Source organism: Silene latifolia, chromosome Y (genome assembly GCF_048544455.1).
Source record: "Silene latifolia isolate original U9 population chromosome Y, ASM4854445v1, whole genome shotgun sequence".
NCBI classification, from domain to species: Eukaryota; Viridiplantae; Streptophyta; class Magnoliopsida; order Caryophyllales; family Caryophyllaceae; genus Silene; species Silene latifolia.
The window spans coordinates 354,762,861-354,834,949 of NC_133538.1; the positions used below are offsets into that span (position 1 = coordinate 354,762,861).

The following is a 72,089-nucleotide window of genomic DNA, read 5'->3' on the forward strand; positions in this document are numbered from 1 at the left end:
AAGCAGGAGTTGATAAAAGACAGGCGAAAGATAACCAGCAGCCTAAAAAGGAGAAGCACCAGGCCACTGCAGGTGACAAATGGGCAGTTGATATATGTTCCCTACAAAAAAGGAAGACCAATTCCAGAAAGCTATGATAAAAGAAGCAGTCAAAACAACGGCTAAGAGAGAGGCAACCACCTCCGGGTAAATAGGGCACATTCCCTATTTACCAGGAAAACCTAAACGGCCTAAGAGGAAGGAAGAAATCACCTATAAATAGAAAAGAAGAGAAGATGAGAAAGATCATCAGATAGACCCTCACTTTTACTTATATTCTTTGTATTCTTAAGCTATATATTCGCCTGTCACGCCTGATATAACAATACTCTGTCAGGCTATCTAAAACCATAGTAACAATCACTCCTGGCTTGGTGCCCATGGTTTTTTCCCTTATTCCCAGGGTTTTTCCACGTATAAATATCTTTGTGTCATTGTTTAATAATTCGTTTTACACTTAATTATACCAATCAGGCGAGTTATTCGAGTTAGATCACCCTACATATAAATCCCTGGCAGGACGCTCTAGATCAGTAAAAAACCTGTCAAAACAGCAGCTACCTTCCGTCATTCAGTTTACTTTTGACAGAAGTCGTCTTTTGCACCTTCGAGAGTGCATGGCTGAGCACTTGAACATGTGTAATACCCAATATTGCATAAGACATTTTATCTATATAATAAGGCATTTTATATATTTGATAAGATGAGTGCCTTTATATTTTATGATAATTATATGGTAACAAGAATAAGAAAAAGAATAAAAAAAGAAGAAGAAGAAGAAGAAGAAGAAGAAGAAGAAGGGAGGAGGTTGGACGGGTTGGAGGAATATACATGGGAAAGGAATTGGTCTCATATTTTATTAGTTTAATAATATTAGGAAGCTACCTAGAAACTTCCTTAGATCTAGATGAGTAGTATATATACCTACCTCACATATCACCTAGACCTTTATTTCACAAAAACACAACTCACATAGTAAGAGAGATAAAAGGGAGATTTAAGACTAGATTTGAGAGACAACTTCAGACGGAATTTTAAGACGGTTTCACCTCGCTCTAAATCCTAATTGCGGTAAGTAACTAAACATAACATCAATTGTTTACATATTATGCTTGAGCTATCTTTGACTCACCGTGATCCCACCGTAGGTAGCCGTGACGAAGACCGTTGACCTGACCATGGTGTTTTAACAAAAGGTTTTGTGGTTGTGGTTTGGAATGTGTGTGTGTGTGTGTGTTTTTGTATCGTGTGTTAGGGCAAACTGTTGGAACTAAGGACCACAGTTAGGCGTGGTTCACAGGGCTGGGTTGTTGACTCGGTGCCGGTTAAGGGTGGTGCTGCCGGTGCTATTGCCGAGGGAGTGTGTTAAGGTTTCGGTTTCTGTGTTGGTGTTAGAGTTAGGTTATGTGTTGAGGGTGTTGATTAGGGAACGAGTAGCCGTGTATGGGGGGAGTGTTGGTGGTGTGTCGGGGTTGTTGGCACCGTGATGGAAGGGAGACTTACCAGGCGGTGGTATGGGTGGTGGATGTTGGTCGTGACCCGGGTATGGTGTCGGGTTAATTGAGTAATTTAATACCGTTTTATACTTAAACTAGTTTTTTTTTTTGATAATTTGTAAGATATTATATCAAAAGGAAAAGTTCACCATACATAGATATCGAGACAAAAAAAAATTGAGTACGCAATGAGATCGGGCTCGAACCTATACAAGACAATAGAAAAGAAAAAGGGCCTGCTAAGCCTCCGACTAGGTAGCACGGACACTCCTCCTAACTAGCCATCCCGTGTCCGACACCGTGTCCGACACCCGGACACCCGACACTCGTTGGACACATGCCTAAATATGTTATAGTTTAGACGAGGAATAAATTGTCAAAAGAGATTGATTAGAAGATTGATTTGGGTGGGAAATGAAAAATAGTTATAGTTAAAGGTCAAATTTTACCTTTAATTACCTAAATTTAGTATCAAATACATACAAAAATAAAGACATACGTTATTTATAACCATAAAATATATTTTTTTATTAAATTTAAATAGCGTGTCCCGTGTCCTAAATTTCATGGGATGCCGTATCACGTGTCCGTGTCGTGTCCGTGTCCGTGTCCGTGTCCGTTTTGGTGCAACCTAGGCCTCCGACATCCTAATCAAAAATAGATTGAATTAGATAAGGCAACCCTATCTTCTTCTTCTCAACAAACGACTCCTGGGCATCATCAAAACTAGATCTCCTCTTCATCAATCACCACATCATCTTAGCTTCCTTCTTCAATTAGCCTAATAAACCAAGATTTATCTCTATCATCCACCTTGCTAGTGTTAATTTCCTTGAATCGATGTTTTAGCTCCCCAATAATAGTACTTGCTAATTTCCGAGGCCGTTGAAGCTGTAGCTCAAATCTACTCTGATTCCGCTGCCGCCAAACGTGGTAAATACATGTACTCATAGTTGTATTTACTAGATCTTGTTGTATTTTGGAACCCCTCCGTCTCAGTTGCCACTCGAGAATGTCGTGATATGGTAGAGCAACTCCAATCCAATTCCCCATATGTGAGATGAGTTCACGGCTATATCGGCATTCGAAGAACAAGTGTTCAATAGTCTCGTCTTTGTCTCTGCAAATGCAACAAGTAATCTCTGAAGTAATCCCCAAATTGTATAATTTATCATTGGTATTCATATTCTTATGGTGATAAATCCATGATAAAAATCCATGCTTCGGAATTGTCCCTTTGTTCCAGACCAAATTATACTTAAACTAGTTAGTAATTATTTTGTGTTATTTTTTTAATTAGGTGACGGTTTCTTTGAAGAAGCTTTTGAAGTTTGCTTGGATTGCACAGCTTAGAGTTTCAAAAAGGTAGGCTAGCTACTCGACACTTACTTGCGGGGTTCTCTTATGTGCTTAATTGTCTTTAATTGACGTAATTGGTATCGCTGAATCTTTGCATGAGGAATTGTGTTTATAAGCTAGTACATTGGCCTTTGCCCGTGATTTTGGGTTGTTGGTAACTATTTCATTGGTTGTTATTACTTTGTTGGCATGATCGTATATTGGTTAGTATTTGATCTTATTGCATCTGGCATTGGCATGTTAATATAATGCACTAAAACGAACATGGCATTGTTGGCAATTAAGTACTTAGCATTTATTTTATCATATTGGTTAAATTGTATAAGAATTGGTTTCTATTCTTTTTTGGCAACAAGGTTGTGATATTGGTTGTGATATGTATAGGCCAGGCATGGGGATGTGGAAGAGCCGTTGACCTTAGTTTAGATAGGACAGGCAGGGCATGGTGTTTGGAGTGGGCCTTGGACCTGGCGTGGCAAACCCACTTGTGAAATGAGGCGATCTAAGCTGTGGTTGAGCATGTTGGTCGTGTACGTGTGCTTAGGCCAAGAGCCTTAGCACTTGGTTCCTTCTTTATTCACTTTTAATTGTATACTATTTCATTTGCATATGTTAGTGTCTTCACATGTTAGTACCGTTTATTTGATTTGAATCATTGGTTGACTTGTGTGTTTAATTGTGTCTTAAATCTCTGTTTCCTTCATGGGAACAGTTGATGAGCAGGTATGAGTTGCTGGTTGTTGCTTCACTGGGACGTGTGAGATGGGACTCGAGTCATCACTTTTATTTGTCATTAGTAGCTGAACTTTACTCATTAGTTATCACTTAAACTTATCGGATTGTAATTTAAACATAATTAGCAATTTAGATTGGTTTGGTCGTGTTTAGGCCGTGTGTTGTAAGTCCATATTGGACAAATTATTTCACTGTTTACCTTTCTAATTAAAGTACCGTTGATTCGTAGATTCCGTACAATTTACCTCTGGCAACTAAGATGGTAACACCATCTTTTATCTGAGATGTCTAGCCTAAGGCTCTTGGATAAGTGGGGGTGTTATAATGTGGTATTAGAGCGACGGTCCTAGCGCATAAAACAAATGAATTAAAGGAACCTAGGATGTGTCTAAATAAAATGAACACCAGGTAGAAACTATTAGGAGCCCTCTTAGCTCGAGTTAGGGAGACGTCTTTAATATGGGTTATGGCCCTTTTAGTTTTGAACCGGACACCTCGGTGAGTGTAAAGGAGTGAGGGTAGATAGAGTGGATGATTTCTTATGTGTTTCATTTGGGTATTTTTGATGCGATAAATTATGTAACTTATGGAAATGCAAGTATAATTGTGATGGAGTTAGGCCATAATGGTTGGAAGGTAAGTACCCCAAAAGGGTGTTGAGCCGTGAGGTTTAAGCAGGTGAAATTTAAAATGCCCAATGCCAGTATCCACGAAATATGACAATTATAAGACAGAATCATATTGCATTGTGCATGATAACATGTGTGGTTGTGGTTAATACATGTTTAATGTTATTGACATACTAATATGCAATATGAAATTGTGAATTCTTGTGTGTAATGTGTTATGGAATACATGCAGAATTTGTGCTCCTAAGCCAAGTAGGGAGATTAGACTACGATAATATGAATTATAGAATGATTGATGGTAGGAGAGGGTAGAAGTTTCGCCCCTTTATCGTGACTACTTACCTCAATTGGGGTGGAGTAAACCCGACTGAGTAGTTTATTGTCGATGCAGGATTAATTCTTACCGTTTTAAAATATAAAATATTTAAGTTTGTTCTAATAAGTACATGCTTATCCTTTTGTCTTATATGCTTATAGAAATTTTACAAAATGCCTGCAAAGAAATCTATTCCAACAACCATGACTCAAGAGGATATTGATAAGCTGATAAATACAAATGCCAACATGTCTGCTGCGTTGAAGGAAGCAAACAAGGCCAATGGGGCTATGGTTGATGCGGCAAAGATGAGTGTTATCATCGCTCGTCATAATCCAACAAAGTATGATTGACTAGGAGTGCCTTCTTTGCTGGGAGATTGGTGTTGGGACTTTAGCAGTCTATTAGCGCTGATGAACTATCCTGAGGAGCTACGGGTGGATCAAGCTGCATACTATTTGAGGGGAAAGGTTCGAATATGGTGGGAAAGGAACAAAGAAGACTTGAAGTAAGCTTATAGACTGAGCGACGAACCGTACATTCCATGAAGTAACTTCAAGGAGACGCTAAGGAACATCTTTGTACCTCAGCACATCCAGAGCAAGATGAGATCGGAGTTTGATACTTTTAAAGTGACAGAAGGCATGACCGTGGAGGAGTACCATAACAAGTTTATGGGATTGTCTGAGTATGTATCTGATTTAAACTGTGGGGATGAGATGATGGCAGTAAGATTTGAAAGGGGTTGTTAATAGAGATCAAACAGAAGCTTATAGCGGGAATACCAACTAATGAGGATGATGTGTACTAAAGAGCAGGCTATGTAGAAAGATTAGTTGAGATGTTAAAGGAGGATGGGAAAGAGAAGGGTAAAAAGAGGAAGAATGAAAATGTGGAGAATGCCAATGGGAATAAGAGGTCGAATAATAATCAATAGCAGTTTCAGCAAGGAGGATATGGAGGTAGTGGCGGTGGGAGCTTCGGACGTGGGGTCAGTGGAGGCCGCCGCCAAGGCTTCATCCCGAAACGCCAATGCTTTGGTTATGGGATGTTCGGGCATATGTGAGCTGAGTGCAGATCGGGAGGAAGATATAACTATAATAGCAATAACAATGGAAATGGCGGTTTCAGGACTCCTCAATCTAGCTATAGGAGCAATTATGGACAATGGAATAATCAGAGAAGTAACTATAATGGCAACATCAATTTCAATCAGTTCACCAATCAAGGAAGCAACAATTATAGGAATGGCATAAACCATAGGGAGAATGCGGGGAATGGTAATCAGGTAAGTGGAGTCAAGGCCGGGAACCACTCGACCACAACCATCCAAAGTGCGGGTTAGAAGTCAGCTGGGAGATTATTTATGGTTGAGAAAGAAGTGGCTAAGAATGACACTCACATTATTTCGGGTACCTTTCCTGTGAATCTTAAACCTTCTTTTGTATTATTTGATTCAGGGACAACTCATTCGTTTGTATCTTGTGAGCATGCCAAGTACGTAGAGCTAAATGACCCAATTCCTATAAATGATAAAGTGGGGATACCTTCTAGAGAGTCCATAAGATGTACTAGAATGTATAAATATGTTAAAATTAAGATTGGTGAGGTGGTATTTTCTGTAGATTTGATTGAGTTTCCTGTATGAGGTTTTGAACTTATTCTAGGGATGGATTGGTTGATGAAAAAGAGAGCTTTTATGGATTGTTACCAACGAAAAATATATTTGAGGGGACCTAAAGGGGTGAGGGTGTCTTATAGGTGTTTTATAATCAAACCAAAGGTGAAATTTATAAATGATGTAACTGTAAAGTATTACCTACGCAAGGGATATCAAATGTATATGTGTCATGTGCAAGACATGAGGATGGCCGAACCCAAGAGGGAGGAAATTCGAGTGGTGTATGAGTTTTTTGATGTTTTCCCTGAGGAAATTCCTGGGTTACCACCTAAGAGAGAGATAGACTTCAGTATTGATTTGAAACCTGGGACATGACCAATTTCGAAACCACCCTATAGAATGGCACCTAAGGAGATGGAGGAATTAAAGAAGCAGTTAGAGGAGTCGCTAGAGAAAGGCTATGGGAGACCGAGTGGAGCGTATACGGAGCGGAAGATTTAATTGTGAAATCAAGTGAGGCGAAAGATCCGAATGCACTAGGTGCAACCCAACCAGTTCGTGTCACTTGGCGTGATATGGGCAAAGCGGAAGTCTTTTTGTTTGGTTTTTGTGTTTATGTTGTGCAAGAATAAAAGGATCTTTGCTTCGATTTCTTGTGAAGAGATCGAACCAATGGGAAATTTGCTATCACTAGACCTATAGCAATAACAATGGGGAATTACTCGAAAACGCGTCAAGTAATTCAACTTAAACTGCGGAGCGCGTCCTTAGTTCAAGGCAAGACTCGAAAGCATCGACTCTTTGAAAAGATTGAAACACAAGTTTCTCTCTCTAAAAGGTTTTCTTAATTCTTTGATGGATTACAAATGAGGAGGCTAGGTCCTTTATATAGGACAAAAGCCTTGGCCTTCAAGCAAGCATTTAATGCTAGTTTGTATGTTCTAGGATGAATGAATACATAGAACTTACAACCTAGACCTTTTTGTCAACTTTTATTCAAACTAGGTTGAAAATGCAAAAATATAAAATTTGGATTCTTCCCCCCTGGTGCCGCCACATTTCGGCTCCTCCAATTGTTCCCACACGGCATTTCTCTTGTTCCCACACGGCATCAAGATTCTCGCGGGTCTTGAGCTTTAATCGCACATATTTCCTTTCTTTTATTTGAGCCCATCCAATTTTTGTGTGCGAATATGCATTACTTGGGCGTGGTTTTGCTTGGTCCTCTAAATTGAGCACAACTTCTTTCATGGAGTGGATATTTGCATCAGGTCGTTTATTAATCGTCCCGCCATACGCATCAAATTCACTCCCTTAAAAAAGAATTGTCCTCAATTCTTTGCCTTAGTATGCCGGGATCAAAGATGAATATTATAAACCCAAACAAACCCGAGCACATAGTCAAATAATGTTTGATGCTGCCGGGATCAAAACAAATCTGGAAGTTAGATTCAAACTTGATTAAGAACATGAAGCAATTTGCGCACCCCGTTGATCCCTTCTTCAGCTCATCATCTTCAATGTAGTCTTCATGTTTATCCATCTCCAGTGATTTGAAATTGTAATGATCATTGTAAGTCAAAACCATTTTGTGCCATGTTTGCTTGCACTTTACTTTCTTGTGATTTCCTTCCCACCACCTTTCATGCACAATTCTACCAACATCCAAATAGTGGTTGCTTGAAACAACAAGATCATCATGAGCTTCCATGAAAATTGACCTCAATAAGAAATTAGAGTTCCCACCATGTAGCTTCTCATCAATGTATTTGTCAATTGGTGATTGATACGGTTCTTTGACTTGATATGGTTCCCACCTTTGTATCACATCCTGCACGTCTCTTTGCAGTTGGGGCCAATGAAAATGTTCTTTGAGAATATCTACAGTTTTTTTTACCCCGAAATGTCCTCCAAGTCCACCTTCATGGGCTTCTCGAATAAGGAGTTCCCGAGTTGGAAGTTTTGGAACATAAAGTCTATTACCTTTGAAAAGGAAACCATCTGGAATAATGAACTCATCATGAGTTCCGGACTTGCAAATCTCGAAGGTTTCTCCAAAGTCGGAATCGTGCTCGTAGTAATCCTTCAATGCCTCAAATCCAAGTAATCGGACATCGAGCACGTTCAATAATGAGTACCGTCGTGAGAGAGCATCGGCCACCACATTACTCTTGCCACGTTTATACTTTGATGAAAAGTGAAAGGATTGTAGGAACTCCATCCACTTGGCATGCCGTGGGCTTAACTTTTGTTGTCCATTGATGTGCTTCAGTGATTCGTGGTCCGAGTGCAAGATGAAATGACTCGGCCAAAGGTAGTGACTCCAATGTTGAAGGGCTCTCATGATAGCATAAAATTCGTTGTCGTACGTCGAGTAATTGAGCCTGGCTCCATTCAATTTCTCGGAGAAATAAGCGATGAGCCGCTTTCCTTGTATTATTACGGCTCCAATTCCAACACCGCTTGCATCACATTCCACCTCAAATGGTTGAGTGAAATCCGAGAGTGCCCATAACGGTGCCTCGTAAAGTTTTTGAATAATGGTTTCGAACTTCTTTTGAGCGGCTGTGGTCCATACGAAGGTTCCCTTATTCGTACCCTCGGTGATAGGACTAGTAATGGTAAAAAAGTTCCGAATGAACCTCCGGTAGAATGAGGCGAGTCCATGAAATGATTGGACCTCCGTGATGGTTTTAGGAGTAGGCCATGACTTGATTGCTTCAATTTTAGATTGATCGACCGAAACTCCGTCTTTTGAAACCCTGTATCCAAGAAGGTTAACGCTCTCGACCAAGAATGAACACTTCTCCTTTTTTCCATAGAGTTGTTGCTCTCGGGGCGTATTGAAAACCTCGCGAAAGTGTTTGAAATGATCATCCTTGCTCCGGTTGTAGGTCAAAATGTCATCCAAGTAGACGACAAAAAATTTGTTCAAGAAAGGTTTGAGTACCACGTTCATGAGTCGCATAAAAGTACTCGGAGCATTGGTTAATCCGAATGGCATGACGGTCCACTCGTATAACCCATGTCTCGTTTTGAACGCGGTTTTCCACTTACCCCTTTCTCTCATTCGCATTTGGTGATAACCACTCCTCAAGTCGATTTTAGAAAAGGACTTGGATCCATGTAACTCATCAAGCATGTCGTCAAGCCTTGGGGTAGGAAAACGATACTTGATAGTTATATTGTTCATGGTTCGACTATCAACGCACATTCGCCACGTCCCATCCTTCTCTGGAGCAATTAGAGTAGGGACAACACATGGACTTATGCTCTCGTGCACATAACCTCGTTCCAGCAATTCCTCGATTTGCAATTCCTTTGTCTCCATTGGATTTCATCTATAGGCGGCTTTGTTTGGTAAAGGGGCTCTGGGTAGAAGATCGATTTGGTGTTCTATCCCTCGAATAGGTGGTAAACCAGCGGGTAGTTCCTCGGAGAAAACATCCTTGAATTCCTCATCCGAGATTGGCACAAGATTAGGATTATCCTGAGTCGCATCGTCATAACTTCTATGATCACCTTCTTCCATATGAGTTTCATCATAAACTTCTTCCAATTCTTCATCAAAAAAAATTGGTAGATTTGGATCAAATAAAGAAGTACCTCTTGTATGAGGTTCATACAAGTTGGAAAATATGTCATCTTCGATCACATCTTTAATTTGATGATCATCACTCAATGGCTCCATAATCTCGCCCTTTTCTCTTTCTTCGAGATTGAACACATCACCCAATCGTTCCTCCTCATCAAACAACTCATCCCGACAAGCAACAACGTCTCTCGAGGTAATCAATCGTTCATTTGGACACGTGCTTTGATAGTGCCCAAACCCCGGACACTTTAGACATCGTACTTTGGAGAGACTTGTTTCCTTAGAATCGGGCGTTCTTGCCGTGGAACTAGGGGTGGCAGCCGACTTGGGTTCGCCAACACTATTCGTCGTACTCCCTTGTTTGAGATTGGTGATCTTACGATAAGTCGTAAGCGTATAAGTTGCTGGAACATATTTCTTACGCAACTTGCGTTTAAGACAATCCCAAGATGATAATTTCCTTTTTCCAGCGCGAGCACGCCTTGCTTTCAAACTCTCGTACCATAGTGAAGCCCCTCCACTAAGTCTTCGAATAGCGTACTTGTAGCATTTCGCGTCATCCAGAACTTTGAAATCAAACATTCGTTCGATTTTCCGTTCCCATTCGAGATAAGCCTCGGGATCCGTGACTCCTGTGAACTCGGGTAGTTCACTTACGTTGAACTCGTCAATGACTCGTTCTCGTCTAGGCTGCCATTTGGAATCGGCTTCTTGCAAATTCTTTAAGGCCTTTTGGAGACTCTTAAGAAAGTTGGGATCGTCGAAATTCATTTTTGATGTTTGTGGTTTGAAGTTTCGAAATTCCCCCTTTTTCTTTTTCTTTTTTTTTCGATGGTGAACAGTACCATGAACAGTGATTTTTATGTGTTTTTTTTTGTTTTTTGTTCAATCCGTGCCTTCAAGATCCATTCGATTAAACCTCAACTACCTCGCTGAGTTTAACCTTTGAATACCAATCGTGTTGGATATTCAACTACTAATTGATTGGGACCTCCTTAAGACCGTCTTGATTTTTTTGGGGTGATCAAGAGCCGAAGCTCTGATACCACTTGGAGCGTATACGGAGCGGAAGATTTAATTGTGAAATCAAGTGAGGCGAAAGATCCGAATGCACTATGTGCAACCTGACCAGTTCGTGTCACTTGGCGTGCTATGGGCGAAGCGGAAGTCTTTTTGTTTGGTATTTGTGTTTATGTTGTGCAAGAATAAAACGATATTTGCTTCGATTTCTTGTGAAGAGATCGAACCAATGGGATATTTGCTATCACTAGACCTACATCGATAACAATGGGGAATTACTCGAAAACGCGTCAAGTAATTCAACTTAAACTGCGGAGCGCGTCCTTAGTTCAAGGCAAGACTCGAAAGCATCGACTCTTTGAAAAGATTGAAACACAAGTTTCTCACTCTAAAAGGTTTTTCTTAATTCTTTGATGGATTACAAATGAGGAGGCTAGATCCTTTATATAGGACAAAAGTCTTGGCCTGCAAGCAAGCATTTAATGCTAGTTTGTAAGTTCTGGGATGAATGAATACATAGAACTTACAACCTAGACCTTTTTGTCAACTTTTATTCAAACTAGGTTGAAAATGCACAAATATAAAATTTGAATTCTTCCCCCCTGGTGCCGCCACATTTCGGCTCCTCCAATTGTTCCCACGCGGCATTTCTCTTGTTTCCACACGGCATCAAGGTTCTCGCGGGTCTTGAGCTTTAATCGCACATATTTCCTTTCTTTTATTTGAGCCCATCCAATTTTTGTGTGCGAATATGCATTACTTGGGCGTGGTTTTGCTTGGTCCTCTAAATTGAGCACAACCTCTTTCATGGAGCCGATATTTGCATCAAGTCGTTTATTAATCGTCCCGCCATACGCATCACCGAGTGAATCACCTTGGGGAGCAGCTGTCTTATTTTTAAAGAAGAAGGATGGAAGTATGAGGTTGTGCATTGACTACAGGGAGCTAAATAATGTGACTATGAAAATTAGATATCCTTTACCTCGCATAGATGACTTATTTGACCAACTGAGTGTAGCTAGTGTGTTTTCTAAGATTCACATGCGATCGGGGTACCATCATGTTTTAGCAGGAATTCTCAAGGAGATAATGTCCTGCCAGGGAAGAATTTGCAGGGTAATCTAACTCAAAACAAATAGCCTGACTAATATGACAAAAAGAGTAAAAGAATAAATGCAAGGGTATGACACAAAGATTTATACATGGAAAAACCCTGGGAAAAAACCATGGGCACCAAGCCAGGAGGGATTATTACTATTATTTTAGTTGCACTGACAGGGAATATGTAAGTCTGGCGAAAGATAAAGAACGGCTGCTTAATAATAATGTTAAATATTGTGTTGAATACAAGTATGAGAGTAAAGTAAGAGTGGGTAAGTGAGTGAGCAAGTGATCCTCTTCTTTTCTTCTTCTATTCTGTTTATAGTAGCCTTGCAACGGTTCCATTAGGGTGGTTTAGGGTTTCCTGATTAATAGGACTCGTGCCCTATTTATCCAGGGATGGTTGGTTGACTTCTATAATCTTCTTGCCGTTATTTCTGCTTAGTCAAATATTCCATGCTATTTGTGTGAAATGTTGAATAGGTCTTCCTTGAATGTAGGAACTATTTTCCTAGGTTCTAGTCGTGCTTCAGTTGTTGCCTGACGCCTTCAGGATAAGCTTTATCACATGGCTTGGTGAGATATCTTCTCAGGCCTGGCTTAATAAATGCCTGGCTTGTTTTTCACTCCTGGTTGGTGCCTGCTCAGGCGTTCTGGTGCTTTGTGTAGGATGTCTTTCATTCAGGCTTTTGCCTTGGAAATTGCCTGATTTATATCTGATCAGGCAGGATAATTCTGGGCCCAACAATTGCCCCTTATCTTCTTATTTCCATTGGATCTAGCCAGGGATAAGGAGATAAAGTTTGGGTCAGGAAAAAAATGTATTGGAATGTTTTACCGGAAAAGAATTTGAGTTCCTTTCAACTTCTATAATGGCTAGTCCTCATAAATGAGGTAGGTTCATCAAACCCTAGGAGAGTCATGATTAGGTTTGTCCACTTATGCTATCCGTTGTGTTTTTGCGGCTATAAAAACTCTTGCACCGTTTTCTTTCACATTCCATTCTTCAATATTCTAAGATTTCTTTCTCTTCCAAAATCTTTTTTGTGATATAACCTTTTCTGTAAAAAATTCAATCTTAATTTCCAATCATAAAAGATGGCCGGTGGAAGAAGAAAAAATGTTGCGTCCAAGTCTCCTGCTGGAGTTGAACAGGCTCCTATGGTAGTTGACTTTCCTGAAATTATTCCTGAAGATGAAGTTGTGGAGGTTCTTGCTCCTCCAGAAATTCTGTCCATGACACACATGGGAGTCACTTTTGCCCCTGTGAAGTTTTTGTCTACTTTTCCCGAGGCTAAACAATTGAAGCCTTCTTTTGAGAATTATTTGAAAGGTAAGGGTCTTCTCCCTGCTGAGGCTGAAGTTTGGGTTCCTAAATGCGGTCCAGTCAAGGCTAATTGTTTTAGTCCTGGTTGGTTTTGTATTTTTGAGTGGGTGTTCAAAGGAGGCTGTCAGCTCCCACTTCCTTCGTTCATGCCTGAAGTTCTGAGGGCCTTCAAGGTTCCCTCTTTCCAACTCATGCCAATGGTTTGGAAAATTGTTCATAATGTTGAACATTTATGTGCCAAGCATAAGTTGGTGATTACTTTTGAAGATTTCAAGAACGTTTACCATTTGAAGAGCAATTCTACTGGGCGTTTCAATGTTCGAGTCAGGTCAAAGATGGCTCATCTGATTACCAATTTTGATTCAGGTGATGACAAGGGTTGGGCACAGACCTATATGTTTATCAGGGCATATTCCATTGCCCCTGACTTAGATTATCTCAGCTATCCTGCTGTTGAGGGAGGTAAATTCTTTTTCCTGTATTCATTTTTATTAGAATAATTTGTACATTAATTTTTGAAAATAGGCTTACTTGAGTTGTCTTTGTAGTGGCCGATTGGGCTAATAATCCTGATGCTGAGGGATCGGCTGACCGGATTGCTGCTTTCATGACCTTGCCTGATAAAGAGAGGTTGTGGCCTGCTTGTCTTGGGCACGCACCTATGCCTCTTTTTAAGAAGGCTAAGTTAAGCACCTATAAGGCTGTTAAGGGTGCCAAAGCTTCAGGGGCTTATTCGCCAGGCAGTAAGTTTGTTGTCTTTTCTTTGTGAATTGTTTTGTCTGAACACATGTTAATATTACTAATATATGGTCTCGTCGTGTAACTACTAGAGCTTCTGCCAGGATTGCTAGTTTTGGATTGTCTTTAGTGAAGGCAGGCATTTCCCAGATCAAAGGGGAGAAATCACGGAGTAGTGAGGCTACAGGGAGTGATAGCACTTTGCAGGTCCGGACACCTACCCAACAAACTCAATTGGTGTCTCCCCTAAATGTTGTGGTTGATGAGCCTAGTCGTGCTGATAAGAGGAAGAGGCCGGATGAGACTTCAGAGGGAGTGGATGAGGTTAGGGGGGTTAGGGCCAGGCTTGATGAGGTTCAATTTGCCATGGAACAGATCCAGGCTCATTATTTCTTGGTTGATGATCCCTTCTATAAGTATCAGGCTGAGGAGTCGTTTGCTCGGGCATTGGCTGCTATGTATCGTTTGTTAGTTATTTAGACCATATTAATACTTATCTTATGATATTAAAATTACAAATTAATTTAAAATGGTGTAAATGTACATGCAGGCAAATAAAGTATAAAAGATGGTATTAAACCATCTTAAGACAAAAGCTTCATACATTGTATAAGGCAAGTTTTGGGCACAACTCAAGGACTCCTTCCTTGATGTTGTTCTTGAGCTAAGAAAATGGATGATCCTCCAAGACAACAAACTGCCAAAATAGATGGCCTCCTAAGGAACCACCCAAGAATCAACCCAAAATACTACTATAATACTAACTAGATATATGTAGTAGTAAACCTTGTTTATTTGTATTTTGATGTTTTAATTATATTATTACTTTGATAATATTATTAGTTTATTTTATATGTGTTTTAAATGTTTTAAGATGAACAAAATAAGAAGAAAAATGGTCTTTAAAAGCTCTAAGTGAGCCTTCCAAAACAACAAGAAAAGACCAATTTTTCTTCCAATTTTTTCAACAACAAAAAATGGTGGAGTTTGGTGGTATTTATAGGCAATTTAGGGGGGACAATTAAGAGTGGAAAATGCCACCAAATGAACACTTGTAATGCCCTAAAAAATCAGTCCATATGGACCATTTTGGGTCCATTTCGATTTTCGACATTTGCCCCACAAATGCTTAAAGTCTTATATTTAATTATCTTACATAATTAAATATTAATTTTATTATTTAACACTTAAATAATACAAATTAACTACCAATGACTACTTAACTATTAAGTGGTCATAAGACTATTTTATTAACATACAATGTGTCAATATTATCCCACTTAGCTAATTTTACAACCTCTTGTAAAATTAAATAGCTAATTAATTCCACCTCAAAACATATACACATATCGTATAAAATTAATTAATTAACTATTAATTAATAAATTCTAATCATTTATTATTTAAACATCACATAATTAAATAATAAATCTCCTTGTCCCAAGTTCGTAACCCGCCATCAAATAATACATTTATGTGACTAACTAAAAAAGTCAAATATTACAAGGAATTAATTATCTCGTATCTCATACAAATAATTAATTTATTCTATTTGGGCGTCATCCTATAGGCGTGACCTAAAGGGATCAACTGATCACCGCCGTCACACGACAGCAATGTCAAACTCTAGTCTGCCAATCATTACCGATTAACGATGACCAGTTGACAAATAAATAAATAAATCCCTGATATTCCTTTTACGAGATTTATTATGTAAGCGCACTTATTGTGGAGGACACTACTCCAACATCGTTCCAGGGAATATGCTGCTAACCTGGTTACTATGCTGTAAGAGGTAATGATTTTTCTCTTTAGTTTTATTTTGGTTGTCTGTTTTTTGTTTTGTTTTGTTTTGCCTGATTTGTGGTCTTTTTGTAGAATGTGAATGATATGTTGAGGGGTGCCTATCAGTTGGAGTCTTCAAATGGTATCTAGGATACTTTGGACTGGGAGGTGCAATGCCTGAAGAATGATGTTGCGTCCCTGAAAACAGATTTGGAAGTGCTCAAAGCGGAGAATGAGTCTTTGAAGAAGGATAATGAGGCAGGGAAAGCACGGTTGGTTGTGGAGACATCAAAGCTGGGTTCTGCTCAGAATGCTGTGAAATCTATTCAGGCCAAGCTTGACACCGTTCAGGAAGAGTTAAAGGATGAGATGCAGGCTATGCAGGAGCAGCTGAAGGTGAATGAGGAGCTGACTGTTGGGAGGGATTTGGTGCAAGGTAGATACAAGGATGCTGCCATGTATTTCTTTGGCAAAGGTTGTGTGGATGCCATGAAAGAGCCTTTTGAAGTCAGGCCATACTAGAACCCTGATAAGGATATGGCTGACCTAAACGCTACCTATGCTGACCTCTGCAAGTTATATGCTGATGATGAGGTTGATTCTCCGTCGTCCAAGGAAAAAAGTGGTGAGCCTGATGATGAAGAGGATGATGAAGAGGATGAGGAGCCAACTGATGAGGCTATCAGTTCTACTACTGCTTCCAAGGAGATAGCTGACCTAAATGCCACCTATCCTGACCTCTACAAGTTACATGCTGATGAGGATGATGAAGAAGATGGCTGACCTAAATGCCACCTATCCTGACCTCTGCAATTTACATGCTGATGATGAGGTTGATTCTACGCCGTCCAAGGAAAAAAGTGGTGAGCCTGATGATGAAGAGGATGATGAAGAGGATGAGGAGCCAACTGATGAGGGTATCAGTTCTACTACTGCTTCCAAGGCAGGTTAATAGCTTAGTTTTTTTGGTTTAGCTGTTTTTTGGCCCATCCATGGAGGGATGTTCCCTGGACAAACAATTTTTAGATTTATGCTGGTTTTTGTCCTACCCACGAGGGATGTTCCCTGGGCGACTTTTTTGTCTTGATACAATTTGAAGTCGTTTTTCTTGTTCGTTTGAATATCTTGGTTTGTGCAATTGGTACCTGTAATAATGTAGTTCAAAGTATTTTGTTAGGGAAATGCCTGTCATAAGGGCTTATGGCCCTCAATCCTCTTTAGGAGATCGTGGCTTTTTGCCTATCAGGAGGGCTTTTCTGGGTAAGAGGGGTGGTTGCCAGTCAGGAGGGCTTATGGCCCTCAGCTTGTCAGGAGGGCTTTAAGACAAGTGGTCTGGTCTTTTCCACCATCATAGTTGTCTTTTATTTTTTGTACTGGGCTCAGTTTTTGTATGTATTTTTTGGGTGAGGCAGGCAGGTGCCAAGTTTTGTGAAGCATTTCTGAAATGCTGTTCAGGTTGGGTGGAGTGGCCCTCAATCCTAAACATTTGTTTAAGCCTGTGTGTAATGATAAATTATGGAAAAAAGCGTAAAATAAGTTTTCAGGATTCAACATAGCAAGGATATAATAGGAAGACATGGTAGAATTTGTACTTTAAATAATAACAAAGCAGGCAGATATTCAGGCAAGATGGCAATTAGCAAAAAAACATAGCATGTTAAGGTCATATGATTTTATTTAGGGGTTATTCATATAAAATTTTAACCACGCAAGAGACAACGTAAACGGCCTGACCTGGTTTGGATCATAGGATATTTGGTTTATACATGGAATAGTTTTAGATGGGAAATGTTCCCAGATCTGGGGATCATTTCTCCGTCCAGGGTTTGTAGCTTGTAGGCTCCCTGTCATACTATTGAATCAATTAGGTAAGGTCCTTCCCATGTAGGAGCTAGCTTGTCAGCATTTTTGTCCTTGGTATTTGGGAAAACTTTCCGCAGGACCATGTCTCCTTCTTTGAATACCCTGATGTTTACATTTTTATTGTAGCTTCTGGCTACTGTTTGCTGGTAGGAAGCTTTTCTGATCTTGGCTGCATCTCTTAATTCTTCAGCCAGGGTCAGGCTATCTTGTAGTAGTGGCCTGTTTTCTTCTATAGTGTTCAGGCTACTTCTCGTGGTTGGTACATGGATTTATGCTGGGATCACTGCTTCACCACCATAGACCGGGAGTAAGGGATCTGGCCTGTGGATGTCTTGGGTGTGGTCCTATCAGCCTAGAGGACTAAAGGAAGTTCTTCAGCCCATCTTCCGTTTCTTCTCTTTAGTTTTTTCTTCAGGCAGCTGATTACTACTTTGTTGATGGATTCTGCCTGGCCATTGGCTTTTGGGTAGCCTGGTGTGGAGGTTACCAGGTTGATATTCCATTATGCACAGAAAGCCATCGTCCTCTTTCCCACGAACTGAGTACCATTGTCACAAACTATTTCTGAGGGGATGACATACCTACATATGATATTGTATTTAATGAATGATATGACATCCTTCTCTTTGACTTATCTGTATGAGTTTGCCTCTATCCATTTTGAAAAGTAGTCGGTCATGGCTATCATAAAAACATTTTGTTCAGGAGCTTGGGGTAATTTGCCTACAATGTCCATTCCCCCACTCTATAAATGGCCAGGGAGCTGAGATGGAGTGTAGTAGCTCTGATGGTTGATGGATGAATGTAGAATGGAGTTGGCAGGCTTCACACTTGGAGATGTAAGCTATGCAATCAGCTCTAAGGGTTGGCCAGAAGTAGCCTGTCCTTAGAACTTTGGTTGCCAAGCTCCTGCCACCTTTGTTATTTCCACAATATCCATCATGTATGTCCTCAATAACCTGTTTAGCTTCATGAGGTTCCAGGCATTGCAGATTAGGTCTGACCTGAGACATTTTAAACAATGTGTTATTTATAATAGTATAGGTGGAAGCTTTAATTCTAAGGGCCCTTACTTCATGCCTGTCTTTAGGTAGTGTCCCCCGTAAGAACCAATCATAGTATGGTTTGGTCCAAGAGTTTGTGTCCTCATTGATAGGACATGTTTGGTCAGGCTTTTCAATGGTTGGTTCTAACAGGTGAACAATAGGTATTTTATCAAATACAGCAGGGCTGAAATTTGATCCCAGGCTGGCTATGGCATCAGCCTGAGTGTTTAGGTCTCTTGGTATTTGATCAATGTCAAATGAACTAAACTTTTTGCAAAGGTTTTTGACGTAGTCTAAATAAAGAATCATTTTGGAATCCTTTGCAGCATGTGTTCATTTGACTTGATTGGAAATTAAAAGGGAGTCAGTTTTTACCTTGAGATTTTTCACACCAAGATCTATACATACCTTGAGTCCAGCTATCAGGGCTTTATATTCAGCTTCATTGTTTGTTGCTTTGAACTCACAACTAATAGCTTGAGAAATTAGATCTCCCTATGGTGATTTTAGTACTAATCCTAGGCCAGTTCCTCTCATGTTTGTTACTCCATCTACGTGTAGGGTCCATTCCTGGCCTAGTTTTTGGGTGTCTACATGGTTGACCTCTTTTATAAGGTCTGGTTCTAGGCTGGTACTAAATTCAGCCACGAAGTCTGCTAAGGCCTTGGATTTAATGGTTGTCCTAGGTTCAAAGGTTATATCATAAGTACTTAGTTATACTGACCATTTTGCCATTCTGCCTGAAAGTTCAGGTTTTCTTAGGACAGATTTAATAGGCAGGTTGATCCTGACAATTATAGGGTGACTCTCAAAGTAAGGTCTAAGTTTCGTACAAGATATAATTAAAGCAAGCACATATTTTTCAAGTAATCCATACCTTGTTTCTGCATCCAGGAGACTTTTACTTACATTGTAAACAGGGTGTTGTTGGCCTTCAACCTCCTTGGTCAGGACTCATCTTACTGTTGTTTCAGTGACTGATAATTAAACCGTCAGGGGTTCTCCTTTGTTAGGTTTGGCCAGCAGTGGAGGATTAGCCAGGTAGGTTTTTAAATCTTGGAAGGCTGTTTCGTGTTCAGGCATCCAGTTGAATGATTTGTTCTTCACGAGGAGGTCATAGAAGGATTTTCATCTTTCAGATGACCTGGATATGAATTTATTCAGGGCTACAACTCTACCTGTTAATCTTTGGATATCTTTAACTAATTTGGGAGATTCTAATTCCAAGATGGCTTTTATCTGTTCTGGGCTGACTTCAATCCCTCTTTTTGTCAACATGTACCCATGGAATTTGCGTGAAGAGACTCCAAAGTGGCATTTGGAAGGGATGAACTTTATATTGAATTCTTCCAGGATCTTGAAGGGTTCTTCTAAATCCTTTACATAATCTTCAGCCTTCTTTGATTTAACCACCATGTCATAAATGTTGACCTCCATTGTGTCACCTATTTGATCTTTGAACATCATGTTGACCAGGCGTTGGTAGGGTGCCCCTGCATTATTCAGGCCAAAGGGCATTGCTGTGTAATAATATATGCCCCTTTCCGTGATGAATGCAGTGTTTTCCTGGTAAGCTGGGTGCATCTTGATCTGGTTGAATCCACTTGAAGCATCCATAAACGTTAATAGCTCATGCTCTGCTGTAGCATCTACCATGGCATCAATATGAGGAAGTAGGAATGGATCCTTTGGGTAGGCTTTGTTTAGGTCTGTGTAGTCTACACAAACTCTCCATTTGTCATTCTTCTTTTATACCACAACCACATTGGCTAGCCATTCAGGGTACATTACTTCCCTGATCATTCCCATGTCTAGAAGTTTGTCCACCTCTTCATTGATGATAGAGTTACGTTCAGGGGCAAACTTCCTCCTTTTCTGTTGCACATGCTTAAATGAAGTGTCAATATTAAGTTTGTGTGTAATAATATTGGCATCTATACCAGTCATATCAAAGTGTGACCAGGCAATACATAAAGATTTCCTCTTAAGAAAACTTACTAGTTCTGGTCTGATACTGTCAGGGACATCAGATCCTATTAGTATATGCCTGTCAAGATACTCAGGGTCTAAAATTACCTGATCGGTTTCCATTTGAGTTTTTGCCACATAAGTGCTCCTGATAGGGGTACTTTAATTGCTAGGCGAGAGACTTACCTGTCTTGGAAGGTTTTAATGATTCAGTATAACATTCCTAGGCAGACTTTTGTTCACCTTTGATGGTTGTTATTCCCCACTCTGTTGGTATTTTGACGCACTGGTGAAAGGTTGAAGGAAAAGCTCAGACATTGTGGATCCAAGGTCTGCCTAGGATGGCATTGTAGGATGACATACAATCCAAGGTTCCAAATCTCTCATAAGATGAGAGTCCTTGAACGTATGTTGGCAGGTAGATTTTTCCCAGAGTGTTCTTAGTTTTGCCACTGAATCCTACCAGGACATTTGACTTCTTTATGATTTGGCTCTCATCAATCTTCATTGGTTTTAGGACGTCAAGCATAATTAGGTTGACTGAGCTGCCGCCATCTACTAAAATTTTCAGGACACGTGCAGTTCCTATTTGCATGGTAATGACCAGGCTGTTATGGTGGACATCAAAGATTCCCTGCATGTCAGATCCTCCATTGATGAACTTGAATTCATAGATGGGTGGTGCTAGAGGCAGGTCACGTTGTGGTCTTTCCTGGTCCTTTCTTGTTTCATTGTCTTCCATGTTCTTTGATGGCATTAGATCTTTCAGGTAACCTTTCTTTAATAGGTAAGCCACTTGCCTGCGTAGTCCTAGGCATTCCTCTATTGTGTGTCCTATGTCCATGTGAAACTCGCACCATCTTGTTGTGTCTTTCCTTGAGTTAGGGTTGTCTGTCTTCTTTGGCCACTTGACAATGTCTCCCATGTTGTCAAGCCTTTCGATGAATCCTGTAGTGTCAATCGAGAAGTTATATTCTTGAATAGGGGGATAAGTATAGAAGTTGCCTCGTTGCTCATAAGCATAGTTGACTTCTGCTCTGTCAGGCCTAGTGTACGGGGATGGCCTGGAACTGCTTCCTCTGTGATTGGAACTTTTCCTCTTGGATCTTTCATATCCTAAAGCATTGTCAGTGGCTTCAGATTTGAAGCTTTTGTCTTCCTCCAATCTGATGTAGCCAATGGCCTTTGCCTGGACGTCCTCGAAAGTCAGGCAAAGTTTCATAGTTAGCTCATCATAGAAGTCACTTTCTAATGGTAGTCCCTGCCTAAAAGCTTCGACGGCTGTTCCAACATCAGATCTGGGGATTGATACTTTTTCCTTGTTGAATCTTGTCGGGAATGCTCTGATTGTCTCGCCAGGATTTTGCTTGATTCTGTATAGGTCACTGGATCTCTTTTCGGGTTCCCTGCTGCTGGCAAATTGATGGTTGAATGAGTTTATCAGATCTGCAAAGGACTTGATGCTTCCGTTTGGCGGATTGATGTACCACTGGAGGGCAGGACCGGTCAGGGTTGTTCCAAAACCTTTGCACATGCATACTTGTCGCAGTTCACTAGGTATGGAGGCTGCCAACATCCTTTGTTTGTAGTAGGCTACATGATTTTAAGGATCTGTAGTTCCATCATAGATTCTCATTGATGGCACCACAAACTTCTTAGGTAGATCTATCTTTGCTATCTCATCCACGAAGGGTGAGTCCGCATAGCTTTCAGGGTTGGCTTCCTCAATGGTTGCATGCACTCCAGGGATCTTTTCAAATTTCTCATGGAGTTTCTAGATCTCCTGGAGCATGGCCATCATTATTGCGGTGTTGGTTTGATCTGGTACAGCCTCTTCATTTTGAATATCTTCTAAGTCTGTATCACCTTCTCCTGCTTTGGATTTTGATGGAGTTGGAGTACCAAATTTGAAGAAATCAATGTTTCTGATGATTGAAGAGAATGGCGTGCCAGGCTGGATCTTTAACTTTGATCCTGAGGCTTTATCTCCTAGTTTTTGCTTCAGCCTAGATTCTGATTCCTTTAGTTTCATGACTTCAGCTTCAGCCTAGGCCATTTTTTGTGTAATACTACGATTTTATGTGTCTTAAGGTACTCCATCGAGTGGGGCTTGCTCTGTCGAGTAAGTAGCTTTTTACGCAAAACAGTACACTGCCTGTAGGGTACTCGATCGAGTAAGTTGGAGACTCGATCGAGTAAGGGGCACTCGATCGAGTAAGTCACTTACTCGATCGAGTAAGTGAGTTACGGGTGATGTTTGACGGGTTTTGTTAATAAGGCAGGATTAGTATATAAAGCTTTCGTCACTTTTCTTAAAACACTTTTACACTCTAAAACCTTTCAAAGAGAAGATTAGAAGTTACGTTGATTGTTCTCGCCGCATTATTAGCAAATCCCAAGGCTAGGAGTGTTAGATTGCATTGTTCTTTACACCGTTGTGATCCTTGTATTGGGGTTAAGCTTTTTATATAATTTTTATAATGTTTTGTTAAGATTGGTTAAACCCTAATTGGGTGATATTGGGGGTTTTGGGTGATTTATATGAATGTGGTAGTAATTGCATGTATGTATGTTGTAGGAGGAGGTTTCGTTGAGGAAAGATTATGATTTAGTTGCTTGATCAATGGTCGGTGTTTACTTTCCAGGTAGGGTTTCCCTACTAAGTATTGGCTACATAATATGTGGTGTTTGTGATTGTGATTGTTGGATAATTATATTGTTGGTTTGATTTTGATGCTGGTTGGTTGTATATTGTTGATTGGTTGTGTATCTGTCTGTGATCTTCGGGGTGCGTCCCTAGCTAAGTGGAGTCACTTGCAGGAGTGGCTTCACGCCCTTGATTCGCCTTCTGTGGAACCCACCACAGAAGGGATGTGCACATTAATGAACATGGGTTTATCGCTCGATGGAGATGAGCGAGGCTTTGGTGGGAACGGCTGCGGTCCCCCACTGGCGGCGAGGAGTACTTGTTGTGATGGGTACTCTGGCAGGGCTACACACTTTAGTGTGTAGTCAGTTGTGTAGAGGTTGGAGATGGAGATTGGAGATTGGAGATTGGTTTGAGTTGTTTGAGCTGTTTGTGATATTGTTTCATTATTTCATTTCTTTTATGTAATCAGTACTGACCCCGTTAATTGTTTTAAAAACTGTGGTGATCCATTCGGGGATGGTGAGCAGTTGTTGAGCAGGTATGATGGCTTATGCGAGGGATAGTTGGGATGGAGTCACCACCGGTCTTAGAGTTTCCGCCGTGTTTTATTTAGTTGTTTGAGTACTTTGGTTTTTGGAGAACAGTTGTATTCCTTTTGACATTTTTTGGAACTTTGTTGTATCACCAAAACTTTATTATTATTTAAATACGTTTCATTATTGTCTATTTGAGTATCATTGCCTCGAGTGACCGAAATGGTGACGTTTCCATACCTTAAGTAGTCCTGGTAAGTCACTTGGAGTATGGGGGTGTCACAAAGTGGTATCAGAGCGACGATCTTGAAACCTGTAACCAATAAACCTAATAAACATAGGGAGTCAAACTAAAATAAACCCGGGTAGGAGTTGTAGGAGCTAATGCAAAGACTTGGGAGACGTCCTAAAGTCGCGAACTCCCCCTACAATTTTGAACCGGTCACTATGGGGTGTGTGTCGGGATCGCTATGTGTTTACCTTGTGCTTTGTGTATCTATATAGTAATATACGGTATGAATCGGTGGATGTATGCTTGTGGAGGACAGGAGGTATAAAGTAAAAGATGACGATGATGTGGTTTGTATGTTGATTGGTTGAAAGCATGATATTTGATTTATAACGTGGCATGTTAGAAATACGAAGGGAAAGTTGTTTGCTTGAGTATATAAAAGATATATATATATATATATATATATATATATATATATATATATATATATATATATATATATATGTTGTCGTTTGTCATTTTGCATAAAAGTATAGAAAGTTGGGAGTGCGAGTTTGAACATGCGGGTAGTGTACGAGTCTGCATGACCCGATCGAGTGGGGGGCACTCGATCGAGTAGGTGAGAGACTCGATCGAGTGGGTGTGACTCGATCGAGTAGGTAGTTTTTCGTTTCTTGGTAGAGATCTGTTTTTGGGCACTCGATCGAGTAGGATAGGGGACTCGATCGAGTAGGGCTAACTCGATCGAGTGGGATGTTGACTCGATCGAGTACGTTTTTGGGAGCTTTCTGTTCAGGTTCTGGAGTTGGGGTACTCGATCGAGTAAGTTAGGCAAATCGATCGAGTGACCCCAACTCGATCGAGTGGGTGATGGAATTCGATCGAGTAGGTGCTGTGCATGATGTTTTTGTGTTTTGAGATATGGGATGTGTGTTTATGTTTACCCTTTTCTTATATAGTTTCAAAGATGCCGCCAAAGAGAATAGCATTGTATGCCAGGGCATAGAATATGAGTATTGATAAGATCGTTAAGATGTTGGAGCACCAGGATGCTCTTACAAAGGCTTTAAAGAGGGTGGGAAAGGATAAGGAGATAGGGCCTGCTCACTCAAAGATCAGCATACATATAACAAGGTTTAATCCTAAGGATTATATGGGAACGGGGGCGCCAATTTTGCTTGATAATTAGCATACAGAGATGGAGAATATACTTAATGTAGAACATTGCCCATATGAGCTTCGAGTGGAACAAGCTGCATTCTACCTAAGGGAAGCAGCTGGAGAGTGGTGGGACAAGGTTAAGGTGAGTGCTTTGGAGTTGTATATGAAACAGGGGTTACCTGCGATACCTTGGGATGAGTTTAAGAAGGCGATGAGGCGAGAGTTTGTGCTAGAGCATGTGCGTAGTAAGCTGAGAGAGGAGTTTGATGATTTTAAGATGACTTCTGAGATGATAGTTGCTGAGTACTACCACAAGTTTAATGAGAAATCTAGGTATGTTGAGGACATGGGGCTGAGCCAAGAGAACTTGGCATTGAGGTTTGAGAAGGGGTTGACCCCCAAGATCATGAACAAGTTACCGGTATGAGCCGTTACTGATGTTAAGGAGGTTTATGAGCGTGCTGGGAGGGCTGGGAGGTTAGTTGATATGACCAAGGAGAGAGTTTATGAGAAGAGGAAAGCTGAGAGTGAGGGTGGTGGCCAGTCTAGTTACAAGAAGAGCGGCCATAACCAGGCAAGAGCGTACTTATGAGGTTCCGTGTTTAGTGCTGGAGCTTCTTACAGGCGTGGTCGTGGGGGTGGTAGTAGCAGTTGGGGTATGATTTGTTTTAACTGTGGCGTTATGGGCCACAAGAGGCATGAGTGCACCAGTGCTATGAGTTGGGGTTTCCAGAGACCGTCGCAGGGGAGTTTCTTTCAGGGTCCTTTGGAGAGTTATGATAGTAACAGGCCAGATGGGTCGTGGAACAACAGGGGTGGCCAGGGTAACAACAGTGGCGGGGCTAAGCGCAATGGCGGTAATTCATACCAAAAACCGGCAATGAACAATAACAACAACCAGGGGTCGGCTGCTAAGTCGTCTACCTTAGCTAGTACGGTCCAGGGAGGTGGGCAGAAGACCAGTGGCAAGCTGTTTATGATGGAGAAGAAGGCAGCTGAGGATGATGCTCACGTTATGCTTTAATGCGATTTCCTTCCTCTTTCATTTTCTTGTCAATTTAATTCTTGTTGTTACTAATTTATTTTCAGCAATTCAGTTTTAATATTTTGTCTTAATTTCAATTCCAATCATGTCAAGCTTATTCTTTGCTTTTAATTTTGCAATTGTTATAATTTTAATCATGCATAGCTAATCTTCTTGATTGGGAACGAGGTGAGCCATGGTGTAAATTAGGGTCAATTTTATTAGTATGATTTCCTTCTATATCGATCTTATTTCCGTTTGATAAACCTATCTTACTAGATTGAAAGATTAGTAATTAAGTTATCATTAGAAATGGAATTTCCCTTGAGCGAAAGCTTTGAGAAATTATAGGGAATTAGAAGACCGTAAGGTTAATTTTGAGCATTGATCGAAAGGCTTGCTCATATTTCCTGAGACCGTATTATAAGACCTCTACTACTTCATTGACCTGACCTTAGCCATGGTGAACCGAAGTTCCTTATCTTCTTTTTATCTTGTTGAGAAATTTCATATTTTAGCAATTAGTCATTAGAATCAAACAAATTCAAAACCCCCTTTTAATTGTTACTTTTATAGATTAAAAATTAGCAAATATAATTGATCTTGTCTCTCTGTGGTTCGACCCTTACTATCACTGTCTATAGTTTTAGTTCGGATTATAAATTTAATTTTGATACAAAACAACGATATTAAATTTTGGCGCCGTTGCCGGGGAGACGGTGTAATTCTGTTTGCTTTATTTTTAGTTTATTTTTCTTGTGTCAAGGAACTTTGGTTCCTTGAGGCCGTTGCTTACTCTTGCTTCTAGTTTTGCTTTTGCACAGTTAGAAGACAGGTTTTTGAGAGGAAGACTTGAGTACTCTCAGTTTTGCGAACATGAGTACGATATATGACAATCTTCAGCCAAAAGAGCAGCACATTCCAAAGGGACACGTATTACCTACCCCTACTACTGGTCACTTCGAATTTCGTTCCTCTTATATTGATTTAGTGGAGCGAAATCGGTTTCTGGTTCACCGGACGAGGATCCTTTGAAGCACATGGAAATTTTCACGGACTCATCACGCTCCATACCTGCATCTACTGGGGTGACCCAAGATGAAGTAAAGGGGATAATGTTCTTATACTCCTTGAAGGATTCGGCGCGAGATTGGTACCGCTACCTTGATAGGGTAGCAGCTGGAGTCACAGATTGGACATCTCTAGCATTAGCTTTCTACAAAAAATACTTCCCACTTGCAAAGACAGATTCCTTGAGAAGTAAAATTACAAATTTCCAGCAAGGACCTGATGAGGGCTTTGGTGAAGCATGGGGACGTTTCAAGAGTTTGGTTAGGGCTGTCCCCCACCACGGTTTCCAGCAGTGGTACCTTTGCAACTTATTCTATAATGCTTTATATGATGACTACAAGGTTATCCTGGACGCAGCTGCGAATGGTAGGTTCCAAAATAATACCGGTCAGAATAAAGGTTGGAACACTATTGAGGAGATGGCAGTCCATAGAGCCGAGTTTGGAAGTTCGCGTGGAAAGTCGCGAAAGCAAAGTGATGAAATGAGTGCCGTTGTGACACTCATAACTTCTATTACTGCCCGTCTCGAGAAGCTCGAGACCTCTGAAGCTTCCAAGGAATGAGTTAAAATTCCTGTCCATAATTCAGATGAAACCGAGGAATTAAGAGAGACAATCCGAACTCTTTTGGTTCAAGTCGCGAAAATAGAAGCAGCCGGGACTGAGTCTACAAAGAATTTTGTCAAGCAATTGGAGAATTTAGAGGCTAAGCAAGTCGCCAATTCTTCAAGAAAATGTGAGGGGCCAATTGAAACCATAAATGCCATTAATATCTGAAGTGGCCTGTCTTATGATGGTCCTGATAAGCCAAGAGAAGACTCGGGAAAGGATGAAAAGCAAAATTTAATTTCAGTGCGAAACGAACTCAATTGCCGATCACGGCCGATCGACCAACAACAAGCGATCGATCGACCGGGTTGTCGATGAAAAAGTTTTCGACTTAAACTATTCATACAAAGATATGTGGTCGATCGACCAATACTACCAGTCGATCGACTGAAGCTCCAGACGAAGGAGTCTCTGTCCAGGAACTATTCACGCCCAGTGTGATTGGTCGTTCAACCGAGCCCAATGGTCGATCGACCGGGTCTCCAGTGCAGGACGCAAATCCGTCAACTAGTTTGCATGATTCTACACTTATTGATGATTTGACGGAGTTTTTAAACTTACGGAAGCCGAAGGTTACTGATCCTACGGCCAGTGTTGCAGTCCCGTATCCGGAGCGTTTAAAGAATACTAAGCTGGAGCGCAAGTTTGGTAAGTTTTTGGAGATGGTCAAGAATCTCGAGGTGACCATTCCTTTCACTGACCTAATTACCCAGGTACCCTTTTACGCTAAATTTATAAAACACATTTTGAATCGTAAGAGAAATTTCCATGATGATGGCAATGTTGCTTTTGTGGAAGAATGCAATGCTCTTTCGCAAATTAATATACCACCCAAATTAAAAGACCCGGGTAGTTTTTCAATTCCCTGCACTATAGGTAACCACGAAATTGGGAAGGCCCTTTCTGATTTAGGGGCCAGTGTCAGTGTCATGCCATATTCTGTTTGTGAAAGGCTAAATATTGGTAGACTTAAGGTAACCTATATCACCCTTCAGATGGCAAATAGATCGACTCAGAGACCTTTAGGAGTCTTAGAGAATGTACCCGTTCGCGTGGGTAAGTTTTTTATTCTTGTCGATTTCGTTGTTTTGGACATTGCAGAGGACAGTCAGATACCTATTATTTTAGGTAGACCATATTTACATACAGCTGGAGCTGTAATAGATGTCAAACGCGGAATCATTACCTTAGAGGTAGGGGATGACACCATTGAGTTCAGTCTTGCTCGTAAGGCTACTGAACCTGCTAATGATGATACATGTTATTCCATTGATATTGTTGACATGGCTGTTAATTATAACTGGAGGGAATCCTTAGCCAAGGATCCCTTAACTGATCTAACCCGTTTAGATGAGTGTGCAGGTAATACAGCGGAGAATGCTGAGGAGCCAGATGCTTTGGTAGCCTCAATGGAGAGCTACGAGCTCAGAGAGGAAGAAGATGAGATGCTCTTAAGCCTGGCCAACGAGAATTTGGTAAACACTTGCTATACCATTGAAGCTGATTCTGTCTGTGCTGTAGAGGTAAAGGTGCCTGAGCGTAAGCCACTTCCTCCTAATCTTAAGTATGTTTTTCTAGATGATACGGAGTAGTACCCAGCTATTGTTAGTGCTAAGCTTAATGATGACCAGCTGTCTGCTTTGATGTGTGTGCTTAAGAAAAACAGGAAGGCTTTAGGTTACTCTTTGGATGATATTAAGGGCATCAGCCCTGATATTTGTATGCACAGGATAGAGCTGGAGGAAGGCCACAAGCCTTACAGACAGGGTCAACGCAAGTTGAACCCGAAGATGCGGGAAGTTATTATGGCCGAGGTGATGAAACTACTCAATGCAGGTATTATTTATACAGTTGGCAACTCCAAGTGGGTTAGCCTAGTTCAGGTAGTTCCGAAGAAAGGAGGGACTACCGTGGTTAAAAATGAGAAGAATGAATTAATACCAACACGAGTTATGACAGGGTGGCGGATGTGCATTGATTATAGACAGTTGAATGCCGCCACCAAAAAAGACCACTTCCCCCTCCCTTTTGTTGACCAAATGACTGAAAGACTTGCCTCTAACAAATTTTTCTGTTTTCTAGACGGATATTCAGGGTTCTTTCAGATCCCTATTCATCCGGATGATCAGAGTAAGACAACTTTTACCTGTCCACAGGGTGTTTTTGCGTACCGCAGGATGCCCTTCGGATTGTGTAACGCCCCAGCTACCTTTCAGAGATGCATGATGGGGATTTTTTCTGATTATATAGAGAATATTATGGAGGTATTTATGGATGATTTCTCAGTTTATGGTAATGACTTTGATCATTGTTTAGCTAACCTTGACAAAGTCATGCAGCGTTGTATTGATGTTAATCTTGTTTTAAACTGAGAAAAATGTCAGTTCATAGTCAATGAGGGAGTTGTGTTAGGGCATCTGATTTTTGATAAAGGTATACATGTTGATAAAGCAAAAGTGCAGGTGATTGAGCAATTGCCTCCTCCCGTGAATGTTAAAGGAGTGAGGAGTTTCCTTGGTCACACTGGTTTCTATCGGCGTTTCATTAAGGATTTTTCAAAAATTGCTATACCACTTACACAATTGCTCCTTAAGGATGCTGTCTTTGAGTTTACTGATGAGTGCCTTTTAGCTTTTAACAGGTTAAAGGAGGCTCTAGTTTCTGCACCAATCATTCAGCCGCCTGATTGGGATCTCCCATTTGAGATTATGTGTGATGCCAGCGATTATGCAATCGGTGCAGTTTTGGGACAGCGGAAGAATAAAGCTTTGAATGCCATATACTATGCGAGCCGAACTCTGGATGAGGCTCAAGTCAATTATTATACAACTGAGAAAGAGTTTCTAGCTGTAGTTTTTGCCTTAGACAAATTTCGGTCTTATTTGTTAGGTTCTAAGGTTGTTGTTTATACTGACCATGCAGCGCTGAAGACTCTCTTTCTTAAGAAGGATGCGAAGCCAAGGCTTTTGGGGTGGATACTCCTTTTGCAGGAGTTTGATTTGGAGATCAAAGATAAGAAAGGAGCAAAGAATGTGGTGGCTGACCATTTATCTCGTCTGCAGCTGACGGAAAGGGAGGATTCGTTACCTATTAATGATTCTTTTCCTGATGAGAGTCTGTTAGCTATTACTACTTCAGGGTCTTATCCACCTCCGTGGTTTGCTGATTTTGCTAACTTTGCTGTGACAGGTAGGAAACCACCAGAGCTTTCATGGCAGCAAAAGAAGCGGTTCGCTTATGATGCTAGACAATACTTTTGGGATGATCCTTATGTTTTCAAGGAATGCGCAGATGGTCTTATCCGGAGATGTGTGCTTCAATGGGTGGTGAAGGATATCCTAGGAGCTTGCCACTCTTCTGCCTATGGTGGTCACAATGGTCCATCACGGACTGTGGCTAAGGACTCCAATCTGGTTTCTATTGGCCAACATTGCATGCAGATAGTCGCAATTTTGTTGTTGAGTGCGATGCTTGTCAAAGATCGGGGAATATTTCAAGAAGACATGAGATGCCACAGGTAGGCATTCTTGAGGTTGAGATTTTCGATGTCTGGGGCATTGATTATCAAGGATCTTTTCCGAGCAGTCAAGGTAATAAATATATCCTCGTAGCTGTAGATTATGTGTCCAAATGGGTAGAAGCTATCGCTACTCCCCATTGCGACGCAAAGGCCGTGATTAAACTATTTAAAAAGATTATTTTCTCTCGTTTTGGTGTCCCTAGGGTTGTCATTAGCGATGGGGGAATGCATTTTAAAGAGAAACAACTTAATGCTTTATTGACTAAATTCGGTGTCCAACATCGTAGAAGTTTGGGGTATCATCCCCAAACTAGTGGTCAGGTTGAGATTTCTAACCGGGAATTGAAAGAAGTTTTAGCTAAAGTTGTTTCTAAATCACGGAAAGATTGGAGTCTTAAGTTAGATGATGTCTTATGGGCTTATAGGACAGCGTTTAAAATGCAAATTGGGATGTCACCATTCCAATTGATTTACGGTAAGACATATCATTTACCTGTTGAGTTGGAGCGTAAGTCTTGGTGGGCTATATGTGATTTGAATTTGGATCTTAACCTCTCTCGTGAGAAACGCATGACACAGCTGAATGAGCTGGAGGAATTTAGGCTGCTGACTATGATAATGCTAGGATCTACAAAGTGAAAACGAAGCGCTGGCACGACAAGAGAATCATTAAGCGCGAGTTCCATATTGGCGATAAGGTACTTGTTTTTAATGCTCGTATCCGTTTATTTCCTGGTAAGCTGAAATCCAGGTGGACTGGCCCCTATACGGTCACAGCAGTTACAAAATTCGGATCAGTTGAATTGGAGACCTCTGCTGGAGAAGGGTTCAAAGTTAATGGCCAATATGTGAAACATTATCACGGTGCAGACGATTTCGTTGGGCAGGTTGAAGTACTATACTTTGACCCAATTTTAGAAGCTGCAAACTGAGGTAAAAAGGGCCGTGCGGGACCTCTTAAACCAGCGCTAACCGGGAGGCAACCCGGCTTGTACATTTTTTTTGTAATTAGGAATTTTACATTTCTATTTCATTTGAATTGCATTAGAACTTTTAGCTTATTTTCTTTTAATTAACAATTACTTGGTTTGGAGAATGTGCGCCTTTGAGAATTTTTGCAGGTGATTATTTTATGCAAAGTGCGTAGGGTGATTTACTGAATGTTTGTGAGAGAAAGACGGGAAAATTATGTTGGCAAAGGAATTTTAACGTACAAAAGGATTTGTTGCCAGTACCTGCAGTCGATCGACCAAGTTCATCAGTCGATCGACTGAGAAACAAAGGGGCAGAAGCTGTTTATCAGGGATATTGGTCGATCGACTGGGTAGGGTAGTCGATCGACCACTACGCGAAGACCAGAAGCTGTTTTAAGGGAAGACTGGTCGATCGACTGGGTCAAGTGGTCGATCGACCACTGCGCGAAACCAGAACGCAACAAATTAAAGGGAAGTTCTGATCTCTTTTTTCACTCATTAACTCATACTTAATTGAAAAAAATCAGAGAAAACCCTTGTCTTCCCCTTTCTTGCGATTTTTCTTGCTAATCCATCCCTCAATCTCGAATTTTCCTGCTTAAATCTTCAAGTTCTCGTCAAAGGTATGTCTCTAATCCTCTTTTAATCCTTTACATTCAATTCTCGCTGCACTTTAATGCCCAAATTTCGAGCATTGTTACATTGAGACGGAAAAATCGATTTGGGGAAAATCGATTTAGGGCTAGTTTCTTGTCGATTTTTATGCTTTAATTGCTTTTGCTACCCTTTTCCCTTGATTTTCGAAACAATTTAGCAACTAGGCGGTGCTTAATCCCATTTTCCCCAATTTTTTCGAAACCCTAATTTCGTTTCAATTTCTGAATGTGTTTCGGGTTTTCATAAATTTTCATTGTTATGGGAATCTTGTTGCTAATTTGTTGTTTGTAGGAAACAACAATGACGAAAGGGAAGCAGCCGATGTTCGAAGGTCAGTCCTGTCAGGGAGCTGCCAAACGGCCGCGGGGTCCGCCATTGATGATCGAGGATACTACGGATAGTCTACCTGACTATCCGCAGGTTACTTTTTCCACCTCTACTTAGCGAGCTAAATTCGCTCTCTTTGTCGCAAAAATGAAAGCTCAGGCCACTCGTTTTCTTCATCGGCCTACTTTAGAGAAATTAGGATGTTTCGAGTCTGTTGTGTCTCTGCTAAATGGGACAGGAATGTCGGGTCTTGTGGACATGGTTGAGTTCACTTACTACACTTTGACCCTCGAGTTTTTCTCGTCTTATGTTTTTGACCAGGCTTCTTTTGAAGCCAACAGGGATAGCCCTTGCATTTCTTTTCGGCTATTCAATGTCACCTACTCCCTAACATTAGCCGACTTTGCTGGATTTTTGGGTCTTTATTTCGAGGGTAACACCTCGGAAACTTCTGATGTTCACCGAGTCATGTGGTCGTGTATCTCTGACTGGAACGGCTCTAAGAGGACGGGCACTTCCGTCTACTTACCCCCTTTTCGTTATTTTTTACGGCTGATGGGTAATACCATTTTCGGCCGCAAGGAGTCAAATAACGTGAATACCATCGAATTGTCTATCTTAGCGGGCTATCTGAACATTGAAAGTCGGGTAGCCCGTATCTATAACATCGCGTATTTGACTGCCTCTCACTTTCACAGTATAAGTGAGAGCACTTTGGCCACTATTGCTTGTGGTGGGTTGGTGAAGCGTATCGCCAACCGTCTAGTTCTTCTTTTCCCTCGAGAGGAGGCCCCTATTGACCTTGACCTACGCTTCATGGATCTTGCCTACGCGAAGTCTGTGAAGTGGGTCGACTGTCGGAGTCGGTGGAAGATTGACTCTTTCATCTGCGACCGCATCCCTGTCCTTGGCCTCCCTTCTATCTTGCCCCTTACCACTGTCCAGGGGGCAGCTCGCCCGCCCTTGCCTAGCTATAGGCTTCCTATTGGGTCGGGCACCGCTACTGCTAGCACCTCGAGGCGAGCTCGTACCTCCTCTTCACAGGCACCCTCCTCCTCCACTCCTGCTCCCACGGGTTACCCGGCCACTTTCCGCCCCCCTACACCTATGGTTATCCCTGCGGTCATGGACCAAAGGGCGATGTCACGTGTGTTGAGTGACTTGTGCAGGAGCTTTGATCAGCACATACTAGACATGGCCCTTGCCCTGTACCCAGTTTACGAGGAGTACGCTCGGACGGGGATGCTCCCACGAGGTGCCTGGACTCACCCGTCCTTCTTTGTTCCTCCGGTGGGCGGTTACCCTCAGCCTGCCACGAGAGCTGCTCCCACTACTACTACACCGCCGCCGCCGAGGCGGAAGAGGAGGATGACTCAGGGTCAGATGAGGATAGTGGTTCCGAGTATGACGGTGGAGATTAGATGCTTGTGACCTCCCCTGTTTTTGGCTGGTTTGGGGAGGTCTTCTTTTGTGAGTTCCGATCCCTTTTGTTAGTTTCCTTTTATTATTTTGTTGCTTTTATCCTTCCCTATATTGTTGTGAATGCTGGTGATTTGCTGCTGAGCACAATGGGGGCATTGTGCGTTTTGGTTTGGGGAGGGTATTTGCATATGTCTTTTGCATCTGCATTTGTTTTTTATTGCATTTCAGTCACACGTTTATTGCATTTTAGCTTGCATTTGTGTTATTTCAAAAAAAAAATCGAAAAATTCATAAAAATCAAAAATATCACGTTTACTTTTGCATATAGTCGAGTCGGATTGGAGTTTATTAATGATGACATTGCACTATTAGTCAAATATATGCCATTCCTTGCCTTTTCACAACTGCTTAGCGAGAATTAAAAGTGATTTCTCAAATTTTGTTGTGGAATTTACTTCGGGTTATTAGACTTGACTCATTCATTTTTTGGCAAACTACTTATACTTTCTGAGATATAAAGCCTATAACTGGTGACATTCATGACGGTTAATTTAGGACGAGAGTAGTACTCCCGTCATTTCATGTTTTGCACGTGTATGAGTTTTGATTGCTTATTGCCTATACGCATCGGTTTGTGGTCGGTATTACATGTTTTGAGAACTATTGCATCTCCCCTTTTCTCATTTTGCCCCATTAACTCCACTGTAAGCCATATCTTCCAGTTGCCCTTAACTACATCCCATACTTAGCCTACCATTGTGCCGAGCTTGGAAGTATTAGAGGAATTTGTCGAATTATAGCAGTTTTGGTACGTTTCTGTACTGTTGGAGCGAGTATTTATGAGAATTGCAGGAGTTGCTAATGTGTCAGCCTGGAAAAAAAAAAAGTCAGAAGAGGAAAAGAAAAAAAACTCAGAAAAATGAAAAAAAGAGGAAGTTGATCTGGGCAGAGGGCACTGGAATGTAGGGGTGATCGATCGACTGCTGTTGCTGGTCGATCGACTGCCAACTCAGAAAATAAAAAAAAGAAAGAGAAAAAAAATAAATAAATAAGGAATTTAAAAAAAAAATTACAATTCGGCTGAGTTGAGAATACATCTCATGTGCTTATTTCATGAATTGGAGGTGTCTGTTCTGGGATAGTGTGTTGCCTAGACATTTAGAGGCATTGTTTATTTTTTGAGTTGGAGGAACGGGATACGGTTTCTGATGGTTTGTTAGGTACTAGCTTGGCTCTTACCCTCACATTTCCATACTTGTTTTGCCCTTTCCTTCCCACTTAGCCTCACATATCCAAATCTTGCAATAGTTCGGTGATCGGTCCATTTCGTGTTCACAATTAAAGGTGTGGTCGTTGGGTCACGTCCGAATCAAAACACAATTTATAACTTCACAAACAACTCTACAATTAGTAAAGAGGCAAGTAAAGGTCGGATCCCAAGGGACGGGTATTGAAATGAGATTTCTATTGAAACTAGTGGTGTCTTAGGGGTGTCACAAATTGGGTTGATGTAGAAGGTCACTAACTAAAATAGCAATGAAAATAAACTAGCAAGATGAATTAAAAGGGGTGTAAACAATTGATTAAAAAGAACTAGGGTGTCCTGGGATCATAGTGGAATCATGGGAATTGATCATACAAACATGTTCTCAAATTATAAGCAAGCAATTATTGTTGTGATGGATTGAGTTGGGTTATATCTTACAATCCTAGGAAAGTTTGGATCCCGGAGCCGAATCGATTAGATTGTACAACACCTACAAGTCGACTTAATCTTCCCTACTCAACAACATGCATGGTCTAATGAGACTCGAGTTGGGTTATGTCTTACAAGTCTCATTGAAAAGATAGAAGACGATAGTAAATGCAAGGATTCATAGGCTTAGCAATTCATCAAATATAACATGTGCATGAGTTGAGATCAAAACAAGCAAGCAAATAAAACATGGAAGCATATTAATTTAAGCATGAATCATTCCTCATGTTGGTTTCCCCTAATCACCCATTAACCCTAGCTAAGAGACTACTCACTCATTATCATGTTGATCATGCTAGCAAGGTTGTCAATCATACCAACAATATGAAACATGATGAATAAATGAAAGTAATTAACAATAATTAAAAAGGGATTAAGAGAATTATACCTACTAATGATTCCAATAATAAAGCAAAGATAAAATAAATACTTGATGCTTGATTGAGAGGTTGTCAATCTCCCAACAATAACCCAAATAATCTTCAATTACCCAAAATAAAGGATGAACAAAAGAGAGATTAAGGAAATAAAACTTGTATTAGAACTTGATTAATTGTTGATTACAAAACTAAAGAGAGATTTTATTGATATTAACTACTCTAATTATTGATAAGAAGAACATGCTCCTCTAATTAGACTAATGGGGTATTTATAGTGGAAATTAGGGAGGATGCATTAGGGTTAACTAAGGGCTAAACTAGTAATTACACTTTTTAGATTGAGCAGGGAGGAGCCGGTATTTTAAATTTTGGTGACTTTCAAAGAACTCAAAAATTCCAAGGTAAGGGAGGGGTATGTCAACTCTTTTGATTCAAACAATTTCTCTAACCCCATGGCTTTGAAAAAGGCTCTAGTTTGCTCAAGGACACCCAACTTTCCCAAGGTGTCTTCACAAATAAATTTGGTGGATTGAATTGATTTCCTAGCAAACTTGGCAAAAGTATCTCTATGGGTTTTGGAAATAAAAGTTACCTCCGGATAATGCAAAAGTTGATCGATTTCCGGAGTAGAAGATGTTGTTGCTCCCATAGAAGGTTGTTGTTGTTGTTGCACTTCCAAGTTTGGTGTTGCTACTACCATAGCCAATGCTTTCTTTGCTTGAAGAGACTTTTGCCATTGTGAAAGTGCCTTTGGTGCCTTTGTTGCCTTTGTTGCTCCCTTAGTCCTTGCCATTGATGATTTAACCAAGAAAAGAATGAAGAATCTTCAATTTGTAGTGTACCCAAATCGATTTAAAGGTGAAAGGCTTTGCCTTTATGAATTCAAGAATCGACTCAAAGGTTGAAGATTTTGTGCTTGGTTTTGATTTTTGTTGAAAAAGGAGTGATTGATTTGTTGTTGAAAGGATGATTTGATTTGATTTTGGTGAATGTTGTTGAGGGATTTTGTTTTTGTGATGGAGAGGATGAGGGTTTTGATGTTTTGAAGTAGTGTTATGAATGAATGAATGAAGGCGGGAGGGGTTTTATAAAGACCGAAATTTTCGAATCATAGGGGAATCCGTGCGGATTCGCCCAATACGGGCGGATTCTCGCACTCGGGTTTGATAAAACTCGCCTAAAGACGGGCGGATTCAGAAGAAGACGCTCTGATTTTCTTGATACGGGACGGGCGGATTCTCTTGAAGACGGACGGATTTGAGTCCAGGAAATTTTGCTTGTTTTCCTTAGCAGAGAAGACGGGCGTCTTCTATCCAAGACGGACGGATTTGAAGAGACGGGCGGATTGCTGCTTAGGACGCCCGGATTTTCTTACAGTCAAAAATATTTCAAAATTGCATCTCATAGGGACGTGCGTCTTCAACCCAGTACGCTCGGATTGCAGGAAAACGGGCGGATTCTCTTGAATCCGCTCGGATTCTACCCTTTTGTACCCGGATTCAGTTCCATCCGTGCAAAATGCATTTCCCTTACCATTCTTCTATTCTTCTTCAAATCTTGTGTTCGTCATTGTGGGGGCACTACTAAGGCATGGATAGCCTAGGCAATTGTCATCCCCACACTAAGGTAAAGCACTACACATCAATTGAAATTGTTAGTCCCTCCCTCACTTCTCTCAAACATAACAAATATCTTGATCAAAGTAAATAAAATAAATCCAAAGATGACAAAAATGCAATACTAGAATTGAAATGCGAGTTAGGGAATTAGAAATATTTACAAATGGTGGTTTAGGGAGGACTCCACCAAACTCTCATTCTTGATGAGATCATTTTTGATGAGATGTCAAGGGGGCATGTTCAAGGTGTTGTTGATGTTGCTCAACACCTTGAAAAAGTAATCAAAAGCTTGTTCATTATTATGGTAGAGGTCTTCAATAGTCCTTTGCCCTTGTTGTTGGTCTTGATCGATGGCATTACCAATGTAGGGATTAAAAATCCCTTCAAATTCGTCGTCCCAAAGACCACAAACTTCATTAAGTTGATCATTGAAAATCTCTTGATTTGATGGAGACAACTCTCCCAAATTCTTCTTTTGGCCAATGAGGCCTTCCTCTTCTTCTTTGGTTGATTTTGATGAGTTTTGCAAGCTCTCCTTGTCACAATTCACTTGCTCTTTGAATGGAGCATCTTCAATTTTTTTCTTCCATTGGAGTTCCGATTTCTTCCTTTCATCCTTTCGGCTATAATGATCAATCATAAAACATGGTCATGCAAATGAGGAGCTCTCATAGTCTTGTCAAGATTAAAGGTTATGCTTTCATCTCCCACTTCTAGAGTGAGCTCACCATGTTTCACATCAATCACCGCACCCGCGGTGTGTAGGAAAGGTCTTCCTAGAATGATTGGAATGTTGGAATCTTCCTCCATATCAACAATGACAAAGTCCACCGGGATGAAAAACTTCCCAATTTGTACGGGGACATCTTCCCATATCCCCAATGGTGTCTTTGTCGATCTATCGGCCATTTGGAGTGTGATGTTGGTGCATTTAAGCTCTCCCATCCCCAACCTTTTACTCACCGAGTACGGCATGACACTCACACTAGCCCCTAGATCATATAAGGCTTTGTTGATCGTTGTGTCGCCAATGGTACACGGTATTGAGAAGCTTCCCGGATCCTTTAACTTTGGAGGTGAACTCCCTTGAAGTATTGCACTACTCACCTTAGTGAAGGCGATAGTCTCAAGCTTCCGGATCGACTTCTTCTTTGTGAGGATATCTTTCATGAACTTTCCAACCTCTAGTTGAATTACTACTCTAAACGGCGCCATTTTTGATCGGTCCGTTTCGTGTTCACAATTAAAGGTGTGGTCGTTGAGTCACGTCCGAATCAAAACACAATTTGTAACTTCACAAACAACTCTACAATTAGTAAAGAGGCAAGTAAAGGTCGGATCCCAAGGGACGGGTATTGAAATGAGATTTCTATTGAAACTAGTGTCTTAGGGGTGTCACAAATTGGGTTGATGTAGAAGGTCACTAACTAAAATAGCAATGAAAATAAACTAGCAAGATGAATTAAAAGGGGTGTAAACAATTGATTAAAAAGCACTAGGTTGTCATGGGATCATAGGGGAATCATGGGAATTGATCATACAAACATGTTCTCAAATTATAAGCAAGCAATTATTGTTGTGATGGATTGAGTTGGGTTATATCTTACAATCCTAGGAAAGTTTGGGTCCCGGAGCCGAATCGATTAGATTGTACAACACCTACAAGTCGACTTAATCTTCCCTACTCAACAACATGCATGGTCTAATGAGACTCGAGTTGGGTTATGTCTTACAAGTCTCATTGAAAAGATAGAAGATGATAGTAAATGCAAGGATTCATAGGCTTAGCATTTCATCAAATATAACATGTGCATGAGTAGAGATCAAAACAAGCAAGCAAATAAAACATGAAAGCATATTAATTTAAGCATGAATCATTCCCCATGTTGGTTTCCCCTAATCACCCATTAACCCTAGCTAAGAGACTACTCACTCATTATCATGTTGATCATGCTAGCAAGGTTGTCAACCATACCAACAATATGAAACATGATGAATAAATGAAAGTAATTAACAATAATTAAAAAGAGATTAAGAGAATTATACCTACTAATGATTCCAATAATAAAGCAAAGATAAAAGAAGTACTTGATGCTTGATTGAGAGGTTGTCAATCTCCCAACAATAACCCAAATAATCTTCAATTACCCAAAATAAAGGATGAACAAAAGAGAGATTAAGGAAATAAAACTTGTATTAGAACTTGATTAATTGTTGATTACAAAACTAAAGAGAGATTTTATTGATATTAACTACTCTAATTATTGATAAGAAGAACATGCTCCTCTAATTAGACTACTGGGGTATTTATAGTGGAAATTAGGGAGGATGCATTAGGGTTAACTAAGGGCTAAACTAGTAATTACACTTTTTAGATTGAGCAGGGAGGAGCCGGTATTTTCCGAAGGAAGGGCTTCTTTCTTTGTAGCTTGGAGAAGAGGAAATCGTCTTTGTAGAGGAATCCGGGCGTATTGAGGTCGGGACGGGCGGATTCTGGTGGTGGAAGACGAGCGGATTCGAGGGAATCCGGGCGGATTCTGGCGGTGCAATCCGAGCGTCTTTGGAGGAAACCGCTCGGATTGTGCTGTGAGGAGACGGGCGGATTGGAGACAATCCGCTCGGATTGTAGCTCAGCACAAATTCTTCTTCTTTTCTTCCCTTTTCTTCATGAAATTGCTTGGGGTTTTCCTTGGGGACTCAAGGATCCTTTCTCAACATTGCTCATCTACTATCATATGTACAAAGGCCTTCTAATCTTGTCTCTCCTTGATGCTTGGTCATTGAATTCGATCAATTTAGTCTTGTTTTGCCATGAAAATGCAAGATTCTTACTCCTTTCCTACCAAGGGATCAAAATCTCAAAGAATATGCAAAACAAAGAACTAAAGATAATAAATGACCCAAATATGCATTAAAAAGCATGGGAACAAGGCTAATTCGTTGGCTAAAAATGCGCTAATTATGGTCACATCAAATATCCCCAAACCGAACCTTTGCTCGTCCCGAGTAAAGAGGTGACAAAGACTAGGACCAATACTAACCTATCCTAATAATATAGCCGATATGAGACAATTAGCGGGTCTCACTCCGCCCCTTCAACTCACAACAAGACAACCATGAGGTAGGATGCCTTCTTACAAGGCAAGGTGGGTCTTGCCAAAATGGCGACACATCCAAACATTAAGCACACAAAATCACATAATGGATGCATCTACAAAAGAATAGCCACGTCCTCATCAAGTGGCGGAGGCACTAAAGAGGAACAAATTTAAGAGCATGAAATCCTTCACAAATACTAGTTCAACAAATTACTAAGGCTAAGAGGATGGCACTAAATCACCTCCAAATGGTGTTAAACTAGACTACTTTCGTCCTCAATTTCCAAATGCTTTCGTCAAGAGCGATTGGATGGTGGTGGAATGATGATCCCTATGATGCTAGTAGCGTATGACATGACAAGTCTCGAATTCTCTACAAAAGTAAAGGTCATGGATCGTCCCAAGCTCGACCAAGTTGCTTGACAAAAGGCTTTTTGGGAATGAAATGCTCAAATCTTTATTCACAACGGGTGGATATGACTAGCATTCAAAATTGTCCTCATTTCACTTTCACATTTCAAAAATTTAAGATGGGGTTTGCCCCTTCCGGGCTAGTGTCCTTTGCTTTCGCCAATCGCTTATTAGGCAACCGGTTAACCTCTAGACAATAGCTTTTCGGGGTGATAGTTACTCTGTCTCTGAGCGGCCGAATTCACAACCGTGTGGGGGCTCAATTCAATGGATCCCGCACCAAAGCACATCGAAGTGGTACGCCTCCATCAAAACAATTAAATTTCTCAACATTTCAACATTTCATAACATTTGAGGTTTCCTTGGCATTAAGTTACTTCAACATGACAAAATTTTCGAAATGAGCACTTTCAAGCTTATTGATAGAAAAGTATTTTTGGGTTGCCTTACCACAAGGTCAATCAAGGTCACCTAGACAAGTTAACCAAGTCCACATCGCATCACGGGGTTGGATAGGTGACTCACATGCAAACTCTTGACTAGGCCTTGGGTCATGGGTCAAAAGACACTAGTATGACACTATTTAGGGTGTTTTACAACCATTCTAGTAGGCAAAGTCTTAAGTTGAACAAGTATTTGTAATGGCTTAGTTGCTCTTGTCAAAGTTCCTAATTAGGCATTTTTCAAAACATTTCTAACATGCAACTACATGCCATGATGCAACTAATATAAACATCCTAATGCAAGTGATTCTATCAACTAATATGACATATAAACTAAATGCAAGTCCTAAGCTCACATTGTTAAAACGCATCAATCAAAATAAAGCCACATAGTCATTAACATAAAGAGGAAAAAGGAGATTGGAAAGATCATACCATGCGGTCTTCATTATCCTCATGTCTCGGATGTGGCGTTGTCAATCAATGTGAACAAGGATAGAACAAACACAATATATACAAAACAATATGTACACAAGACTACAAAGGGAAATAAACATGTTTTTGGGTTTTTCAATTTTCAAATTTTTTATGATTTTCGAAATTTTTCAATTTTTTGGATTTTTGAATGAGAGTTAAATGTTAGAATTCCCATCCCCACACTAATATGGGCATTGTCCTCAATGGCCAAAATGATGGAAATTATGCAAAGATGATGCATGATTTCTATGCTAAATGCAATCTACACTAAGCTATACTACATGATGCATGGTTTTTGTTATGACGGAGAGGATAATTTAAATTACCTCCCGTTGTGTATGCATTAACTTCCCCAAACCGAGTGAGACACTATTGCTAATGTCCAAGGATGGGTGTAGTTCATGCACACACTATGCAATGCATGAAACTAATTTGTCATTTTGGATTTTGAAATTGGGAACAATAAAATGAGAACACCTCAATGGTACCGAGGTGTGAGTCCTCTATGGTGCTAGGACTACTCCAACAATGATCAAAATTAATAAAAATACAAGGTAACAAGACACAGACTTCTTTTCATGAAACTTTGAAAGATAAAGAGGATAGATGAGAAAACTTCACTTAAACTTAGGTGGGTGCCTCTCGCCCGCTCCACCTAGTGATGAAGTAGTCTTCTAGACATCGGCATCATCTCCCTCTATATCGCTATCCCAAATATCCTTTGAAGCATCACTCAAACTTGGGTCCATGAATTCGTCTTCCTCACTCTCAAGCTCCACCGTGTCACCTCCACAAGAATTGCCACTCCCTTCCTCTTGTCTACCGTTCGCCCCTTCATTAGCTCTCTCCGAGTTGGGGAAGAGCAAATCCATTTGAGCCCATGAGGGGAAAGCTCCTTCCTCACTAACCCGTCCTCTTCGAACCATCTCGTGATATTGAGGATAGAGCGCATAGTAAGTGTCCACGGAGGTCTCGTATTGACGGTAGTGTAGATCTTGTAAGATTCCCGTGACAAAGTCATCACGGGGGAGGATGAAGGGGTTTGGATGGTTATATGGTTGATAGGGGAAAGGGTAGGGAGGCACTTTTATCTTCTCATTTTGAGTTTGTTGTTCTTGTTGTTGTGGTGGTGGATTTGGAGGTGGTGGTGCTTGCCTTGTTTAACTTGGGATGAGGTAGGATGGCATGGGAGACAAGTTTCCTCTTCTTGGGGAGATACGTGGTAGATCGGCCATTGGAAGATAAATCGGATCGCTTTCTTTTGTCAACCACTTTATCCGCTTATCAACCCCCTCAAGGGTTATCCAATGGTGTTGGACGAGAAGGAGATCTTCATTAATTCTCGTGTTTCCCGTAAGTGGAGTGTACTCATTGTTCTCATTGAACCTTGGGTTGAAGTGCTTTGCAAGTCTAGTAATGAGTCCTCCATTCAGTATGTGCTTCATTCCATCATCATCCCCATTTCTAAACTTTGCCCATTTCTCTAGCAAAACTAGAGGTGCATTGAAGTGGTACCCATTTCTCCCTTGAATGTTGAGGTAGGATTCCATAAACACAAGGTCTAATTGGTTCACGATGGCCGGATCTCGGCGGGCAAGTAGAGTGCCCGAAAGAAATCGATATGTAAGCCTCAAGATCGGGTTTTGGATATGAAAAGCAAGAAATTCCTTGGTATGAATGAAATCCCGGCCCGTCATGGACCTCCACAAAGGTTCAACACTATACTTTTTGGGTTTCGATGTTCGGGTAGGCGAAACATCAAGTCCAAACACATTTGCGAATTCTACAAGGGTCATCATCCTAGAAACATTCTCCAACCTAAACTCTATACATATCACTTTGTTCAAGGTTGTAATCTTCAAAAAGCTCAAAAATTCAAGCACAAGGGACCGATAGGTTGGTTCATACATGCGAAAAAGGGTTGAAAGACCAAAAACCTCAAAGAGAGCTTCCACTTGGTGATAAATCCCAAGTTTCCTCAAGGTAGCATGACATAAAAACTTAGTGGGAAGAATATTCATACTTAGAAGCCGGTGAAAGACTATTCTTTGCACATCATTGAGAAATTCCACATTTGAGAAGTCATTAAGCCTTGTGAGATCCATAATCTCTTCATGCTCCCTTCTTAAAGTATTGATATGGGAGGTGGAAGAACTTCCCATCATCCTTGGTCTTCTCCCACTCCTAAAGGATGATCTCCTTGGTGCCATTCTTGATTCTTAAGTTGGATTCTTTTGATTTGTGAAAGGGTAAGGATGTTCCTTGTTGATTGAGTGTTGCCTTTGGAAACCCTAGAAAATTGGGGCTTTTTGATTTTGTGGGTTAAGAGAGTGATTTGGATATGTATGGGAGTCATAAGGAGGTGAGTTATATAGTGCAAGTGGAAGGAGTAGTGATGTGGCACTATATGTGTGGTGGGGTGTAATTTAATTAGGAAAAATTGGGTCAAAACACCGTGGGAGGACGAGCGGATTCGAGCTGAAGACGCTCGGATTCGTGCTCTTCGGGACGGGCGGATTCAGGAAAATACGCCCGGATTCGATCACAGCGAAATTCCAGAAATTTGACGCCTCCAAGACGGGCGTCTCGAGCTCAAGACGCTCGGATTCTTTCTCACTCGAGACGGGCGTCTCCTTTTGAAGACGGACGGATTCTTCTACAGAGATTTTCCTTGAAATGCACAGGTAGAAAGACGGGCGTCTTTCTTCGAATCCGGCCGGATTCTTCCAGACGGGCGTTTTTCCTCCTTGGACGCTCGGATTTAACCTCAGTCCAAAAATCTTCCAATTCTCAGCGTAGCTGGACGGACGGATTCTTCTCAGAACGCCCGGATTCCAGCAAAACGACCGGATTTCAGAGAATCCGCACGGATTCGGGTTGTGAATTTTGACTTTGACTATTTCTCCTCTCTTAGATGCGTCCCCATACTTGAGAATTCGTTCCTTCCTTCATTCAAAATTCATTAGTAACCCTCCCTCACTTACGCTCATGAAAAGAGTTCATGCTATTTATTAAAACAATTGTAATAAAACAATAAATCCAAGTTAGAGGGTTAGTATATTTACAAGTGGTGGTTTACGGAGGACTCCACCAAACTCTCCCTTATATGGTCCTTTCAAGGGTGAGGAGGCCCGAGGTAGGTGACCTCGACCTCTCCAACAAACGCTCCTTCATAGTATGGCTTCAACCTTTGACCATTTACCTTGAACTTGCTTCCATCTTCCGCCTTGAGTTCGAAATCTCCATATTTTCCAACTTTGGTTATCACATAGGGACCCATCCATCTAGAGTTCAATTTTTTCGGAAAGAGTCGGTAGTGGGAATTGAATAGAAGGACTTTGTCTCCCTTGTGCAAGGCCTTTTGTCTAATTCTCTTGTCATGAAGCAATTTCGTTCTTTCTTTGTAAATCTTTGCATTCTCAGAGGATTGTAGTCGGAATTCCTCCAACTCTTGGATTTGAATCATCCTTCTTTGACCGCTCAATTTGAGATCAAGATTAAGTGCTCGGATTGCCCAATAAGCTTTGTACTCCAATTCGATTGGCAAATGACATGCTTTTCCATAGACAAGCTTGTAAGGGGAGGCTCTTATGGGAGTCTTATAGGCCGTCCTATAAGCCCAAAGAGCATCATCAAGCTTTGTGCTCCAATCTTTCCGAGTCTTGTTCACAACTTTCTCAAGGATTTGCTTGATCTCTCTATTTGAAATCTCAACTTGACCGCTTGTTTGAGGATGATATCCCAAGCCGGTTCTATGTTGGACACCATATTTGGTCAAAAGGGATGCAAGCTTATTCTCATGGAAATGCGTTCCTCCATCACTAATGATCGCTCTAGGAACTCCAAATCTTGGGAAAATTATCTTCTTGAAAAGCTTGGTGACCGTTTTTGCATCATCATTTGGGGTGGCAATTGCCTCCACCCACTTTGAGACATAATCTACGGCCACAAGGATGTACTTATTCCCATTGGATGTCACAAAGGGCCCTTGGTAGTCGATTCCCCAAACATCGAAGATCTTCACCTCTAGAATGCCCCTTTGTGGCATTTCGTTCCTCCATGAGATATTTCCCGTTCTTTGACAAGCATCGCAATGAATGATGAATTCTCTTGTATCTTGAAACATTGTAGGCCAATAGAAACCTGATTGGAGAATTTTTGCAACGGTTCTCCTTGCTCCATGGTGCCCACCGTAGGGCGATGAATGACATCCTTCCAAGATTCCTTGGATTTCCCATTGAGGGATGCATCTCCGGTAGAGCCCATCACTACACTCTTTGTAGAGGTTCGGGTCATCCCAAAAGTACCTCTTCACTTCGAATAGGAATCTCTTCCTTTGGTTGTGGTTCAAATTTGGAGGGAGCACTTTTCCAACAATATAGTTAGCATAATCGGCAAACCATGGGGTGATGTGCCTTTCAAGTTGTGTTTGAATGGCCATCAAAATGTCATCGGGAAATGAATCATTGATCGGGGTCTCTCCATTTTCATCATGAAACCGGATCCTTGACAAGTGATCCGCCACTACATTCTCGGCTCCTTTCTTATCTCTTATTTCCAAGTCAAATTCTTGAAGAATCAAAATCCATCTCAACAATCTTGGTTTTGCCTCCTTCTTTATCAAGAGATGTCGGAGAGCACGATGATCCGAAAATACAATCACCTTGGATAAACCCTAATAATGTGAGCAACATCAACAACACCTTGAACATGCCCCCTTGACATCTCATCAAGAATGAGAGTTTGGTGGAGTCCTCCCTAAACCACCATTTGCAAATATTTCTAACTCCCTAACTCGCATTTCAATTCTTGTATTGCATTTTTGTCATCTTTGGATTTATTTTATTTACTTTGATCAAGATATTAGTTATGTTTGAGAGAAGTGAGGGAGGGACTAACAATTTCAATTGATGTGTAGTGCTTTACCTTAGTGTGGGGATGACAATTGCCTAGGCTATCCATGCCTTAGTAGTGCCCCCACAATGACGAACACAAGATTTGAAGAAGAATAGAAGAATGGTAAGGGAAATGCATTGTGCACGGATGGAACTGAATCCGGGTACAAAAGGGTAGAATCCGAACGGATTCAAGAGAATCCGCCCGTTTTCCTGCAATCCGAGCGTACTGGGTTGAAGACACACGTCCCTATGAGATGCAATTTTGAAATATTTTTGACTGTAAGAGAATCCGGGCGTCCTGAGCAGCAATCCGCCCGTCTCTGCAAATCCGTCCGTCTTGGATAGAAGACGCCCTTCTTCTCTGCTAAGGAAAACAAGCAAAATTTCCTGAACTCAAATCCGCCCTTCTTCAAGTGAATCCGCCCGTCCCGTATCAAGAAAATCCGAGTGTCTTCTTCTGAATCCGCCCGTCTTTAGGCGAGTTTTATCAAACCCAGAAAGTGCAGAATCCGCCCGTATTGGGCAGAATCCGCACGGATTGCCCCTGCAGTTCGAAAATTTCGGTCTTTATAAAACCCCTCCCACCTTCATTCATTCATTCATTCATTCATTCATAACACTACTTCAAAACATCAAAAACCTCATCCTCTCCATCACAAAAACAAAATCCCTCAACAACATTCACCAAAATCAAATCAAATCATCCTTTCAACAACAAATCAATCACTCCCTTTTCAACAAAAATCAAAACCAAGCACAAAATCTTCAACCTTTGAGTCGATTTTTGAATTCATAAAGGCAAAGTCTTTCACCTTTAAATCGATTTGGGTACACTACAAATTGAAGATTTTTCATTATTTTCTTGGTTAAATCATCAATGGCAAGGACTAAGGGAGCAATAAAGGCAACAAAAGCACCAAAGGCACTTTCAAAAAGGCAAAAGGCTCTTCAAGCAAAGAAAGCATTGGCTATGGTGGTAGCAACACCAAACTTGGAAGTGAAACAACAACAACAACCTTCTATGGGAGCAACAACATCTTCTACTCCGGAAATCGATCAACTTTTGCATTATCCGGAGGTAACTTTTATTTCCAAAACCCATAGAGATACTTTTGCAAAGTTTGCTAGGAAATCAATTCAATCCACCAAATTTATTTGTGAAGACACCTTGGGAAAGTTGGGTGTCCTTGAGCAAACTAGAGCCTTTTTCAAAGCCATGGGGTTAGAGAAATTGTTTGAATCAAAAGAGTTGACATACCCCTCCCTTACCTTGGAATTTTTGAGTTCTTTGAAAGTCACCAAAGTTGAGAGTAGGGAGAATCTCGAGTTTCGTCTAGCTAATGTTAGTAGACGCATTTATTTTAGGGAATTGAGTGAAATCTTGGGTCTTAGTGATGAACCGAGTTATTTTAAGAATTATGGAAAGTATGACCCCGACCCTCTTTGGGAGGCAATTTCCGGGAGGAAATTTGAGGACTTTCATGCGAGTCGTGCTCTTTTAGTCCACCATCCGGGCATAAGAGTATGGCACAAGGTCATGGGAAACACCATTATTGCAAGGAAAGATACCAACCATTTCACGAAACTTGATTTTATTCTCCTTGAATCGGCTTTGAACATTGGAAGAGTACACACCAAGCCTTACAATTCTTTGAGGCTCTTGGTAGATATATGGCTCAACATTGATTGTGGGAAGAAGGTCACTACCGTTATTGTCAATGGCGGCCTAGTCACTATCCTAGCTAAGTACTTTGATCCTAACTTCAATAAGGATAACAAGTATAAAGCAAAGGAGGGTGGTCATCTTGTTGATTTGCATACTATGATACACAAATACAAGTGGGTTGCTCATAACCCTCTTGATACCAAGTATGGATGGCTCACTAGTGAAGCTAGATCGTTCACTTTGCCTTCAAAGATTTATCGTCTAAGCGTCCACCGGACCAATTATCTACTTCCCCTTTCTAAAGAGGCCGAGTATATTATTCAACAACAAAAGGGTGAACTTGAAATGCCCTCCTCTTCCATTGTCATACCACCTTACCCCTTTGAGTATCAAGAGTTCAAGCCGGAAGGAGTTGAAGCTAGAAATGACTATGTGACTCTTCTCATGCAAGCAATGCACAAGCAAGCCTTTGAGGACCGGAAAAATGCTTACTTGGCTCAATATCCACCCCTCCTACACTTAGCTAGGCAAGGACTACTTGACCCATCATGTCCTTTGCCTAGTTAGGCGGATAGAGAAGTCCTATTTCCGGGTGCATCTAGGGTCGTTTTGGGTGACAATGAGGTTGTTGGTAATGAAGAAGTTGATGATAACATTGATGAGGAAGCAAGTGAAGAAGGAGAGAAGGATGGTGAAGATGATGATGAGCAAGATGAGGAAGAAAGTGAAGAGGCAAATGAAGAGGGAAGTGGCAATGTGACCACTTCTAATGAGGAAAGTGATGGTGATAACATGATGGAAGATTAGCAAGCCTTGGAGGCTCCTACCCTCTTATGGTTTGTCTATTTCTCTCTTTGTTTTTATTATTTTTCTTGATCATTGTTGGAGTAGTCCTAGCACCATAGAGGACTCACACCTCGGTACCATTGAGGTGTTCTCATTTTATTGTTCCCATTTTCAAAATCCAAAATGACAAATTAGCTTCATGCATTGCATAGTGTGTGCATGAACTACACCCATCCTTGGACATTAGCAATAGTGTCTCACTCGGTTTGGGGAAGTTAATGCATACACAACGGGAGGTAATTTAAATTATCCTCTCCGTCATAACAAAAACCATGCATCATGTAGTATAGCTTAGTGTAGATTGCATTTAGCATAGAAATCATGCATCATCTTTGCATAATTTCCATCATTTTGGCCATTGAGGACAATGCCCATATTAGTGTGGGGATGGGAATTCTAACATTTAACTCTCATTCAAAAATCCAAAAAAATTGAAAAATTTCGAAAATCATAAAAATTTGAAAATTGAAAAACCCAAAAACATGTTTATTTCCCTTTGTAGTCTTGTGTATATATTGTTTTGTATATATTGTGTTTGTTCTATCCTTGTTCACATTGATTGACTACGCCACATCCGAGACATGAGGATAATGAAGACCGCATGGTATGATCTTTCCAATCTCCTTTCTCCTCTTTATGTTAATGACTATGTGGCTTTATTTTGATTGATGCGGTATAACAATGTGAACTTAGGACTTGCATTTAGTTTATATGTCATATTAGTTGATAGAATCACTTGCATTAGGATGTTTATATTAGTTGCATCATGGCATGTAGTTGCATGTTAGAAATGTTTTGAAAAATGCCTAATTAGGAACTTTGACAAGAGCAACTAAGCCATTACAAATACTTGTTCAACTTAAGACTTTGCCTACTAGAATGGTTGTAAAACACCCTAGATAGTGTCATACTAGTGTCTTTTGACCCATGACCCAAGGCCTAGTCAAGAGTTTGCATGTGAGTCACCTATCCAACCCCGTGATGCGATGTGGACTTGGTTAACTTGTCTAGGTGACCTTGATTGACCTTGTGGTAAGGCAACCCAAAAATACTTTTCTATCAATAAGCTTGAAAGTGCTCATTTCGAAAATTTTGTCATGTGGAAGTAATTTAATGCCAAGGAAACCTCAAATGTTATGAAATGTTGAAATGTTGAGAAATTTAATTGTTTTGATGGAGGCGTACCACTTCGATGTGCTTTGGTGCGGGATCCATTGAATTGGGCCCCCACACGGTTGTGAATTCGGCCGCCCAGAGACAGAGTGACTATCACCCCGAAAAGCTATTGTCTAGAGGTTAACCGGTTGCCTAATAAGCGATTGGCGAAAGCAAAGGACACTAGCCCGGAAGGGACAAACCCCATATTAAATTTTTGAAATGTGAAAGTGAAATGAGGACAATTTTGAATGCTAGTCATATCCACCCGTTGTGAATAAAGATTTGAGCATTTCATTCCCAAAAAGCCTTTTGTCAAGCCACTTGGTCGAGCTTGGGACGATCCATGACCTTTACTTTTGTAGAGAATTCGAGACTTTTCATGTCATACGCTACTAGCATCATAGGGATCATCATTCCACCACCATCCGATCGCTCTTGACGAAAGCATTTGGAAATTGAGGACGAAAGTAGTCTAGTTTAACACCATTTGGAGGTGATTTAGTGTCATCCTCTTAGCCTTAGTAATTTGTTGATCTAGTATTTGTGAAGGATTACATGCTCTTAAATTTGTTCCTCTTTAGTGCCTCCACCACTTGATGAGGAAGTGGCTATTCCTTTTGTAGATGCATCCATTATATGATTTTGTGTGCTTAATGTTTGGATGTGTCGCCATTTTGGCAAGACCCACCTTGCCTTGCAAGAAGGCATCCTACCTCATGTTTGTCTTGTTGTGAGTTGAAGGGGCGGAGTGAGACCCGCTAATTGTCTCATATCGGCTATATTATTAGGATAGGTTAGTATTGGTACTAGTCTTTGTCACCTCTTTACTCGGGACGAGCAAAGGTTCGGTTTGGGGATATTTGATGTGACCATAATTAGCGCATTTTTAGCCCCCGAATTAGCCTTGTTCCCATGCTTTTTAGTGCATATTTAGGTCATTTATTATCTTTAGTTCTTTGTTTTGCATATTCTTTGAGATTTTGATCCCTTGGTAGGAAAGGAGTAAGAATCTTGCATTTTCATGGCAAAACAAGACTAAATTGATCGAATTCAATGACCAAGCATCAAGGAGAGACAAGATTAGAAGGCCGTTGTACATATGATAGTAGATGAGCAATGTTGAGAAAGGATCCTTGAGTCCCCAAGGAAATCCCCAAGGAATTTCATGAAGAAAAGGGAAGAAAAGAAGAAGAATTTGTGATGAGCTACAATCCGAGCGGATTGTCTCCAATCCGCCCGTCTCCTCACAGCACAATCCGAGCGGTTTCCTCCAAAGACGCTCGGATTGCACAAGCCAGAATCCGCCCGGATTCCCTCGAATCCGCTCGTCTTCTACCACCAGAATCTGCCCGTCCCGACCCCAATACGCCCGGATTCCTCTACAGCACGATTTCCTCTTCTCCAAGTTAAAAAGAAAGAAGCCCTTCCTTCGAAAAATACCGGCTCCTCCCTGCTCAATCTAAAAAGTGTAATTACTAGTTTAGCCCTTAGTTAACCCTAATGCATCCTCCCTAATTTCCACTATAAATACCCCATTAGTCTAATTAGAGGAGCATGTTCTTCTTATCAATAATTAGAGTAGTTAATATCAATAAAATCTCTCTTTAGTTTTGTAATCAACAATTAATCAAGTTCTAATACAAGTTTTATTTCCTTAATCTCTCTTTGTTCATCCTTTATTTTGGGTAATTGAAGATTATTTGGGTTATTGTTGGGAGATTGACAACCTCTCAATCAAGCATCAAGTACTTCTTTTATCTTTGCTTTATTATTGGAATCATTAGTAGTTATAATTCTCTTAATCCCTTTATAATTATTGTTAATTACTTTCATTTATTCATCATGTTTCATATTGTTGGTATGATTGACAACCTTGCTAGCATGATCAACATGATAATGAGTGAGTTGTCTCATAGCTAGGGTTAATGGGTGATTAGGGGAAACCAACCTGGGGAATTATTCATGCTTAAATTAATATGCTTTCATGTTTTATTTGCTTGCTTGTTTTGATCTCAACTCATGCACATGTTATATTTGATGAAATGCTAAGCCTATGAATCCTTGCATTTACTATCATCTTCTATCTTTTCAATGAGACTTGTAAGACATAACCCAACTCGAGTCTCATTAGACCATGCATGTTGTTGAGTAGGGAAGATTAAGTCGACTTGTAGGTGTTGTACAATCTAATCGATTCGGCTCCGGGACCCAAACTTTCCTAAGATTGTAAGATATAACCCAACTCAATCCATCACAACAATAATTGCTTGCTTATAATTTGAGAACATGTTTTTATGATCAATTCCCATGATTCCCCAATGATCCCATGACACCCTAGTGCTTTTTAATCAATTGTTTACACCCCTTTTAATTCATCTTGCTAGTTTATTTTCATTGCTATTTTAGTTAGTGACCTTCTACATCAACCCAATTTGTGACACCCCTAAGACACCACTAGTTTCAATAGAAATCTCATTTCAATACCCGTCCCTTGGGATCCGACCTTTACTTGCCTCTTTACTAATTGTAGAGTTGTTTGTGAAGTTACAAATTGTGTTTTGATTCGGACGTGACCCAACGACCACACCTTTAATTGTGAACACGAAACGGACCGATCAAAAATGGGGCTTGGCTTGACGACTTGGAAAAGGAAGTCTAATCACAATGGGCTCCTTCTCCTTGACCTTGTCTTCATTTTTCTTTGAACTTTCTTTTTTTGATGATTCTCCATCTTTGGAGCTTTGCACAATTTCTTCCTTGTTACTAGCTTCCACAACTTCATCCTCAACTTGCTTCCTTGGTGCTTCATACCTTGTACCACTTCTCAAGTGAATGGCATTAACCGTTTCATGTCTAGGGGGATTACTTTGAGGTGGTAATTGCCCCTTTTGTCTTTGTGAGCTTGAAGATGCTAGTTGAGTCAATTGTGTTTCCAACATCTTGGTGTGAGCTAGGATGTTGTTGATGGTGGTTTCCTTTGCTTGGCTATCTTTTTGCATTTGAGTGAAAAATTCTTGTTGATTCTTTTGCATTTGGAGGACCGCTTTTTGGACATCAAAACCTTGGTCATTTTGGTGATTGTATGGATTTTGATTTTGGTAACCTTGGTTTTGATTGTAAAAGGGTCTTTGATTTTGGTTTCTCATGGGTGGTGGAGTGTATGTTGTTTGAGGGTTTTGAACATTTTTGGCTTTTGTATGAGAGATTTGGATGGAATTTGGTGTTTTCATTGTAATAGTTGGAATAAGAGGTACCACTCTTGTATGCTTGGAAAGCATTCACTTGTTCATTTGTTCCCCTACATTCACCTTGGTCATGTCCCAAAGTTCCACAATTCTCACATATCCCACTTGGGATTGATGAGGATGCCGTCATGGCATTAACATGATGCTTTGGTGATTTTGAGACTTCTTCAAGTCTAGCCATAGCTTTTTCAAACTTCAAATTGATTGTGTCAATATGAGCACTAAGTTGAGCACCCAATTGAGTAACGGAGTCCACTTCATGCTTTCCTCCTCTAGTAGCCTTGCGAGGTCTACTATATTGTGAGTTATGGACCGCCATTTCCTCAATCTTGTTCCATGTTTGATTGTCATCAACTTCGGTGAACATTCCATTTGATCCCATGTTGAGAATGTTCCTTGAATCCTCATATAGACCATTCCAAAATTGTTGTACCAAAAACCATTCGCTAAGTCCATGGTGAGGACATGAGCGACAAATTCCCTTGAACCGCTCCTAAGCTTCATACAAAGATTCTTCATCCCTTTGCTTAAAACCCGTAATTTGAGCTCTTAGCATGTTAGTCTTTTCCGGTGGGTAGAATTTTTTGTAGAAGGCTAGAGCCAACTTCTTCCAAGAATCTATTCCGAGGGTGGCCTTATCAAGGCCCTTCAACCATTGCTTCGCGGTGCCGATTAGAGAAAAAGGAAATAAGACCCATCTAATTTGGTCTTGAGTCACACCCGTTTGAGAGATTGCATCACAATAGTCGCAAAAGGTTTCCATATGAGAATGAGGGTCTTCACTAGGCATCCCCCCAAATTGGCTCCTTTCAACTAATTGGATGAAGGCGGACTTGGCAATAAAATTTCCGGTTAGATGTTGCGGTGTAGGAGTACCATTTGGTAGGTTCTCCTCGGTGGAGTGGAGTGTGACGAGAATTTAGGCATTGTAGGTTGATTTTGTGGGGTATTGTGTAATGGGTTCTCCTCTCCTTCTATTGCAAAAGGATTGACAAACTCAATAGTTGGTTGAACAACTTCACTAATACCTCTTAAATTCCTCCTAACAAGTCTCCTATTGTTCGTCAAGGTTCTTTCGATTTCACGGTCAAAAGGTAACAAATCACCTTGTGACCTTCTAGACATGCAAAATATCAAACAACTCGAAAACAATTAGAACAAACCTTGAGGAATTTTACTTCCCCAAGGCGAAGAAAGACACAACTAATAACAATAAAAAGGAAATCTAAATCAAACAAACACCGTCCCCGGCAACGGCGCCATTTTTGATCGGTCCGTTTCGTGTTCACAATTAAAGGTGTGGTCGTTGGGTCACGTCCGAATCAAAACACAATTTATAACTTCACAAACAACTCTACAATTAGTAAAGAGGCAAGTAAAGGTCGGATCCCAAGGGACGGGTATTGAAATGAGATTTCTATTGAAACTAGTGGTGTCTTAGGGGTGTCACAAATTGGGTTGATGTAGAAGGTCACTAACTAAAATAGCAATGAAAATAAACTAGCAAGATGAATTAAAAGGGGTGTAAACAATTGATTAAAAAGCACTAGGGTGTCATGGGATCATAGGGGAATCATGGGAATTGATCATACAAACATGTTCTCAAATTATAAGCAAGCAATTATTGTTGTGATGGATTGAGTTGGGTTATATCTTACAATCCTAAGAAAGTTTGGGTCCCGGAGCCGAATCGATTAGATTGTACAACACCTACAAGTCGACTTAATCTTCCCTACTCAACAACATGCATGGTCTAATGAGACTCGAGTTGGGTTATGTCTTACAAGTCTCATTGAAAAGATAGAAGATGATAGTAAATGCAAGGATTCATAGGCTTAGCATTTCATCAAATATAACATGTGCATGAGTTGAGATCAAAACAAGCAAGCAAATAAAACATGAAAGCATATTAATTTAAGCATGAATCATTCCCCATGTTGGTTTCCCCTAATCACCCATTAACCCTAGCTAAGAGACTACTCACTCATTATCATGTTGATCATGCTAGCAAGGTTGTCAATCATACCAACTGATGCGTGTCTTTTATATAAGGTTTTTACCTCATTTTTACACGCATTTCTATGCTTTTTATGTAGCATCTGGCTACAAATACCCCCGAATATTCTACTTTGGTCCGTTTATTGTATTTTGCAGGAATTGACCGAAGAGGAGCTAAAACGAGCCTTAATTGTCCCATTTGTATGCATTCATGGGAAATAAGGAGCCGGAGCTTAGGAATTTCACACCTAGAGTGTGCATGAGCGGAGCAAGGGAGCAACACAAGTCCTGACGCACTTATATAGCTCGATCGAGTGGTTTTACTGCTCGATCGAATGCTCTTTACATTGAAGTTGATCGATCGACTGGTTAGTGGAGTCGATCGAGGAAGTTCATACAGCAGTGCTCGATCGAGTAGATGTATTAGCTCGATCGAGTGATTTGTAGTTCGATCGAGTAATCTCTTTACTCGATCGAGGGGTTTCTCGTGTGCTTTTAGTCTTTTTCCGCCTAATCTTTTATGGGTTTTGTTAATCAGCCCATAGATTAGGTTTTAAACATTTTAGAGTATAAGACCAAGGGGAACACTACGTTACTAAAAATCTCCTTCACTACGCACATTTCCACTGTTACTTTTGACAGTTCTTGGGATCTTTGTTCACTACTTTGCTACTCGAATTTCGGTATTATCAATCCATTTAATTCTTAATCATTTTTATTTGTTCTTAATTCCTTTTTCTTCTCTTCGATTTATAGTCGTTCAATCATCTTTTTATATTTGACATCATGTTTAGTTTTGATTGCTCAGTTATTGTGATTGTTACCCCAACAATTATGAGTAGCTAATTCCCTATGCTAAGACTATAGGGGATCCATGATTTGAAGGAGAGCAATCGAATTACCGGGTTAATGCGAGTATCGTCCATGTTGTTAAAATGCTACATTTAATTGTAATTGCCTAATTGAGTCGACGCAATTAGACCCTTATTCTTAGTGGACCTTAACCTAGACCGAAAGGTTGGAAGAGGGAGACTAGTAGCGGACAATAGAATATTGCAAACAGGGCGAAAGCTAAACGTTTTACGTTTTAGGGTGAATTAAGGACCGAAAGGCGACGTTCGCTACCCCTTGGACCGTGTTGTATTAACCTAGGACCTTGAGTGCTCTACCAGATAATTATGGTGAACCGTTTGTCTTAGCTCTTCTCTTTATCTGTTAACTCTTTCCTTTATTTCTCTTTCCCTTACTCTGTTAGTTTAGAAATCACAGTTTATAAACCCCCAAAATCGGTTACTTAGATGAACCTAGTTCTAGCAGACAAATTCCTACCTCTCTGTGGATTCGACCCGACTTCCCTAGCTATATTAGTTAGTTGGCCGAGTTGGTTATTTTTGTGGTCGCGACAGACGTGTCAAATTTTGGCGCATTCTTGCCGGGGAGGTGGCGCATATTTGTTGCTTTAATTAAGTTTGTCTTTCGTCTCAAGGGATTCATTCCTTGAGATCGATCTCATTTTCGCGAAGCTTTGATTAGTTTTGCGGGATAACAGATCTATTTGTCAAGATGCCTACGATTACAGAACATACAGAGCCATGTGGTAGATGCGGCGAGGAAGGGCATGACCTTTATGAGTGCACGGCAGGTGTAGAGCGTGCCATTGCATACAAGAAGTTCAAGCAGGGAGTTCCTTTCTCCCAGTTGTATGAGGAGATAAAGAACGTTTCAACCCCTTCTACGCCAATATCATGTAGGGTTCTCCTTCTTCAAGAGAAGCAATTGCCGAACCTGAAATCCATCATGTTGCAATCGGATTCCGTTATATCGGAGTTGAGAGAGCAAGTCGCAGATTAACACTCGCGGCAGACCAAGCCAAAACTCCTCCAATTTGCGATTCCGTCGGTAGCGATGAATTTCCAAAGTGACTTTACTCACGAAGAAAATGAGGTGTTGACGGTGATGAAGAGGACGATTTAGAGGAGTTTCGCAGAAATGCTTGCTGCGTGTGCAATAACAACTCGATCGAGTGACATTGTGATCGATCGAGAAGTCTGAAGAGCCCAGGTTGGTCGATCGAGTAAAGAGGCTGAAGGAAGTACTCGATCGAGTGCCAGGATGGGTCGATCGAATGAAATTGAGGAAGAAGCTGGTCGATCGACCCGTGAAGACGTTCGATCGATCTTTGTAAGTGGCGGGAATCCTAATTTATTTATTAATACGCACCGTGTCATCTCCCCGCTTTGTGGAGACGTCACGAATTGATAAGGGTAAAGGAAAGGTCGCGGGACCACTCATAGCTACCAGGGTACCTTTTCCGAGTCGTCTAAAGGACGCGAGGATCGAGCAACAAGACGGTAAGTTCGTGGACATCGTAAAGAACCTCCATGTGTAATGTTCCTTTCTCCGAACTTGTCACTCAAGTGCCCACTTATGCTAAATTTATGAAGGATATCGTGACGCGTAAGAGGAACTTGAGTGAATTTGAGACGATTTCATTTATGGAAGAGTCTAGTAACTGTTGTTGAATAAGGCCCCTCCAAAATGAAAGACCGGGCAGCTTTTCTATTACCCTGTGTCATAGGTGATTTGATTATTGATAAGGCCCTTTGCGATTTAGGTGCCAGTGTTAGTGTCATGCCCCTTCCCGTCCGCAAGAAATCGAAACCGAGTCACTTCAAAGTGACTAACATCACCCTGAGATGGCCGATAGATCTCGTTAGGAGACCTTTAGGTGTCTTGGAGGATGTGCTGTGAAAATAGGCAAGCTTTACATCCCGATAGATTTCATTGTTTTGGATATAGCGGAGGACACCCGGACCCCATTATTTTAGGAAGACGTTCCTTTGTACAGTGGGGCCGTTATTGATGTCGACAAGGGCGTCGACCCTTGCGAGAGGAGATGATGCTATCACATTTGATCGCAAGATGCTTAGCCCACCCAATGATAGAGGACACCGCTATTCGGTCGATATCATTGATGAGTCTATTTATGACTTCTGGTCGGGTTCTTTTATGAAGGACCCACTGGAAGCTCTCATGCTTTTTGATGAGTGTGCAGATAGCCCAGAGGACGATGACGCTGCATTGGATTTACTTGTTGATGATTTAGATGAGCGTGAGGGAGAGCAAGTGGAACAAATGATCAGCACTCTTTGCTCCATTGAGGTAAAGGTACCGGAACGTAAGCCTCTCCCATCTCATCTCAAATATGCCTTTCTTGACGATACTGAGAAGATTCGATTATTGTTAGTGCCAAGCTTAGTGATGATCGGTGACTTCTTTGTTAGTTGTACTTAAGAAAACAGGAAAGCAATGGGCTATTCATGGATGATATCACGGGGATCAGTCCGATATTTGTATGCACAGGATAGAGTGGAGGAAGATCACAAACCTTGCAGACAGTGGTCGGCCACGGGTGAACCGAGGAAGATGGAGGATGTTGTGACGGTGAGGTAATGAAGCTGTTGGATGCGGTATTATTTATTCTGTCGGTAATTCTAAATGGGTAAGTCGTCAGGTGGTCCCGAAAAAGGAGGGACAATGTAGTTAAAAATGAGAAAAATGAATTGATACCTACCCGAGTAGTGACCGGTTGGCGGATGTGCATAGATTACGACAATTGAATGCCGCCACTAAGAAAGACCACTTCCCCCTTCCTTTTATTGATCAAATGGTAGAAAGGTTAGCTTCCCACAAATTTTTCTGCTATTTAGACGGGTATTCAGGGTTCTTTCAGATCCCTATCCACCCAGACGATCAGGCCAAGACTACATTTACTTGTCCTAAGGGCGTTTTGCGTCTGCAGAATGCCTTTTGGTTTGTGCAATGCCCCCGCCACCTTCCAAAGGTGTATGATGGGGATATTTTTAGAGTATATTGAGTCTATCATGGAAGTTTTTATGGATGACTTCAGTGTATATGGAAGTGATTTTTCTGATTGTCTGTCTAACCTTGAGAAAGTGTTGCGTATTTTGTATTGAGGTTAACCTTGTGCTGAACTGGGAGAAGTGCCACTTCATGGTCAACGAGGGAGTTGTCCTAGGGCACTTGGTTTCTGATAGGGGAATAGAAGTTGACAAAGCAAAGGTGGAAGTGATTCAGCAATTACCGCCTCCTGTTAATGTTAAGGGGGTGAGGAGCTTCCTTGGTCACGCCGGTTTTTATCGCCGGTTCATCAAGGATTTCTCCAAAATTGCTAAACCACTTACACAGCTGTTGCTTAAAGATGCCCCTTTTGTGTTCACTGATGCTTGTCTTTCTGCTTTTAACAGGTTAAAGCAGGCCTTAGTCTCTGCGCCGATCATACAGCCTCCCAACTGGAACTTGCCGTTCGAAATCATGTGTGACGCGAGTGACTACGCACTAGGAGCAGTGCTCGGCCAGAGGAAAGACAAGGCCTTGAGTGCTATTTACTATGCGAGCCGAACTCTGGATGAGGCTCAAGTGAAGTACACTACCACTGAGAAGGAGCTGTTAGCTGTAGTTTATGCCTTAGAAAAGTTTCGTACTTATTTAGTTGGGTCGGAAGTTCTTGTTTTTACCGACCATGCGGCTCGAGGCATCTCCTTGCTAAGAAGGAGGCAAAACCACGGCCATCGAGGTGGATACTCCTCCTCCAGGAGTTTGATTTGAGATCAAAGATAAGAAAGGAGCCGAGAACGTTGTGGCGATCACTTGTCGCGACGATGCGACAAGAAGGGAAGATTCTTTACCCATTGATGATTCTTTTCTGACGATAGTCTAATTGCTTTTGTGTCGTCTATTGTTGACCAGGAACCCTGGTATGCAGATATAGCTAACCGTTGTCGTGGCAAGCTCGCCCTTTGACCTTTCTCATCGCCAAAAGAAGCGTTTTCTTTATAACGCTAAGCGATTTCTGGGACGACCCTTACTTGTTTAAGGAATGTGCAGACGGCCTCTGAGACGGTGTATTCCGCGATGGGAGACCAAAATAGTCTGGAAGGTGTCACTCCTCTTCATATGGTGGTCACCACGGTCCATCGCGCACCGTGGCTAAGGTACTTCGGTCTGGTTTTTTCTTGGCCCTCCTTGTTTCTTGACGCCAAGTCTTTTGTTTGACTTGTGATGCATGCCAACGATCGGGGAACATTTCGAAGAGACATGAGATGCCACAAAACGGCATCCTAGAGGTTGAGGTTTTCGATGTCCGGGGCATTGATTTCCAAGGACCGTTCCCATCCGAAAAGGTAACAGGTACATCTTAGTGGCTGTAGACTATGTGTCAAAGTGGGTTGAAGCGATTGCTTCACCTCATTGTGATGGTAAGACCGTGATTAAAATGTTCAAAAAGATCATATTTCCCCGTTTTGGTGTCCCTAGGGTCGTCATTAGTGATGGGGGAATGCATTTTAAAGAAAAGAAACTCACTTCCATATCTTGTCAGAGTTGGTGTCCAACACCGGCGTGGTTTGGGGTATCACCCCCAAACTAGTGGTCGGGTAGAGGTCTCTAATCGTGAACTGAAAGAGATCTTGTCTAAAGTAGTTTCTAAATCACGGAAAGACTGGAGTCTTAAGCTAGATGACACGTTATGGGCTTATAGAATCGCTTTTAAGACACCAATTGGTGCATCACCTTATAGGTTAGTTTATGGGAAATCGTGTCACTTACCCGTTGAGCTGGAATGTAAGGCCTGTTGGGCAATTCGTGAGCTTAATTATGATCCTAAACTGTGTGGTCAGAATCGTCTTTTGCAGCTAGATGAATTGGAAGAATTTAGGCTCAATGCCTATGACGATTCGCGCATCTACAAGGAAAAGACGAAGAGATGGCATGACAAGAGAATCTTACCTCGGGAGTTCCATGTGGGGCAAAAGGTGTTCTTTGTTCAATGCCCGGTTGAGACTATTTCGGCAAGCTGAAGTCCAGGTGGACCGGTCCGTACACGGTGACGGGTGTTACCAAATTCGGATCCGTAGAGCTTGAAGATTCCGAGGGCCATAGATTCAAGGTGAATGGCCAATATGTGAAGCATTACTATGAGGCGAGTGAAGCGGACAAGCCTGTTGAAGTTTTGCACTTCGACGAGCTCGACGCGCCGATTACTTGATACCGAGAAAGGTCGTGCGGGACCTCTTAACCTAGCCGCTCTCCGGGAGGCGGCCGGACGATTTTATTTGTGTTTTTCTTTGAACTATTTGTTTTTCCGTTATCGCTTCCCTTTAAACTTTAAGTTAACATTTAGACGCGCTTTGGAACAATTTCGTATTTTCCTTGCTTTCATGCGTCCTTTGCGAGGCTAAAAGTGGTCGATCGAAGGGTTTTGAGCTCGATCGAGCGCTTCGACACGGCCGTTACTCGATCGAGGATGTTGTACTCGATCGACGGATCCATAACAAGGCTTACTCGATCGAGTGGCTTATCATTCGATCGAACCCTTCCCATACACTGTTCACTCGATCGAGTGTTCCGGGAGGTCGATCGAGCGATTATGACTTCCACCATTTGTTTTTACGTGCCCGCAAGGCCGCCGTTGACTTTCTTTGACCTCCCATGTTCATGGTCGGTTTGGGGAGGTCCCGCTATATGACGTCTTGTAAGTTTCCCGACTCCACTTCTCCTTTTCCTTCTAGTTTGCATTTCTTTCCCTATTTTTGGTACAATGAGGGCATTGTACGGTTTGGTTTGGGGAGGTATGCATCCATATCTGTGTCTGCATGTTTCTTGCATTTTTGCTTGCACGTTTATTTATTTCCGCATGCATTGTTGTTTAATTAATTCCAAAAATCATAAAATTTAAAAAAAAAAATTTCAAAATTTTCATGTTTAAATTAAGTCGGAACGTTTGAACATTGACGCTACATTGAATCCTTATTTTGAGCCTTGCATTTTCTTGACATTTAGCTGGCGTGTTTATGTGCATAATCCACGAGTTTTTATTTCTCTCTTATCTGAACGAATAGACTTGATTCTTTATGTCGGCAAGCTACATTACATTCTGAGGTTAGAGCTTATTAAACTGGTGACATTCATGACCGGTTTCATTTAGAATGTGAGTAGTACTCTCTTTAAGACATGTAACATCAATTTGCATAAGCATGAGTCTAGTCTTCTTAATACCTGTATGCATTCGGTCTGTGGATGGTGACACGTGTTAGGAGAGGCAGTTCCCCTTATTTCATTCTACCCATGAGCCTCACATAGCCAAATTGCCTTTTTGCCCATCAACTACTTTCTATAATATTTCCTACCCTAGCTGAGCTAGTAACGAGTAGTTCTTGGAATGTGTTGTTGCAATATGGTTATTTCATCTGATTTCAGAAGTTGGCGGAAGAATTAAGGGAAAATAAAGAAATTGTGTTGAGTTGTGAAAATGAAAAAATGAAAAAAAAATGAAAGAATTGAAAAGAAAAAAAAACGAAAAAGAGACAGAGAAGAAAAATTTCAAAATGAGAAAAAAGGAGAGAATGAAAAAATTGAGAATTGTGCATTGTTTCACACTCCCATGACTTATTTATATCCTATGGGGAGTTGACGAGTTTTGGTATTTTGTGAGGTTTAGTGCATAGTTTTGCACCGTTTAATCTTGTTGTAATGAGTACGAAGTTGGGATGCAGTCTATATTTGGATCCGTTGTTGCTAGCCTAGCTATTAACCCCACACATCCAAATTCCTTTTTGCCCTTTCCTACCCATTACCTCACTAACCCAAATGTAAGTCCTCGGCACGTGTCTTGGTCATTAGTATGGTTGGAATGCTTATGTACGGTTGTAGAGGCTCTATTCATGTTAATTGCATGCATGTTCTTATAGGTCGAGTTAGGTGAGTGTCTTGCTTCTTCCTATCTTTCACATATATACTCACCCTGTACCTGAATTTGAGTGACGAGCGACCCGTGAGAGTCCGACATCTTTGAATCTTGCAAGGTCGACGGTTGATAAGCTTGAAATATTAATTTAACTCGGTTGCACTTTTTCGGCTGCCACTTTGTCATTTTGTTGCATTAAATTGGTTCGATGGATGATTCGTAGCGATGCGTTGGTCCGTTCTATTGTTCACTCTTAGTTGCATTCATATTTGCTTGGGGACAAGCAAAGGTTTGGTTTGGGGAGATTTGATGCGTGTCTTTTATATAAGGTTTTTACCTCATTTTTACACGCATTTCTATGCTTTTTATGTAGCATCTGGCTACAAATACCCCCGAATATTCTACTTTGGTCCGTTTATTGTATTTTGCAGGAATTGACCGAAGAGGAGCTAAAACGAGCCTTAATTGTCCCATTTGTATGCATTCATGGGAAATAAGGAGCCGGAGCTTAGGAATTTCACACCTAGAGTGTGCATGAGCGGAGCAAGGGAGCAACACAAGTCCTGACGCACTTATATAGCTCGATCGAGTGGTTTTCTTTGCTCGATCGAATGCTCTTTACATTGAAGTTGATCGATCGACTGGTTAGTGGAGTCGATCGAGGAAGTTCATACAGCAGTGCTCGATCGAGTAGATGTATTAGCTCGATCGAGTGATTTGTAGTTCGATCGAGTAATCTCTTTACTCGATCGAGGGGTTTCTCGTGTGCTTTTAGTCTTTTTCCGCCTAATCTTTTATGGGTTTTGTTAATCAGCCCATAGATTAGGTTTTAAACATTTTAGAGTATAAGACCAAGGGGAACACTACGTTACTAAAAATCTCCTTCACTACGCACATTTCCACTGTTACTTTTGACAGTTCTTGGGATCTTTGTTCACTACTTTGCTACTCGAATTTCGGTATTATCAATCCATTTAATTCTTAATCATTTTTATTTGTTCTTAATTCCTTTTTCTTCTCTTCGATTTATAGTCGTTCAATCATCTTTTTATATTTGACATCATGTTTAGTTTTGATTGCTCAGTTATTGTGATTGTTACCCCAACAATTATGAGTAGCTAATTCCCTATGCTAAGACTATAGGGGATCCATGATTTGAAGGGAGAGCAGTCGAATTACCGGGTTAATGCGAGTATCGTCCATGTTGTTAAAATGCTACATTTAATTGTAATTGCCTAATTGAGTCGACGCAATTAGACCCTTATTCTTAGTGGACCTTAACCTAGACCGAAAGGTTGGAAGAGGGAGACTAGTAGCGGACAATAGAATATTGCAGCGAGGGCGAAAGCTAAACTGTTTACGTTTTAGGGTGAATTAAGGACCGAAAGGCGACGTTCGCTACCCCTTGGACCGTGTTGTATTAACCTAGGACCTTGAGTGCTCTACCAGATAATTATGGTGAACCGTTTGTCTTAGCTCTTCTCTTTATCTGTTAACTCTTTCCTTTATTTCTCTTTCCCTTACTCTGTTAGTTTAGAAATCACAGTTTATAAACCCCCAAAATCGGTTACTTAGATGAACCTAGTTCTAGCAGACAAATTCCTACCTCTCTGTGGATTCGACCCGACTTCCCTAGCTATATTAGTTAGTTGGCCAGTTGGTTATTTTTGACAGGTACGCGACAGACGTGTCACCAACAATATGAAACATGATGAATAAATGAAAGTAATTAACAATAATTAAAAAGGGATTAAGAGAATTATACCTACTAATGATTCCAATAATAAAGCAAAGATAAAAGAAGTACTTGATGCTTGATTGAGAGGTTGTCAATCTCCCAACAATAACCCAAATAATCTTCAATTACCCAAAATAAAGGATGAACAAAAGAGAGATTAAGGAAATAAAACTTGTATTAGAACTTGATTAATTGTTGATTACAAAACTAAAGAGAGATTTTATTGATATTAACTACTCTAATTATTGATAAGAAGAACATGCTCCTCTAATTAGACTAATGGGGTATTTATAGTGGAAATTAGGGAGGATGCATTAGGGTTAACTAAGGGCTAAACTAGTAATTACACTTTTTAGATTGAGCAGGGAGGACCCGGTATTTTCCGAAGGAAGGGCTTCTTTCTTTTTAACTTGGAGAAGAGGAAATCGTGCTGTAGAGGAATCCGGGCGTATTGGGGTCGGGACGGGCGGATTCTGGTGGTGGAAGACGAGCGGATTCGAGGGAATCCGAGCGGATTCTGGCGGTGCAATCCGAGCGTCTTTGGAGGAAACCGCTCGGATTGTGCTGTGAGGAGACGGGTGGATTGGAGACAATCCGCTCGGATTGTAGCTCAGCACAAATTCTTCTTCTTTTCTTCCCTTTTCTTCATGAAATTCCTTGGGGATTTCCTTGGGGACTCAAGGATCCTTTCTCAACATTGCTCATCTACTATCATATGTACAAAGGCCTTCTAATCTTGTCTCTCCTTGATGCTTGGTCATTGAATTCGATCAATTTAGTCTTGTTTTGCCATGAAAATGCAAGATTCTTACTCCTTTCCTACCAAGGGATCAAAATCTCAAAGAATATGCAAAACAAAGAACTAAAGAAAATAAATGACCCAAATATGCACTAAAAAGCATGGGAACAAGGCTAAATCGGGGGCTAAAAATGCGCTAATTATGGTCACATCATTCGGCATGTAATAGTCCTTGACGGTGGTTATGCGTGTGTACGGTAGCTAGAATCATTATTCATACTAGTCAAGCATACATGTTTTGTCGGTCGCAGTCTAGGTGAGAGTCTGTATTTTCTTCCCTCTCTTCTACATATATTCTTACCATTTGCCTTGTTGAGAGAAGAGTGACCCGAGAGAGTCCAAATTTATGAGTCTTGCAAGGTCGAACGCCCGATTTAATTCCATGATATGCATAAATTTGTTCACTTGCTTTGAGCTTTACAGTAGTTTATTATGTGCATTAAACGGTTTAGCATTGACTTGTAGCTAGCTCTGAGATATACTCCTTTCCATTAGGTTTTTAGTTGAGTCATAGTGCTTGCTTGGGGACAAGCAAGGTTTGGTTTGGGGAGATTTGATACGTGCATATTCTATACACTTTATTCGCAGTTTTGGCACGTATTTCCATGCGTATTTGTTAGCTTTAAGCTATTATTTCTCCCGAAACGGTTTACTTTGCGATTTCTATGATTTATTGTAGAAATGAGTGGAAGTTAGCTGAATCAAGCCTAAATCGTCCTCCGGAGGCAACTTCGGGGAAGCTTTGAAGAAGGGAGTTCGTACTCACTCACTTTGGGATGCGTGCATTGGAGTGAAGTGGCTGATTTGAAGAGGAAAGGAGGTTACTGCACAGCTCAGTTAGTCGATCGACCAACCTCTTGATCGATCGACCGTGGAATTCAAAGAAGCTATCAGATCTTTGCATTGGTTGGTCGATCGACCATGCCATTTAGTCGATCGACCAGGCCGCGAGGCTGAGATCCGTTTTATGTTTTAGACTTTTAAAAGCCCAATTTGTAATTAACTTTTGGCATCGTTTATCAGTAGTTACGCAACAATAATTTAGGGTATGCTTTTCATTATTCAAAAAACTCAGTTTAGATCTAGTTGGGAGACAAGAAAGTGCGACGAGGGATTCCGATTTCTATTACTTTGTTCATCAATTAATTAGTAAGCTTTAATGCGATTTCCTTCTTCTTTCATTTTCTTGTCAATTTAATTCTTATTGTTACTAATTTATTTTCAGCAATTCAGTTTTAATCTTTTGTCTTAATTTCAATTCCAATCATGTCAAGCTTATTCTTTGCTTTTAATTTTGCAATTGTTATAATTTTAATCATGCATAGCTAATCTTCTTGATTGAGAACGAGGTGAGCCATGGTGTAAATTAGGGTCAATTTTATTAGTATGATTTCCTTTTATATCGATCTTATTTCCGTTTGAAAAACCTATCTTACTAGATTGAAAGATTAGTAATTAAGTTATCATTAGATTTGGAATTTCCCTTGAGCGAAAGCTTTGAGAAATTCTAGGGAATTAGAAGACCGTAAGGTTAATTTTGAGCATTGATCGAAAGGCTTGCTCATATTTCCTGAGACCGTATTATAAGACCTCTACTACTTCATTGACCTGACCTTAGCCATGGTGAACCGAAGTTCCTGATCTTCTTTTTATCTTGTTGAGAAATTTCATATTTTAGCAATTAGTCATTAGAATCAAACAAATTCAAAACCCCCTTTTAATTGTTACTTTTATAGATTAAAAATTAGCAAATAGAATTGATCTTGTCTCTCTGTGGTTCGACCCTTACTATCACTGTCTATAGTTTTAGTTCGGATTATAAATTTAATTTTGATACAAAACGACGGTATCAGTAGAGTGTTGGAGTATGTGTCCTCAACAATAGTGTGATCACATTATTGAAAATCATGATAAGAATACGTAAAGGGATGATTCATTTATATAAGTCAACTGATCAACATTAATCGGTAATGATTGGCTTACTAGAGTTGGACATTACTGTCGTTTGACGGTGGTGATCAGTTGATCCCTTAAGGTCACACCTAAAGGACGATTCCCTTAATAGATAAATTAATTAATTGTATATTGATACAGATTAATTAATTCTTTAAAATTGAACAATTTATATATGAGAGTGAGAATATATATATATATATATATATATATATATATATATATATATATATATCTTATTATAATTCGATTAAATAAGATTTGTTTTAGTAATTAAAATGTTATATTACTAAAACTATGTCTATGAAACAAATGAATTAAGAATGATTGGTTAATTATAATTACAATATGTTGTAGAATATATTAACATGACCCATTTTATATACTTGTGATTATGAATTACTAGTTAATTGTTATATATAATTGAATTAATCTAGGTAATGATATTTAATTGTTAAATATGCATTAATATGATTAATTACATGTTACATTTTACATGTTACACATTATATGACAAAATGACAATTGACAAAAATAAAATGGATTCTATTTTACAAAAGAGGCACCGGTTTTTATGGGTAATTAGGGTGAAATGGTTATTTGTTTTTAATTGTTAAAAACACAATGATTACCATTATAGACTAGACTACACCCTAATTCATTTTGATAAGAACAATTCTAAAAAGTTGAAGGGCATGCATTGGCCCCCTTGGCCACTCCCTCCCACCGGTTTTCCACCCCCACAATAAGAATAAGAATTGTTCTTATTCTTATATTATTCATTCTTACATTTTTAATTTTAGACAACCTCTCTCTCATTCTCCCTTCTCTCTAAAATAGTTTTAGATTTATAATTGTTCAAAGATCTAATTAATTTAGATTACTAAGGTAGTAATAAGAAATAATATTAGATTAATTTTAAGGCTTCTAATAATCATATCTAGTTAATATATTATTAGATTTAAGGGATAGTCTTGGTGCAATCAAGAGGAGAATCTCTACTTTGGGGTTTTGGAAGATAATCCATAAACTTGTAGCTCATGAATAAGTGTAGGAAGGATTTCTCACTTGTGCCCTAAAACCGATTTCTACAATGTAAGCCACATTGTTCTTACTTTTCTCTTTAATTTATGTTGTGCATGCACTAGATCATCATCTAAATCAATGAGTAATTTAGACCTATAATTAAATAAGTTTAATTAGATGATTGAGAATCCTTTTCAAGTGGTATCAGAGCATAAGTCGTTGCATGCATAATCGGTTTATAGTTTTTCCGAGTTAAAAGTAAAACATATAAAACTAGATATTTTCTGATTTATATAATAAAGTCACAAAAATTTTTCATGTTAGATATTCTTGTCCTAAATTGTATTTAGGTCATTTTGATGATTTATGGTAATTTTTGCTCATTTTAATGATTTTTAGTGATTTTATTACATTTTAATGAGTAAAATGATATTTAAAATGCTAAAAGTAGTTAGACTTAGTTTATGACCTTCAAATTTTTATATGACCTCACATGCATATTTTACTTATTGTATGTAAAATTTCGTATAAATTTGATTTATTTTGCATGATTTATGATTTTTATATGATAAAAATGGAATAAATGGAGATAAAATGGTTAAAAATAGTTAAACTTTGAAACAGGCCATGAAATTTTTATATGTTGTCACATGCACTTTTTAGTCACTGTGTGTAAAATTTTGAGATAAACACGATTCATTTTGCATGATTTATGAATTTTTAGTGTAAAAATGATATAAATAGTGACTATTTTAGCAAAAATAGCTAAAATGAATTACATGGCATGATAAAATTATTTTAGGTTGCATTTATATCACACATATCAGATCTAAAGTTAGAACATTGATTAGATTAATTTCCATACGCTTTAGATGTTTTATTTGATAAAACCGATAAATCGCAACTATATTTTTCTCGAAATAAATCGAAACTTTTAACCTTCATTTTTGACATTATGAGTGTCATGGAATTATTATAGAATGTTCAAAAAATTTAAAATTTGAAATTTGAAATTATTTTAATTTAATTTGGATTTATTTCATAAGGTTATGATTTTAAGGTCTATTATGAGCATAAATGTTTGATCAAATTGAGTTATTGTCAAAAATTGAGTGATGACTAATTTTTGAGTTCTAAAAGGTTAGGATAATTAAATTGGACTAAAATTAGATTTTACTATTATTTTACGATTTTAATAAGTTAAAGTTCGCGAATATCCATAAAACTGGATTATATTTACGATATAAATTTAAATAGGGCGATTTGGCATATAATTTGGCATGTTAGTTACATATTATAATTCTGCATTTTTCTTTAATGAATGTCATATTTCAATTATGTAATTTTGAATTGTGTAATTTTATCTTAGTATGGCCTTAGTTTTAATCATATTACCCGTAATAATGTAAGGGAATATCGGTTCGGTTATAATTTAATGTGATCTCGTATCACTTTTAGTTTTTATTAGATTTTATTTTTCAAATGTATAATAGGAAGTGCAATGCACATTTTATTATTTAATAATTTGTAATTCCGGAGTTTGCTAAAGACGGTGCCATTCGGAAAGGAGTTCTGATCAAGACGGTGTTTATCCTTGGGAGACGTGTCACATGAAGATTCAAGGAATCAAAGGAGTTGGTTTCCGAATTTGTAATAGAATATAATATTTTCTATTTTAGGAAAGGCCATACTAGGAAATTTACTTTTCTTTATTTGCTTGCTTTATATGTTTGCATGCATTGCCAAATCGCCATAACTTCACAGGCATATTTTATCGTCTTATTGACTATTGTCAATTATAATTATCAATTATTCATCGACTTAGTTCACTTAAAGATAATACATAATAAATCGACAAGACCTCTCACATATTTAAAATTGAGATTAGCCTTACCAAATAGTAGGACTCACGAATCCCTTTGACATTTGGGGTAGATTCGGTTTCCCGGGGTACTTTCATTTTTCATTGGGTAAGTGGGGTAATAAAACGTTATTA

General features: G+C 40.2%; 1 long non-coding RNA gene and 2 other non-coding genes across 3 annotated transcripts; 2 read left to right on the forward strand and 1 right to left on the reverse strand.

Annotated features, from left to right (window-relative positions):
• Window positions 1–2,578: 2,578 nt before the first annotated feature.
• LOC141626913 (uncharacterized) lies at window positions 2,579–3,869 on the forward strand. Its single transcript, XR_012536482.1, has 3 exons — window positions 2,579–2,682; window positions 2,836–2,900; window positions 3,607–3,869. It is a non-coding gene; the product is annotated as an uncharacterized LOC141626913 (long non-coding RNA).
• Window positions 3,870–27,486: 23,617 nt separating this feature from the next.
• Window positions 27,487–27,595, reverse strand: LOC141636808 (small nucleolar RNA R71). The gene has a single exon (XR_012541393.1). It is a non-coding gene; the product is annotated as a small nucleolar RNA R71 (small nucleolar RNA).
• Window positions 27,596–55,263: 27,668 nt separating this feature from the next.
• LOC141634605 (small nucleolar RNA R71) lies at window positions 55,264–55,370 on the forward strand. The gene has a single exon (XR_012539332.1). It is a non-coding gene; the product is annotated as a small nucleolar RNA R71 (small nucleolar RNA).
• Window positions 55,371–72,089: the final 16,719 nt, after the last annotated feature.